Raw genomic sequence first — 67917 nt, 5'->3', positions numbered from 1 at the left:
GCCATAATCATAGTTTAATTATGAATGATTAATTTTTCTTATGAAGCCCATAGAAATCAGAAAAGGGTTGGCTCTCATTACTCTTTGAAGGCAATCCCATTACTGGGATACACCTTTTCTTGTTTCGTACGGAGACTTGGACATGTCAAAAAGGAAGATCATAAGAGGATTGTATACAAGTCAATCAAATGTTTCCAATCACGAAAAGTTAGCGTCAATCAAGCTATAGAAAATGCAATGTACTTTCGTTACTGGCAATTGGGATGGATCTTGAAATAGCTACACAAGATCTGAGGGTTAGGGAAATATTTTTGCTTACCATTTCAACTTTAGGTGTATATTCATCACTCTTCTTAATACTTGACACTTGTCCATAAATATAATCATAGTTAACTTTTTTACTTTGATTTATGTAATCATGGTTATGCTTATGAATACGTGTCAAGTGTTAAAAAGGGTGGTAAGCATACACATTGGATTAAAGTGGTGAGCAAAAATAATCCCGGCTGCTAGGAGAGTTCAAAATCAATTCTAAATCAAACAAACAGACCAAATAAATCAATGCAACCCAATTTTAATTAGATTTTGGATTGGATTGAATGATAATTTCAGAAATCCAAGTTAATTTCATATAAAAAAATTTGTACTAGGCTAGAGTCTTCAGCCTTTCATCAAGCTCCGCCTCTACATTTTTGTGTTTAAAAAAAAACTATTATGGCAAAATAAAAAAAACAAATTTGTCGTGCGTGTGAGATAAGTACTCTACCATTGAAGTTATAAATTATAATCATATCGGCAATTTTTGACATTGGGTTTATGAGACTGGGCCAAAATATTGGCTTTGATGCAAAGCTTTGTTGTGTTCTCCTTTACTCTATTTAGCTGGGCCTTAACCACCAACTCATGGCACTCATAAGGTCAACTCATTGCATTCTTCCCAATCCCAACCCAACTGGTAAGCAAATTTTTATCACTAATTAGCTGAAGTTTTTTTTTTTGGGTTACATAATTAGCTGAAGATTTGAGTGCTGACAAACGAACAATCTGATAACGACACTCATTAGCTGAAAAAGCTATATATCATGATTTCTTGAGTGCTGTTCTAACCATAGATATGCAATTCACTTGGCTCAACTCGAAATCGTCCTTACTTAGTTTAATTTTTAAATCATATGAATACGATATAAGAAATATTAGTCGAGCATGATTAAATTTAAGTATCTCAAATGATTAACTTCTCTTTTTGTTGCTAATAAACTACAAACAAGTTTTGAGAAGCATGACATTAGTCTAATCAATGATTAAGATAATTACCCAATATAGTTTAGATTCTCCAACATGAATTTTTCACGTAAATGGGAATGAATGCAATTTGCAAACCAAGACAAAATGAGTTAATACAAAGTACAAAAGGAAAGGGAACTTAACCTTAAACCCCACCACCAATAAATAAAAAAACAAAAAAAACCAGCAAAGACCAAAAAGGAAAAGTATAGTCATATAGTCCAAGGAGAGATACAAGTGCATGACTTTAACATTGTATCAACCGTAATGCTGGTGAGCTGCACCCTAACACTTCCCAACCTGGGTGTGTATATTGTCGAAGTTTGCATAAATGGAACCATTCATTTAAATTTAAGATATTTCTTGAAAAAAACCCAACGTTTTTATTACGTCTTAGCGGACGCGGAGCTCTTCGAATCGCAATTATGAGATTAATTATTATTATTTTGTAATTTTATAGAAATTCCGTTTACTTCTCCACCGCCCGCCAGCGTCACTCAACTCTGCTTTGCTCTTTAATTTTCTCTCCGTCACTTTCCCGAGAAAATCTAAATCATCCATCATGAAGGCCCTCGCGGCCACCGCCACCGACATTCTAAAGACCCCGACTTTCATCAAAATTACGGCCATTACCCTCCTCTCCCTCTCCCTCTTCCTACTCGCCAACCACTACTCTGCTACCTATCCTTCCCTTACCTTCTTCTCCTCCTCCACCACCACAACAACTTCCGCGCCGTCTCCATCTCTCGCCTCGTATTCGCCGGAGTTGCCTCCTCCTCCGCCTCCGGCAGCTCCATCTCCTCCGCCGCCATCGCCGCCTCCACCGCCGGAGGTCGAGAGGATGGGGATAGTGGACGAGAACGGCGCGATGTCGGAGGAGTTCGAGATCGGCGAGTTTGACCCGAGCTTGGTCGAGGATTTGAGGAATGTCAGTGGAGGAGAGGAGAGATTGGACGACCGTGGCGGCGTAGGCGGCGGCGGTGCTAGAGTCGAGGTTGATAAGTTTAAGGTGTGTGATGAAAGCATGACTGATTATATACCGTGTTTGGATAATGTGGAGGAGATTGAGAAGTTAAATTCGAGTGAGAGAGGGGAAAAGTACGAGAGGCATTGTCCTGGGCAAGGCAAGGGGTTGAATTGCGTGGTGCCGAGGCCGAAAGGGTACCAGATACGAATACACTGGCCTCAGAGCAGGGACGAGGTAATTTGGATTGAAATGTGTGAACTTTGATTTCTGTTTTTGGTAAAGTTGTTTGCTTTATTTGAATTGGTTTGAGTGTTGCTGTTCCTGATACATTGAATTTTGTTATGTAAGTGAAAGTTCAGCAATTGATATCAACTATTAAATTTCAATGGTAAAGAGTTAGCTTAGGCATGTCAGGACAGGGGACAAGTGAAGTGGTGTCATTGTTAGTGTAGAGTTCAAGTCTTGCACTCATCTTGTAAAAATGTGGATGGAGACGGAATTTTCATTGGGAATGGTTTTGAAATTTAGATGGAAGACTTTGAAAAGTGATGATGGCAATATGCTGTTCTCCTTCTCTTAACTTTAAGCTGTAGGATTGGCAGAAGTTGGTCCCTTGTTTTTACAATGTAAAAAGATGAGAAGTAATGAACCAATAGTTCTGAATTCTTTCTTTTTTTGTTGTTTTTTTTTTCATTCATGACAATCTCTTTTCTGAAGCTGTATATCCACAGTTGCTTTCAATGTTACGTAAACTGGTAACAATTGGTAACATCCCTTTGTAGAGCAGTTTTCTGGGTCACTACTGAAAACTCCTTCCTGAAAAAGATCTTTCCTTCTGTTGCTCTTAGTGTATAGCATATTACCGTTTCGCCTGGTTTGAGAAAAAATGAGTGTTCTTTTGTGCTAACAATAGATATGATAACAGGTGTGGTTCAGTAATGTACCCCACACTCGACTTGTTGACGATAAAGGTGGTCAGAATTGGATAAGGGTAAAGAAAGATAAATTCATTTTTCCAGGAGGTGGAACACAGTTTATTCATGGAGCAGACCAGTACTTGAATCAAATTTCACAGGTTTGTCCCTTGCACAATTCTCATAGAGTATTTGCATGTTTTTACATGATATTGATTACCGCCTCTTACATGGAATGAGCAGATGGTTCCTGACATTGCATTTGGCTACAAAACCCGAGTGTCCTTAGATATTGGCTGTGGAGTTGCTAGTTTTGGTGCCTTTTTAATGCAACGGAATGTGACCACTATGTCAATAGCACCAAAAGATGTTCATGAGAATCAGATCCAGTTTGCACTAGAGCGTGGTGTGCCTGCAATGGTGGCAGTATTTGCTACTCACCGCTTGTTGTATCCAAGCCAGGCTTTTGACTTGATCCATTGTTCAAGATGTAGAATTAATTGGACCCGTGATGGTAATCCGTTTCTCTCTTGGACATTTTATGGCATATTCCTACATATGTGTAATGCATTTGATACTTGTTGTCAAAATCTCTTTGACTCTAAGAATCCTTTTTTTCTTTTGATTATGTGATGAAGATGGAATTTTGCTTCTCGAGGCTGACAGGTTGCTAAGAGCAGGAGGATACTTTGTCTGGGCAGCACAGCCCGTTTACAAACATGAAGAAGCCCTACAAGAACAATGGAAAGGTAGCTCATTATGCAATATTTATTGTAGGTTCACAGCCCGTTTATCTTTCTCTACACTTTGAAAAGTCTGGTCAGATATTTTCTGTATCATTCTTTTACATTAGCATTAGTGTCATCTTCTCCAATATTTGACAAACAACAACAAAAAATTATTGATATATTCTTGATGTTGGAGCACTTGAATTAATACTTGTTTATCCATTTACAGAAATGGAGAACCTGACTACTCGCCTTTGTTGGGAGCTTGTAAAGAAGGAAGGATATATTGCTATATGGCAGAAGCCTTTGAACAACAGCTGTTATCTTAGTCGCGATGCTGGAGTGCAGCCTCCATTATGTGATTCAAATGATGATCCAGACGATGTTTGGTAAGTCCTACTTCAAAGTTTAAAGTTTTCTTGGTTTAGAAGCATTCTTCAAATATCAATCCGTGTTAATTGTCAAACTCTTAAAACAGTCTTCTATACCATCTGATAAGTTTTGTAACTTTTGACTTTATGGTTTCATTTCAATAGTTTGTCTATGTTGTTCTGTTGGACCCTTGTCCTGTTGACTTGGTGACCAAAATCTTGCATATTTCCTGAGGCGCAATGCAACCTTGTGTCTTGTGGCATTAAGAAAGAGTTGATTTAAATTTGCTTGAACCAAAAGGCTTTTGGCATGTATAAAAAGCTTTTGGAGGAAAAAAATGTCAAAACATGATGATTTATCTAACTTGATTGAGCTTTACATCTGAAGCTAACACTTTGAATATGAGGTCTCCTCCACGCACATGCACAAGGCTGAAGAATTTAACAAGAATATTGTAATAATGCTTCTTCTAGTCTCATTGTTGGGTATACTCTATCCAAATTTGATATCTCACCACAAGATAACGAGGCCTACCCAGATGCAGAGTATGAAATAAAGTATCATAACCACTGTAACCCTAAGTAATACCTTTATTTTGCAGGTATGTTGGTTTAAAGGCTTGCATCACTCGATTACCTGAGAATGGTTATGGAGCTAATGTTAGCACATGGCCCGCACGTCTTCAAGATCCACCAGATAGACTCCAGAGCATACAGTTAGATGCGTACATATCTAGAAAGGAAATCTTCAGGGCAGAGGCAAAGTACTGGCATGAAATATTAGCTGGTTACATTGGTGCTTACCATTGGAGAGAATTAAACTTTAGAAACATAATGGACATGAGGGCTGGATATGGAGGGTATATCTTCAAATAATTCATTCTACACAAACCATAAATCTTTAACTATTTTCAATGTTATTTCAACTCGCAAAAGAAAGAGATGGAAATCATTTTGATCTTGGCAGGTTTGCGGCAGCATTGCAAGATTATGGGTTGGATTGTTGGGTTATGAACATTGTTCCTGTTTCAGGGTTCAATACTTTGCCAGTTATATATGACCGCGGACTTATTGGAGTTATGCATGACTGGTATGGGCAATACACCTTCTGATTTCTGTTTTTGACCATATCTGTGTTATCTGTTGGACTTTGTCATGATGCTCAAATTTATTTTCCTTAGGTGTGAGCCATTTGACACTTATCCGAGAACATACGACTTACTGCATGCAGCGGGTCTCTTCTCTGTTGAGCAAAAGAGGTATAAATTTGCACTGTTGTTTGAGCCTATTTTATCTATTTGTAGGTGAGACTTAATGTGATGTAGAGTACATTGATTTCCTACTGATCTGTTTGTGTTGTGCACAGATGTAATATCTCAACCATCGTGCTTGAAATGGATCGAATGCTGAGGCCTGGCGGACGTGTTTACATACGTGACTCTGTATCTGTAATTGCTGAGCTTCAAGAACTTGCAAGTGCTGTTGGATGGGTGCCTGCGCTGCATGACACAGGAGAAGGACCTCATGCAAGCTGGAAGATCTTGATTGGTGACAAGCGTTTGTGATCTGATTTGGGTGCAAACTTGTCGATGTAGTTTTCTGTAAAAGGGTATGAAATCACACCATAGAAAAGAAGGCACTACAACAGCAACTAACATATTGCACTTGTTTTATGCTCTGTAATTTGAAGACTAGCTAGTGCAATCCCTTTTTTCATTTTTTATATTTTTTTTCTTAGTATATCCAAATGCACAGCAATAGGATTGTTAAATGTGCATAACTAAACACTAATACCATGAATAAAGTGTTGTTTTTGTAACCTTTGTTCCTAAAATTTGCGCACAACACAGGCTTGATGGCCTTCATTCAATAGGCTTAACCAAAACCCATAATCATTTCCCTCCTTGAAAACCTATGGCAATGGCAACAGTGGCGGGGATGGCAGAGGGTATTTGGGCCACCGGATTTGATGAAGGCCGTAGAAGTAGTTATTGAAAATGATGGCTTGGTTTCATCGTACAAGGCACTGAAGATCACTTGAAATGCATCGAACTGCACTTTATTCCTTAGGCAACCGATAATATCTTATGGGCTGTGGATATACACAAGTAACTGAGGAATGAACCTCGACTGCTGCAGTTTTAACCTTAAACTCCGCAGAGCTGCTGCAGCCTAAGCTTCATGGATTTCGAAAACTGAAAAATTGCACACATCGTATGCAGTTTAGGGAGAGATAAGCTGATTCAGTCTTAATCCGGCAACTGTTCATAATCTCCAATGTACATTCCTTCCCAATTAAATTTGGGAGGATTCGGACCCTTCTTTGCTGCTGCTTTATTAACCTGTTTGGAGAGATAAGCTTCATAGATTTCAAATACAAGTTGTGGATCCTTCTCCTTCAGCTCAGCATACTCCTCCCGGGCAGTAAGCTTGTCCATGTTGTCTATGATCAACGTCAAGGCTGCGTCGATGATCTTCTTGGCGTTATGCTGGTGCACGAAGGTGTAGATCGAAAAAGAATTCTCCCAGTTGAGGTTGGCCACCAAGAACTTCTGGCACAAATCTTTGAGATGGTGCACCTGGTATTTTTCAGCCATTACTAGGAGGTCACATGCCAATTGCTGGTCAAGGCATACCACCTCAGTTGTGTCGAGGTAGTTGACGAAGGCACGAAGGGTGCCGTAGGACACATCGCGGATCTTGATAGTGCCACTCAGGCTTTCTTCCATCTCATTCTCAAACATGGCATTGAACACCGGAGAACGGCTCACCTGATCCAGAGCAGGTCAAAATACGTACATAATATTTAAGAGGAATTCAAAGTGTGCAATAATAATATTTTCCCAGGAACATATTAATTTTGTGAACAGTACTAGTAGCTGACCAGGGAAGAGAAAATGAACCTAGCCAAATTATTCCAATAGTACAATTTCTGTATGGCCAAATCTTTTTTAAATTCAAAGGTCCCTAAAAAAAAACATTTTAAATTTAAAGGATAATTAAATATTGAAGATTAACAACAACCAAAAAAAAAAAAAAAACGAAGACTAGAATTGTTGGAGAACAAAAGCATTATACGGGAGCCAAATAATTATAATAACCCTTTAGCCATTTCAAGTCAAATTTGGCTAACTTTGCCGGCGAGTCTGGGAATGAATATATTTGACTAAAATACTTGAATTCATGAAAAAGATAAAAGATAAAATACTCCAGATGACAAATCACATTTACTGATAAATTATTTCTCCGTTTAAAACACGTTTTTACATGTCAAATTTTGACTTGCAAATACGGAGGTGTAAAAGTAAAGTTGCAGATAAGTTACAATGTGCCCTCCCTTGTACTCAAGTTTGATCCCCCTCTTTAAAAAACATAGAAAATTAAAAAAATTAGATATAAACACAAAAGTAATAGATTTATTAGGAATAACCCATGTGTTATAATATTTCAATATAAACCCATTGGTTATTTATTCACCCCCAGCAAACTTACCATACTGAGATGATAAGCCAACTACTATTTATGGTTTGGATTTGTCAAAAACATTTATGCCTATTTACCCTATACAACTTTTTATTTTATCAACCCTTATATGATTTAATGTTATCTCTGGGAATAAAAATGGGAAACAAACTAATTTTAGGTAAAAAATTATTATGTTGAACTTATTAATAATTCACACATTTAAGGTTATACCTTGTCCTTGATTTTAGCATATCTCAAGTTGGTATCTTTTTGTTTTGTTTTGTTTTGTTTTTATTCTTCCCTACGATTCATGTTCTCAAAGCAAAGAAAATTCCTCCCCACGTTCATTCATAGTATGTTGGAACTTCTTGAGAGAGGGATTAGTGTTCATGGTTGTTTATGGTGGTGAAGAATTTCCAGGGTCATTTAATAGTACCTACGTAGAAGGCTGTTATTTGGCGTGAAGACTTAAACTTGGCATTGGTGTGTTCAAAGGTGAGTCTTTCGATTGGTTTGTTCTTAGAATTTGGCTAAGTTGTTGTCTTTATTTGTTTACAAGTTGGGGCGGTTGGATATCGTTTTTGGAGTATGATCTTAGGTATATAGGTAATACATGGTGGTTTTGATACCTGTTGTGGAGGTGGATTATGAAGACAATCCAGAGTTTTAAATTCAAAATTTAAATTAGTAGTAAAAGATATTCATAAAATCATAATTTTCATCTTCTTGCCAAATTTATTTCAAAAGGCAATAGACATAAAAAATGAGATTTGAATACTAGTGAGTCTAGATCAAAAGAAGAAAACACCTCAATCAAACCTTTTGGGCACGGATCTAAAGAAGACCCCATCCTTATTGTGAAACAAACAAAATTAAAGTGAAGCTATCAAAATGTTTGAACAAAAATCAAAGATGGAGTAGAAAGTTGGCGAAATGTGTACTGACCAAAACGGCCTTATGGGCCGGAACGGGTACAGCGGCCTGGGCAGACCCGCCGTCGGCGGCAAACAGAACGACGTCAGAGAAAGAATCCGGCTGGGACGTCGTGAGAAAAGCGACCTTGGCCTTGAGGTCCTCGTGGCACGTCTTGAGGTCCTCGTGGCACTTCTTGCAGGTGCCGGCGTCGTATCTGCCATTGCAAGATATGCACCTCATGTTGGGTTGGGGTTCTCAAAGATAAATAACAGCAAGAGAAGAAGTTTTAAGGCAAATGTAATTTCATCAATTTATGGTACGTAGTTTCCTTCGTCTGGAAGTAGTCCGCCACTTTTCTTTTCTTTTCTTCTTCTATGTTTAAGTTCCTTGCTTGCTCCAATATCATTCGTATAAAAATAAATAGGGACAATGTTGCCCTTTATCTGTTAGTAGATTTTGACAGATATTAGAATACTTGTTTATCTATTTACAGAAATGGAGAACCTTACTACTCGCCTTTGTTGGGAGCTTGTAAGGAAGGAAGGATATATTGTTGGAAGTTTGAAAGCAAATTATCCCACATCGGAGGAAACAAATGGTTTTACATGCTTCATAGATTTCGAATACGAGTTGTGGATCTTTCTCCTTCAGCTCAGCGTACTCCTCCCCGGTAGTAAGCTTGTCCATGTTGTCTGTGATCAACGTCAAGGCTAGGTTGATGATCTGCTTGGCGTTATGCTGATGCACGAAGGTGTAGGTTGAAAGTGAATTGTCCCAGTTGAGATTGGACACCAAGAACTTCTGGCACAAGTCTTTGAGATGGTGCACCTGGTATTTTTCAGCCATTACCAGGAGATCACAGGCCAATTGCTCTGCATACCACATCAGCTGTGTAGAGGTAGTTGACAAAGGCATGAAGGGTCAAGTGGTTCTGGGTTCAAGCTGCCATGATATCTATGTGTGTTAGTTTCTTCCCTCCTCTTCTTAATTTTGGAAACAAAAAAAAAGAACCATCACTTTTTTTGTTTAGTAAATTTAGCTTAACCTTGAGATTCTTGTGTTTTCACAAAACCACCTCAGGTCTCAAAAATTGCACGAACACCTACTAATGTTTCAATTTGTTTTCACAAAACCCCTTTTCATTGATTGTTTGTCCAAAAATTGGCGATTTCATTAAAAAAAAAAACTTATGCAAATGCAAAATTAACCTCAATGAAGTATTTGCAATCTAATCTCAAATGCCAACTTTTTAGAATTTTATTTTTTTTTGTATAAAATCATCATTCTTTGGACGAAAAATCAATGAAAAGGAGTTTTGTGAAAACAATTTAAAACCTTAAGGGGTGTTCTTGTAATTTCTAAAACCTCAAGGAGTTTTGTGAAAAAGCTGAAAACCTCAGGAGGTGTTAGTGTAAATAACTTAAATCTGAACCTTATAGGAACTCTATATGGTATAAAGTCACTCATGTATTTTATCATGCAATGTATAAAGTGTAAAATATTGTAGTAAATCATTATAAATAAATAATTATGGTGTGTTTAATTTTCTTTCATTAATTATTATATATTTTCCACACTCACAATGTTTGTCAACTTGCTATATAATCAACTTAAATCAGTTAAACCCATCCTACAATGTATTTTTCTTCCAATTTTTTTTTTTTGTAATAAAGTAATAGATAATTATGACCCAATGTGTGTGGCGGTTGTCAAGGGGAATCCTAAACCTTCGAATCCTCTGCAAGAGAGTGAGGCTCCCCGACAAGAGCCGAGCGGTAGAAAGTAGTAGTTGACTAAATAAACATCCTCCAAAGTTTTAAAAAAAAATTTCAAATTTTTCTTATAATTTCCGTGATTTTTATCGATTTAATAATTTTCCGATATTTCCATCTAAATTTCTATATTTTTAAATTATTGATATTTCTGAAACCATTAACATTTTATATTAGTAGCTTCAATGGACTCTTTCATTTTTTTATTTTTTATTAGTTAATTCCTTCGTCTGGAAGGAGTCCAACACTTCGCTTTAGAAGGGGCCCGCCATTCTGCTTTCTGATCTAGCCTTTTGTGTAAGGTGAAAAGATCAATCAAAATGTTGATTTATCTTTCAGGAAAAAAATAAAGAGCATATCACAATGCTTTTGTTGCTCAACTGATTAAGAATTTACTCACGCACTTTAAATATTGCTTGTATTGAATAAAAAAAAGTATAAAAAATTACTTGTGATAAAATTTCATCTTTTATCTTTAGTTTGTTTAAATTATATGTCTAATATATATTTTAAACAACTTGTTGAAAATTCTGGAGAAATGAAATGAGATTTTAACACTCGTCAATTTTATTTAACTTTTTCCTTTTATGAAATTCTTTAAACTTTCTTTGTTTTGGAATTTGACAAATGTCAAAATCTCATTTGCTTTGAGGAGAAAATCCTTCTTAATGTTAAAGAGCCAAGCCTTATTTTATAAGAAATTTCACTATTAGTCTCCATTTATGGAAGAATTTTTTCACTCTTGGTACTTGAGTTTTAACCGATGTCCCAATACATGAACTATTAAATAATACCAATTTGAAGATTTTTTTAAATTAATTTTTAAATTATATTTTATTTTTTGTCAATAAGAAATTTCATTTCTTTCTAAAAGAACAGGAATGCAAACAGAGGGACACGCAGAAACAACATAAAATATATCCAAATTTAAAGGCATATATGGATTACATTAGTTGGCCAAGACAATAGCTTCATCCATTCCATATCATATTGTGCTCCTCTGCCTTATCGGTAACTGAATTGAACTTTCTGGTTTTGCTTGCTACCCAACCTTTGTGGTTGGAAGACCCTACTAATCTCCGAGGTTAGGGATTGTGCTTTGTGCGACTTCACCCACCAAAACTAAGATGAACAACCCAACACCATCATGCCTCATCGAACTTTCATTTTTCTTTTTCTTTGGTTGCTATCAATTTTTGGACTCCGTCGTCTGGAAGGAGTCTGGGGCCCGGCACTTTGCTTTCTATCTCGCCTTTGTGTGAGATGAAAAGATCAAGGACAATGTTGATTTGATCTTGCACGATAAAAAAGCTCATAGCAAGATAACCCACTCATCTATTAACATGTGGCAATCCCTCATACCCATTTTAATTACAATTTTAATCTCTTAATATTTTTTTGCTGATTATTTTACGGTCACTGAATCACACTGAAATTTAGCACCTGATATTTGTATCTTCTCTAGTTCACTATATTAAATATACAGAGAAAAGGAACACTGATCGAAAGCTCATGTCAGGGTGACGGGAAATCCATCACTGGACTATGTATTCAAGAAAGAATCTTTCTGGGCAGCAGTACTGTATTGACCTCGTTTGAAGAGATAAGCTTCATATAGATTTCGACTCCACTAGTTTTGAGCCTATTTTATTTATTTGTAGTAGGTGTGGGAACTTCATGTGATATGTAGAGTACATACATAGATTTCTTCTTGTTCTCTTTGTGTTGGGCACGTACAGGTGTAATATCAACCATCGTGCTCGAAATGGATCGAATGTTGAGGCCCAGCGCGGAAGGGTTTTTTTGTTTGTTTGTCAAAGGTAACAATGGGCATGAGAGTTTAGTCACGCACACTCATGATTAGGGGTTTCGAACATTAAGTCTGACGCCAAATGGTCTTGAAACACTCAATAGACAAACTCACTTAACTAGTACACAATAAAAAGCAAAAGAAATCTTTAAACAAACACATAATTTTTATACATTATTTCCCTCTTTAAAAAACCTATAGCACAATCAAGCCCGTTGAAGAAGCTGTTGAAACTTGGGGTTGGTTTCCACTTTGTCGTCGCAAAATAGGGAAACCACGAGACCTAGAAGAAGCCCTGAGTACACAGGAAAATGAAGATTGATCACGGACTGCTGCTGCACGACTGAAATGAGCTTCATAGATTTCCAATACAAGTCCTGGATGTCTCTCCTTCAGCTCCGCGTACTCCTCCCGGGCAGTGAGCTTGTCCATGTTGGCTGTGATCACCCTCAAGGCCACGTCGATGATCGGCTTAGAGTTATGCTGGTGCGCAAAGGTGTAGGTTGGAAGTACATTGTCCCAGTTGAGGTTGGACACGAAGAATTTCTGGCAGTAGTCTTTGAGATGCTGTACCTGGTATTTTTCAGCCATTACAAGCAGATAATAGGCCAATTGCTGGTCAAGGCATATCTCAGCTGTGTACAGGTAGTTGACAAAAGCACAAAGGGCGTCGTAGGACACATCGCTGATCTTGATGGTGCCGCTCTGACTTTCTTCCATCTCATTCTCAAGCATGGCTTTGAACACTGGAGAACGGCTCACCTGATTAGTTGAAATAGGATACAAATAGCATTATTGATATACATAATATATATTTAAGAGGAATTCAAACAGCACATTAATTGAACAAAAATCAGCTAGAATAATAATATCATCCCATTGAAAATACTAAAAAAAAAAAACAAAGTTGTGCATGTCAAATTTTGATTTGCAAATAAGGAGGAATAAAAGGAAAGTTACAGAGAAGGTTATAGTGCAACCGCCTCTCTCTGAATATTTAGAGTAATTTAGAATATTATTATTGTTAACTAAAAATAATTAAAGTAATTAAAGCCACCAAAATATTTGAATAAAAAAATCAGTGATGGAGTAAAGTAGCAGCAAGTTGTGGCGAAATGGGTACTGACCAAAACGGCTTTATGGGCCGGAACGGGTACAAGGGGCTCGGCGGTGTCGGCAGAGCCATCGTCTGAGGCAAACAGAAGGACGTCGGGGAAGGAAGCCGGCTGGGACGTCGTGAGAAAAGCGACCTTGGCCTTGAGGACCTCGTGGCGCTGCTTGCAAGTGGCGGCATCATATCCCTCGGATATGGCCTCGCAAGACATGCACCTACTCATGTTGGGTACTCAACGATAAATAACAAGAAGATAAGATTTTTAAAAAGCAAATGTAATTTTATAGATTGATCATCGTGCTACTTGCCCTGCCTTATATTAGTAGCAAAGCTTGCTATTGAAGGAATCCGCCAATCCTTCGTCTGGAAGGAGTCCGCCATTTTGCTTTTGAAGGGGTCCGCCACTTTCTACTTGGAACACTTGTGATAAAAGTAGTTATCCTTGCATCCGATTTTCTGTGTTTAAAATGAAAACCTTTTAAAAAATTTAAAAAATTACTTGTGATAAAATTTCATGTTTTATTTTAGTTTATTTAAAATTTATCTAATATATATTTTAAATAAAATATTTGCCAAAAAAAAAAAAGGAAAAAAAGAAAATTGAAAGATGGGGATACGGGTGTTAGGCTCCATTTATTGGAAATTATAGCTTGTGTTACCACAAAACATGAACGAGTAATACTATGTAGCTGTATTACAATGACTTATTTATGTACATGCCCCCTGTGCTTTCAAATTTGCTTCAGATTACCACTTGTGTTTGCAAACGTCTCAAATTACCCCCCAACGTTTTAAAAACAGTCTCACGTTACCCGTTCCATCAGTTTTTTAGCCGTTCCGTTACGAGTGTTGAGCCCCACTTCGTTTAAACCTTTCACCTCTTCGAATAAGGGTTTCTCCGTTCTAAGAAAGAGGGAAATTGGGTGAGAAGGGGAAATTGGAAAAGAGGGCTTAGGGTTTGTGAAAATCTAAGGTTTTAGGAGAATCTGGAGAAGAAATCATTGTAGAAAGTGCGAAGATGGTGGTGCTTAGAGAATCTGGAGGTTGTCAACCCATATGTAAGTGGACTCACTCTCACTCGATTTTCTTGATTTTGGCATGTGCATTGAACTGTTGTTAGGGTTTTTTAAAATTATTTTTTGTATACTTTTTTACTCTGTGTTGGTTCTGGTGTGGTCATTGTGTAGTCCTTGCATGTTCCTAGTCTGGTGTAACACCCCGACCCCAAATTTAACCCTTATTTAATTATTTAACTATTTAAGGGTATTTTGGTCATATTTTTAACCGAAGAGAGTTTGGGGCAGTGACTAGTATTTTTGGATAGATCGTACTGAGACGAGTTCATAGACACGTAGTGGGCTCGAATCGGAGTTGTAACGAGAGAGATATGGTCAAAAGAAGCCCAGTGGCATAATCGTAAATATTTCAAAATAGGATTTTTTTTATAAAACTCAGATTTTTTTTTTCTCTCTCTCTCTCTCTCTCTCTCTCTCTCTCTCTCTCGCGATCTCTCTCTCTCCTCTCTCCCGTTCCAGCGGCCGTCGCCTTCCAAGAGGCGCCGGCGCCGCCACAGGGCACCACCGGCCACGGGACCGGTGGCGTTCGAACCGCCGTCATCCCCCCTTCCTTCCCCGACCGTTCCCCGCCGGCGACGCGGCCTGTGCTGGCCGAAAAATGCAGAAAACCGCCGGGAGGTCATCAAAACTTCAACGCCGTCGATCTCCCTCCTCCGGCCACCATTTCTGTCGACCCAGGTATGGATCTTGAACCTCTCGAGCTGTTCTAGCTGACTGTTGGGTAGGATTGTAGCACTGTAGAAAAAGTAGCACTGTGTTCCGATGAGATCCTTAGGTTGTCACGAGTGCGTAGGATTTCGCGGATCTCAATTCGGACGTCATTTGACTATTGAACGGATATTCGCATATTGCGCGTTATCCGGGTTCGATAGGTTGGGACTGTTGGATGGACCCAAATTTAATATATGTTAATCTAGGTAATTCTAGGATCGTGTAGGAATTCACGGATTGTGAATCGGAGCCCCGGATGTTCCGAATAATAATTTTAAAGTTTATATTTTATATTAACCGTCAGATCGTGCGATCGTGAGCAATCCGACCGTCCGATCTGAACAAACTTACAGGACAAGTGTCCTATACCTGGTAGAACCCATAGGGACTTTCGGATCGGAAATTGGAGGTCGTGGGTTTCGCAGGCCCGTTTGACCAGGGTTAGAGAAGTTTGACCTTTGGTTGATCGTGAGTCTCCCGGAGTAATCTCACCTTTCCAGGGGAGATTATCGGGTGCTAGACTATTGTGGAGGGTTACATAATATTAGAATTAATATATATAATTATAATTATAATATGTTTGTACAAGGGTACAAAAGAGTCTAGAATGTCAGTTTGGAGTGCTATACGCACTATCTTAGGTACCTCCCCGGATTTTGGTTTCACTACAAGTACCACCAAGTGAAAGTTAGGTCCCACGTGGTGTAGGTTATCCGGCGTGTGGACAGGCCCCATACGTGGCGTTGGTTGTACCGGCGTATGGGGAGAATTGTAATATGATGTTCAGGTCTCACGTGGCGTAGGTTATCCGGCTTTGAGACAGGCCCCATACGTGGCGTTGGTTGTACCGGTGTATGGGGAGATATTGTGATATTGTGTTGAGGTCGCACGTGGCGTAGGTTATCCGGTGTGTCGACAGACCCCATACGTGGCGTTGGTTGTACCGGCGTATGGGGAGATTTGTGATATGATGTTGAGGTCCCACGTGACGTAGGTTATCCGGCGTTGGGACAGGCCCCATACGTGGCGTTGGTTGTACCGGCGTATGGGGAGATATGTGATATGATGTGCAGGTCTCGCGTGGCGTAGGTTATCCGGCGTTGAGACAGACCCCATACATGGCGTTGGTTGTACCGGCGTATGGGGAGATATTATAATAGTATGGCATGGTCGCACGTGGCGTAGGTTATCCGGCGTGTTGACAAGCCCCATACGTGGCGTTGGTTGTACCGGCGTATGGGGAGATTATATGAAATACAGATAAATGAAATAAGGTATCGCCTAAGTGTGGAATTGAGTTTTAAGGAAGAACTACGTGTGGCTTGATCCCTCAAGGAGGGTACGTAGGCAGCCTAAGGTTATTAGGTGCAGCCGCAGACTAAATGTTAGTCATAATTTATATTTGAATTGTTTGCCTTGTTTAAGGCATGAATTGTTTGTTTAGTGGGTTTGGTAGTAGTTGAGAATTATTGGAAGGCCGAAGGCCGTTTGTGTGAATTGCATGAAATTATATTGTGCATGCTGCCAGTTGTGAATATTAAATGCATTTTTATGCAGGTTGAAATTTTGGGAAATGTCCAAATTATAGGGGAGACTCTGCCGAAATTTCGGCATGAAGTCTCGGTCTTTAGTAATTGGGCCTGGCATCGGGAGGATGTCGGGAATTCCAAAGGGGTCGCCTCGGGTTATGAAAAATTCGGGGCGAGTCCTTTCATCTGGTGTGTTGCTGGAGTTTTTGTTTTGTTTTTTCATATACCTTTTTTACTCTGTGCTGGCCCCAATACACCTTATGTGGTCCTTGTATGTTCCTTGTATTATCCTTGTATGGTCCTTGTTTTATCTTTGTTACCTTTGTCCATTTGTTAAGTGAATCTTCCTCTTACGCAGATAAAGATGCTGATGAGGTTGTTATATTTAAGTTTTTCCATGGAGGTAAACTAGTTGAAAATAGAAAGGACAGTGAGTGGTGAAGTCAATTGGTTTGATTATTGTGAGGTTGACTATATGTTCATGTTAGAGTTATTTGGAATGGCTAAACATTTGGGATATGACGATGGGTATGATGTGAGTTTTTATGGTGAAGAATTTGGAACTAGTAGACTCATTCAAATAATATCAGATAGTACACTTTTAGCTTGTATGAGCACGGTACCTAAAAGCAATAGCAAGGTGATAGTTTTGTACTTGAAAGTAGTGAGCCTGACTTCAAGCCAAGTGAGGAATGATAGCAGTGATCAAGAATATTTTTGTTATAAGGATGATGATAGCGGTGATCCAGACTTTGAAGACAGTGACTATGCACAGAGTGATGAAGAGATTGACTTATTGAAGAAGGATGATAAGTGGTTTGAAGGTTATGTCGATCATAGTTGCATTAACAATGATCCTAATGCAAAGGAAAATGATGAGTCAGACAATGGAGAAGAATCACCTACACTTACCTACCCAAATAGCTCTTCAAGTGAAGATGATGCAGTAGGTAAACTAAGAAGGAAGAAGAATAGGACGCCAAAATGTGAATATTTCAGACCTGAAATTGATATGGCAAACCTAGGTTTCAAAATATGTTTAAAGTTTGGAACTGCCGAGTTGTTTAGAAAAGCTGTGAGGATATACTCCATTAATTATGGAAGGGAGTTGATATTTATGAATAATGACCGTAACAAAATAAGAGTAGTATGTGAAGAGAGCTGTCCTTTTGTTATCCATGCTTCAAGTGTTAGTGGTAGCACTTACCTACAGGTGAAAACCTTTAATCCTACATATGTTTGTAGTAAGGGGACTAAAAATATACATACCACTGCTGGCTGGTTGGCTGAAAGATATTCTGGGTAGTTAAGGCTCAATCCAAATTGGACTGCTTCTTCTTTTGCAGAATAAGTTCACCAAGACTATGGTTATAGACCATCTGGAGCAACTATGTACACAGCAAGAGCCATGGTAGTTGACATTATAAATGGGTCTTACAGTAAACAATATGAAGTATTGTGGGATTATTGTCATGAGTTAAGAATCAGAAATGTGGGAAGTACAGTTATCATTAAATCTGAAATAGAAGGTGATAGGCCATGGTTTCAGAGAATTTACATATGTCTTGCAGCTTGCAAGAAGGGGTTTTTAGATGGTTGTAGGCCTGTGGTTTGCTTGGATGAGTTTCATGTCAAAGGGCCTCACCCTGGGCAATGGGTTTCTGTAATGGGAGTTTATGCAAACAACGGAATGTTTCCACTTGCCTATGCATATGTAGAGATTGAGAGCAATTCAATGTGGTTGTGATTTTTAGAATTATTGAGTGGTGATCTGAATATTACGAATAGCCATGGTTATGTATTTATGATTGACAAACGAAAAGGGTTAATAGATGCTGTGGATGCTCTATTCCCTCATGCAGAGCATAGACATTATTTAAAACATCTATATGGAAACTTCTATTTGGAACATAGAGGTCTTGCTTTGAAACATCAAATGGAAGCAATTGCTAGGGCCACAACAGTGCCATGGTTTCATGCATAAATGAGAAAGATGTTGGAGTTGTCTAAACCTGCATATGATTGGCTTGCAGAGAAAGATACTAGGCATTAGAGTAGGGCATATTTCAAGAGTAATTCCAAGTGTGACATGCTTATGAACAACCTATGTGAGGCATTTAACCGTAGCATAAGGGATGCCAAAGACAAGCCTGTTTTGACTATGCTAGAAAGAATTCGGTTGTATATAATGTTGTTGATGACTAGAAGAAGGGTTTTCTGTGAGAAATGGCATGGACAAGTTGGGCCAAGAATTAGAGAAAAACAAAGAAAAAGCTCAGTGGTGCATTTCTAAGGCTGCTGGACAGAATAAGTTTGAAGTAATGCACCATAGTGGCCGTAACTTTGCTATTGATTTGAATGCTCACTCTTGTTCATGCCATGCTTGGGATTTGAATGGAATACCATGTTTGCATGCTTGTGCTGCAATAAGTTGGTTTCATGGGAATCCAGAGGACTTTTGAAATGTAGTGTACAAGAAAGAGGCTTATTTGAGAGCCTATGAACCAATGATTATGCTTATGACTAGCCAAGATCAATGGATGAAGATTAATTTACCTCTATTACTCTCTCCAAAATACCACAAGCAGCCTTGTAGGCCTAAGAAGACAAGAAAACAAGTTGTTGATGAACCTAAACAACCTGCTAATCCATATAAGCTTCCTAGGTAAGACAACCCTTTAAAGTGTGGCAATTGCGGTGGAGAAGGGCATAATTGAATTAGTTGTAAGGTATGTGTCATTATAGGCTTATTGATTTACATTTAAATGTATTTGATTTAGTTTCTGACTTGATGACTTTGCTTATTAGGAACCTAGAAATTCCAACATAAAGCCTACTAGGAAGAGGAAAGTTGCCAAAGAAAAACTTATAGTAAGTGCCACAGTTTCAACTATGTTTTCACCAATCAAAATTTCATATTATGGAAACTACTAATTATTATTTGTTTTAGGTAAGAAGGAGAGATGGTGGAGACCAAAGTAGAGGACAACAGAGTATGCAATTAAGGCAAAGGAAACAAGCAAGCGGTTCCCAAGGGCCTCACATGGCCCCCATGGATCATTTATGATTTGCTTCAAGACATGGGATGGCAGAGGGTATTTGGGCCACCAGATTCAGGCCGTCAGATTTGATGAAGGCTGTAGAAATAGTTATTGAAAATGATGGCTTGGTTTCATAGTACAAGGTTGTGAAGATCACTTGAAATGCAACAAACTGCACTTTATTCCTCACACAACCGATAATATCTTTTGGGTTGTGGATATACACAAGTAACTGAGGAATGAACCTCGACTGCTGTAGTTTTAACCTTAAACTTCGCAGAACCCTTATGTGCTGCTGCGGCCTGTTTGGAGAGATAAGCTTCATAGATTTCAAAAACTGAAAAATTCCACACATCATTTGTAGTCGCGACAACAAACAGTCATCATTCTTATTCATACTCACTTAGAACCTCATAATCTTCAATGGACATTCCTCTCCAATTATGGGAAGATAAGAAGCCAAAGAACCAGTGGCGGATGGACATAGGGACCAAAGGGGTCAAGGGACCCCATGGATGGCTGTAAAATAGCTATGAAGGTCCTCACATGGCCCCTATGGATGGCTAGAAAGTGAGAGAAATTTAATACTAAATTTTCTATTTGAATGGAAATTAATAAAATTTATTGGGTTAAAGACATGAACCTTGGGTTATTATAATGACCCATCTTCAATTAGGGGGTGACAACTCTTCATATGTGTCTGGAACCCTATTAGACACCTAGGAATGCATTGTTTGCCTTTTCAGATTGGGATACCTTTTTGGAAAGGGTATTTCATCATCTATAAATAGAACAATCCTCCTGCAGTTTTATCATTCAATTAAATTCACAACATATAGACTTTCATATATAGAGAGTATTAGAGTTTTCATAAAGGAAGGTTCCTGCATAATTTAGTTCAAAGTTCCTTGTGAATTGCAGTGCTTCTTTTACAAAGAGGGGAGTCATTGTATCCTGATAAGTGAATGCTAGTGAACCATAAGCACCAGTGTGGGGCGTAATTCGCCTTAAGGTCAGAGTGTCCAACACTTGCCTTCACTCAATTAAGCTTCTTCTAATTCAATTCTCCTTTTGAAAAAATCTGTTTTATTTGTAGTATTTATTTGTTTATTTTATAGCAATTTGTAGTCATATTTCCAACAGAAAGTCCTGAAATTTGGACAACAGCAGGCTATGAAGGAGATGGAGAAGAAGAGGACAAGCTCGTCTTTTTGGCCAAAACGACGTTGTTTTGGTCTAGGCAGATTCAAATTTTTTTTAAATGACTTGGTCCAAAACGACGCCATTCTCTCTCTCTCTCTCTCTCTCTCTCTCTTATAATTAAGTGGGTGAGGAGGAAAGCCAAAAAACAGGGGTGTGTAGCTCGAGGTGAAAAGCCAGAAAACATTAGTTTTAAATAATTTGATAGGAAATTACTTATTTGTCCTAAAAAATGCCTCAATCATAATTCATCCGCCACTGCGAAGAAACCTTCTCTCAGGGGCGGAGCCACATATAGGCCTGCCATGGTCAGAGCCCCCCAAACTCCATGAAAACTCAATTTTTTCTTATGCATCAACTACAATATTAGTTAAGATATAGCTCTATATAATCTTGCATTTATGCTACTGGCCCTCATACATATTAGCTTCTAGCTTCGCCACTGCCTTCTCTGCTGCTGCTTTATTAACTTGTTTAGAGAGATAGGCTTCATAGATTTCAAATACAAGTTGTGGATCTTTCTCCTTTAGTTCAGCGTACTCTTCCCGGGCAGTAAGTTTGTCCATGTTGTCTATGATCAACGTCAAGGCTGCATGGATGACCGGCTTAGCGTTATGCTGGTGCGCAAAGGTGTACGTCAAAAGTGAATTGTCCAAGTTGAGGTTGGACACCAAGAACTTCTGGCAGTAGTTTTTGAGGTGTTGCACCTGGTATATTTCAGCCATTACTAGGAGGTCACATGCCAATTGCTTGTCAAGGCATACCTCAGCTGTGTATAGGTAGTTCACAAAGGTATAAAGGGCGCCGTAGGACACTTCGCCAATCTGGATGGTGCCGCTCCGGCTTTCTTCCATCTCATTTTCAAGCATAGCTCTCAACACCGGAGAACGGCTCACCTAACACACATAATATAAATCACATTTGCTAATAAATCATTAATCTGCATACAAATAAATCACATCTCACATCACACGTACGCCTACGTATACATAAATAACTCGTAACAAAACACACAATATTTTCTTCTAGGCACATGTGATTTGCCTAGAAATAAACAACAATAGTCACGAAATCGTGGAACAAAAATCAGAGATGATGTAAAGTAGCAAGTTGGCTGAATGGATACTGACCAAAACGGCCTTGTGGGCCGGAACGGGTCTAGCGGCCTCTTTGTCGTCGGAGGCAAACAGAAAGATGTCAGAGAAGGAAGATGGATGGGTCGTGGTGAGAAAAGCAACCTTGGCCTTGTGGTCCTCGTGGCACTGCTTGCAAGTGCCGGCGTCGTCTCCGTCGTATCTGCCCTCGCAAGATATGCACTTCATGTCGAAGATAAGAAATTTAAAGCAAATGTAATTTTAATTTTCATGCATTGATCATTGTGCAGCCTGCCCTGCGTTATATATTAGTAGCTACCTTCACTGGACGGTTCACTTTTCTTTTTCTTTGGTTTACTATTTAATTATTGGACTCCTTCCGGAGGAAGGAGTTCGCCACTTTGGTTTGTAAGGGCCCCGCAACCCTGCTTTCTATCTGTACGTAGGAGATGAAAAGATTGAGGATGATGTTGATTCTCTTTCATGATATACATAAAGATGATCTTAAAACAAATTATAGCTAGATTGATTAAGAATAGTTACTTATGTGTTGTTGATATTTTTGTTCGAATTTTAAAGTTTAAAAAATAACTTGTGATAAAATTTAATCTTTTATTTTAAAACAACTTATTGCAAATTCTAAAGAGAAAAAAAATACAAGTAAGTAATATTAGAAGACTACAAATATAATAAATTTCATTATTGGACCCTTTCCTCTAGAGTCTAGAAGGAGTAGGGATGACAATGGATCGGGTAGGGGTCGGATATGACAATATCATCTTCGTTTCCGCTCTCTATCCCCGAAACCATCCCCGTTTAATAGGTTTCGCTGAATTCCTATCCCCGTCCCCGTTGGGGGACTATCCCCATACCCACCCTGAATCCCCGAATTTTTTTGCATAAAAAGAAATTTATTATACATTTTAACATTAAGTTTCATATTAAATATTTATCATTCAACACATCCAAATTAACTATAAAGTTCAACTCAACTATTTAAAATCACTTCAATATGAAATTCCAAAGAAGATTAGAGAGAATTAGGAGAGGGAGGTTAACTTAGGGTTAAACATAAATATTATAATTATATATTTATTTATTTATTTAAATATAAACATATATATTTTTGAGTCGGGTTCGGGGATGGGGACGCTAATACCATCCCCTCCCCATACCTGTTGGGGATTTTTCAAGTTCGGAGATCCCCGTACCCGATACCCATTTGATCCCGAAATCTCCCTCCGTTAGAATTGGGAACCCAATAAGTACTCGCCCCCATGAGAATTTTTGCCATCCCTAGGAAGGAGTTTCCGTCACTTTGCTTTGCTTTGGAAGGGGCCCGCCACTTTGATTTCTATCTCCACTCTCGCCTTTGTGTGAAATGAAAAGATAAAAGGACGATGTTGATCTTCCAATATAAAATAATCATAGCTCAAATGTTACATTACAAGCACAAAGGCTTAAAGCAATGAGCCAACATTAAAAAAAAAAAAAAAAAATTAAACCCAACTCACTAGAAGCCAACCACATAAACAAACATAGCATAATTCTCATGTAAATTAGTACCAAATCAAACCCAGCAATCGGCAAACAACTCTACTTTTGCCAGTATTCGAAAAAAAGGACAGTACCAGTAAGAGAGCATATCCACTATCTTCCCCCAGACACTCATACAAGCATCACAACACCATCATCATTTCTCCACCAGGTCACAACATTGGCTTCTCCTCCAGAAGATAACCCCAAGCCTCCAGAAAGTAGAAACAAAAAGCCCAAAGCTAAAAAGGAGATATGTTCCATATACAACTAGAAGCACCACTAGATCTTGACATATTTAAAGAAAATAATATGCCTAGCTAAGGGAGAAAACACTTGAACCAAAGAGAGATGGGAGAAAGTATTGCCTAATGCTCCAACTACTCCCAAGTCATTTTTAGCTAAAATTCTCCCAAAAAAAAACTCCTCGAGCATATTTTTAGCCAATAACACAATTTTTGTATGTCCCAATCTTTTTAAAAAAAATTTAAAGGATAATTAAATATTGAAGATTAACCAAAAAAAAAAAAGAAAAAGAAAAAAGACAAGCATTGTTGGAGGAGCATTTACAAGTGCCTAGTAATTACAGAAACTCATTAGGCATTTTAAGTCAAATTTGGCTTTTGGCTGTCGTTGCCGGAGTCTGGAAATGCTCTAGAGTAAAATGAAATTGATTATTCATGAACAAGTAAAACCTACAGCACAGTGAAGGCCGAAGTTGTTGAAAATTGGGGCTCGGTTTCATATCAAGGAAACGTAAACGGGGAATAAACCGTGCGCACACAGGAAAATGAAGAATGTCTGGAGAGAAAAGCTTCATAGATTTCGATCACGAGTTGCGGATCTTTCTCCTTGAGCTTGGCGTACTCTTTCCGGGAAGTAAGCTTGTCCATGTTGTCTGTGATCACTATTAAGGCCGCGTCGATGATCTGCTTGGCATTATGCCGGTGCGCTAAGGTGTAGGTCGAAAGTGAATTGTCACAGTTGAGGTTGGCCAACAAGAACGTCTGGCAGTAGTCTTTGAGATGCTGGACCTGGTATTTTTCAGCCATTACAAAGAGGTCACAGGCGAATTGCTGGTCAAGGCGTACCTCAGCAGTGTAGAGGTAGTTGACAAAGGCACCAAGGGTGCGGTAGGACACTTCGCCAATCTTGATGGTGCCGCTCAGGCTTTCTTCCATCTCATTCTCAAACATGGCTCTAAACACCGGAGAACGGCTCACCTGAAAAACACATGTTGTTCAAAACAACTTTAATATCACAACACCCTTCATATATATAATCAATCAAACAAGTTTTTCCAAAGAAATTATAATAACGCATTGGCCATTTCAAGTCAATCAAATTTAGCATTCATCGACCTACAAATAAATCACATCTCTCATTACATTTACTAATTAAGGTTGTTACATAGTTCTCCAAAGAAATCAACCAATTCATAAAAAATTAAAAATATACAAATGAAGTCCCCAAATTGTTGAGAGAAAAAAACAGTGATGAAGTAAAGTAGCAAGTTGGCGGAATGGGTACTGACCAAAACGGCTTTATGGGCCGGGATGGGACCAGCGGCCTCGTCGTCGGAGGCAAACAGAACGACATCGGAGAAGGAAGCCGGGTGGGTGGCCCCGAGAAAAGCGACCTTGGCCTTGTGGTGCTCGTGGCACTGCTTGCAGGTATCGGCGTAATAATCTTGGAAGCTGCTCTCGCAAGATTTGCACCTCATGTTGAAGAGAAGAAATTCAAAGCAAATGTAATTTCACGCATTCATCATCGTGCTGCCCTGCCTTTTTAGTAGCTTAATTCACTTTTCTTTTTGTTTGGTTACTATATTAATTATTGGACTCCTTCCTCTGGAAGGCGGAAGGGGCCCTCCCACACTGCCTTCTATCTGTATCTAGCCTTTTTGTGTGAGATATGAAAAAATCAAGGACGATGTTGAATCATCTTCCAGGATAAACACAAAGACAATATTGATTTAAAAATTTGAAGAATAAAATGATAACTTTTAAAAAGTTTTAAAAATTACTTATGATAAAATTTCATGTGTTGTTTTAGTTTATTTAAACAACTTCTTGAAAATATTTGCAAAAGAAAAAAAAAACAAGGAATATTGAAAGATGGGGAAGACAGGGTTAGGCTCCATTTATTGAAAATTATAGCTCGTGTTACCATAAAAGTGAGAAATTTTAATCATGTAATCTATCCATATTAGGATGAGTTATACTATATAGTCGTATTCCAGTATCATACAATAATTTCTCCTATTTATAAAAGAATTTTTCCTATCAAATGCACACAATAGGATGGTCAAATATGCACAATTTAACACACATGCCATGCTATTAAAATTCTATGCAAATAGCTGACAAATAATGCCACATCATATGGAGTCGGGATACAACAAACATACGGAAACACTAGGAAAGAGATGCAGAAACTAAACTTCAGCTATCAAAGGCTGAAAATTGAGAATCTTAAGGGTAGTAAAGTGTTACCAGTTTTATTTTAAAACTGAAAAATGTTACCAGACCAATCTTCACATTTTCAGTGTTTCTACAAATGAAAATTGAAAACAAACTGAAATGGTGATCAAACAGAAAGGTAATCACAAGTCATATGAAGTTACAACAACAAACAATCAAAATTCATCCTCATAGTCATTGGCGGAACCAGTAAAAGGGCTGCCATGGATGTAGCTCTTTTGAAAATTAAAATATACTACATGTATTTCAATGTGATTTATCCCATTAAAGCTTATAAACATTCATGACTTTACCTCTTTACATTCTCCTATTTTCTCTATATGTTTTCTTAATATGTCGTCAATATTCTTGACGGCCATCATATCACCCTATACAATTATCTGAAAACGACGTGTTATTATGAAATTTTGCTTGAGGGGGAGGAAGCCATTGTTCTTCCCCCCTCTCCCCTCTTCTCTTTCTCCTTTCACCTCTTCCCCCATTTTCAGAGACAAAGGGTTTTCTCTATTTGTCTTAGTTTTGTTATGATTTTCATCCAACCATTATAGGTGGCTGCGGCTCAGCGTCGGATCTTCATCTGCATTTCGACGTCGGATCTCCACCACCATCTTTTTTGCAATTTCTTTGTGTTCGGAATAAGTTGCAGAGACTCTTTGGGTTCTCTGTGTAGTTTTCACCTCTCTTTTTGTGAGAGTTCTTCATCTTTCCTTTGTGAGAGCTTTTCATCCTTCATTTGTGAGAGTTTTATTTGTATTGTTATGGCTTGGTTTTTTCAAGCTTTATCTTTTTTTTAATTTTTTTATTCTAAGTTTGCAATCTTAGTTGGGATGCCTATGCCAGAGTTTCTTCAATCCTGCCTGATGGTTAGTGGAGACACACCAGATTGTCTTAATTTTGATATTAGACCGCTCCGTTATTGTAATGGCGCTTGTAGCTAGTGGCTTTTTTAGCTGAATTATGAATACAATCATATAATTTCTCAAAAAATAAAAGAAAAGAAGGCAAAGGTCACCTTTTTAAAGTAACCAAATTTGTGTTGGTGACAATTTAAAGTAACAAATTAGTGTCTGTAACACTTTAATACTTTGGTGACATTTTTTATTTAAATATATAATTAATTATTGTGATTAACATCTAAAACAGTAATTTTCACGGCTAATTTTTTACTATGGCCTGCTTCATTCTCTCTGAGCGGTCTCTCTCCCAACCAAAATAAATCAACCTCGCATTCTCTCAGTGACCTTCGACCGGAGAACACGATATCTCGGAGTGTGAGATCTTTCGTTCATCAATTTGTTGGCGAGATCAAATCTCGAATCTGAGAGCTAGAGTGGGCTTGCTTCTCTGGATCATATTTTCGAAATATCCCTCTCCAAACTCTATCCCAATGTCACTATAGTGTCTGCTCTCTCTCTCTCTCTCTCTCTCTCTCTCTCTCATATTTTGATTCAAATAGTGCCCTTTGCTTTGCTGTTCGACTCCTGAAACAAGAAACGCAGGGCAAAGCAACCAGCGTTTCTTCCACAACAATCCAGAGGTATTCACCGATCCCACTTCTGAATTCTTAAAAGAACAACGATTCTTTCAAATTCCATTTTTGTTTTTTTTTAATGGGTTTTTCCCTTTTGCAGGTTCTGTATGGTATTTTTTTTTAGGGGATTTACTATTATACTCAATATAGAAGTCCAAATTGTAAAAAAACCTATATGAAATGGACTTTAGAAACACACTCAAAACTCATTTACAATATAACAAAAATGTTTTTAACTTCTTTTAAATTGCAAAACTACCATTGATTTCTTAAAATAAACCTAATCCCAAAATCTCATAAAAAAACTCAAAACACTCAATAGGGCATTAAAGTAATTTAATAATCAAAATTAAATTCAATAGGGCCTATCATTTTTTGTTGTTTTTTTTTTATATAAATTAAATGGTGTAGGGTTTATCTATATTATTAGTGCTAAGAACAGGTATATGACTAAATATCTCTATTTTTTATGCTCCTTTTGCAATTTTTTTAATGGAAATATAGTCCAATAGTAAAATTTCTCTTTCACCTAATTTTAGTTGTATCTTTTTGTTTATAATCTTAGCGTTCTTTCGTTGTCATTTTGATTTATTTACAGTAATGATGGAGGAGACTTCAATTGTTCATCATTTGTATGTTCGGATAAGAGGAAGGCTTGTATTAGCAGTACTAGATATAGGTCTTGTTAGGCTTCTGTATTGTACTACTTAATTACCATCATGTATAATATTTATATTTAATTGAATATTAATATTAGATTGGTTTTTTTATACACGAATTGCATTACCGAAGAATTATTGTCATTATCTTATCAGGAAAAAATTGAATTATTGTTGTTATGCGATTAAAATATATCAAATGGAAATTGTAATTATTTAAAACATATATATAATTCACAAAATAATTAGCCTAATCAAAGATGAAAATAATAATAAAATATAAGTCTAAAGGCAGCTGGAAAGTCAACATAATGTTGTCTACTTTTCTTTATTAATGGTGACAAAAGCCAATTATTACAACCACAAATCTCACCAAAGTGTCATGGGTAGTGACCTACCCGTAGTACTGGAAAAAAACTTACATATAATGGGGATAGTACTTTTTTGCTATTTTTGGCCAATAATACAATGATATGTGGAAAAGTTATTTTACATGTCATTGCGTTATTGGTCGGAAATAGCAAAAAGTGTTTTCTCCGTTACATTGAGTTCCTCTCGTCTGACAAACCTGTGGGTTTCCAAAAAAAGGAACGCTACTATTGATGATGTTTTTTGTAGTGTTAGCTTGTTTGGAGAAATAAGCTTCATATATTTCGAATATAAGTCGTGGTTCTCTCTCCTTGAGCTCCTCATAGTCCTTCCGGGCAGAAAGCTTGTCCATTTTGTTTGTGATCAACGCCAAGGCTGCATCGATGATCTGCTTGGCATCATGGTGGTGTGCAAAGGTATAGATCATAAATGCATTGTCCCAGTTGAGGTTGGCCACCAAGAACTTCTGGCACAAGTCTTTGAGATGCTGCACCTGGTATTTTTCAGCCATTACTAGGAGATCACAGGCCAATTGCTGGTCAATGCATACCTCAGCTGTATAGAGATAGTTGATGAAGGCACGAAGGGTGTCGTAGGAGACATCGCCAATCTTGATGGTGCTGCTCAGGCTTTCTTCCATCTCATTCTCAAGCATGGCCTTCAACACTGGAGAACGATTCATCTGATCCAGCGCCAGCCAAAATATACATATTGCTCAACAGGAATTCAAAGAGTGCATTGAACAAAAACCAGCTAGATAAAACCATTCAAGATGAAAAATATTCCCGTTTACTGATAAATCATTCCTCCATTTGCAAGTCACATAATCTGATTTGTGTGCACATAGATATATATATATATATATTAATAACTCCTTAAAAGTTAATACAAAAAACAAGGTTTTTACATTTCAAAATTTTCTTTTTAAATAAGGAGGAATAAAAGTAAAGTTGCAGACGAGGTCCCGCTCTTTACACTCAAGTTCAAGTTCGGTCTTTCTTTGAACATTAGAGCATCCACAATGAGAGGGTGTATATGAGGATGTATGTTAAATATACACCCCTTGTCACCGAAATCATCTCCAATAAGGAGATGTAAAGGGTTGTAAATATACATCACCATTATGGAGATGTAAAATAAAATGTACATTTACATTTATTTTTACATCTTTTGCAGGCGGGACCCACCCGAGAAAAGAGAGGAAAAACAAACAAAACAATTATACATCTTAAATTTACGTATTTTCCCATTGGAGCAAAAAATGTATTTACACCCCCCGGAAGTGTAAAAGGGATGTAAAAATGACTTTACACCCCCGAATTTACACTTCCCACTGTAGATGCTCTTATAGTAATTAGAATATTATTATTGTAAAAAATAAATTAAAATAAAGCCACCGAAATGTTTGAACATACAAAAAAAACAAGAGTGACGAAGTAGAGTAGCAGCAAGTTAGCGAAATGAGTACTGACCAAAACGCCCTTATGGGCCGGAATGGGTACAGAGTTCTCGTCGGAGGAGGCAAACAGAAGGACGTCGGAAAAGAAAGCCGGCTGGGACATCGTGAGAAAAGCGACCTTGGCCTTAAGGTCCTCGTGGCACTGCTTGCAGCAGGTGCCGGCATCATATCCGCCCTTGCAAGATATGCACCTCCTCATGTTCATGTTGGGTTGGGGTACTCAAAGATAAATAACAACAAGAGAAGAAATATTATGCTGACAAAAATAAAAAATTAAAACAAGAGGAAGAAATTTAGAGCAAATGTAATTTCATCGATTTATCATTGTGCTGCCTGCCTGGCCCTGCCTTATATAAGTAGCCATCTAGCTTCATTGGACTCTTTCATTTTTCTTTTTCTGTGGTTATCTCCTTCCTTTGCAAGGAGTCGGCCACTTTGCTTTGGAAGGGTCCCGCCATTCTGCTTTCTATCTAGGACGATGTTGATTCATCTGCCACATTAAAATTAAAATATAATAATAATAATGAAGACAATATTGATTGATATAAAAAATTTAAAGATTAAAATGACATTTTTTAAAAGTTTAAAAGGATTATTTGTAGTATCGTTTCCTTTCTTATTTTTAGTTTGTTTTGTCAACGGGACTAGCCGAGTGAAAAAAAAACTTTAACTTTTAGATTAATGATATTATATTCGAACGCTCATGGCACATTGGCTGGCATTATGTGTGAGAAAACTCATTTCCATTCCTAAGTAGTTTGACCCCAAAAAAAAATTATATCTATATTTTAAACAACTTGTTGAACATCATGAAAAAGAAACTAAGTACGGTGAGGCTCTATTTGTGGAAGAATTTTTTCACTATTAATTGGTACTTGAGTTTTAACCAATGTACATGGACTTCTAGTTTATCCCAATTTGAAGACTTTTTCTCTTTTTGAGGACATATATGTGGGGGCGTAGTTTGCCAAAATTTTATCCATTGATCATTTTGCTGCTCTGCCTTTATTAGTAGCTTCATTGGGTTTTCACTTTTTTTTTTTTTGGGTCATTATTAATTATTGGACTCCTTCCACTGGAAGGAGTTCGCCACTTTGCTTTAGAAGGGATCCCCACACTGCTTTCTATATATATCTAGCTTTTTGTGTGAGATATATGTAAAGAGATTTTATATATCGTACTTCTTTTTATTCACTTTAATACTTAAATTATTAAAATGTAAATTTTATTATTGTGTAAAAAGATAAAAAAAGTTCATTCAAATTAATACTTAACCCTAATACATCTATACACACATCACATCCCACCACTCTTCATATTAAGTTTTAGAAAATACAAATTCTTCTACTCTTCTCTTTTAAAGACATAGAATGCTGAGGAACCTACCTCTTTACAAGCTGTGTGAGAGCTGATGAAAAGACTTGTTGATTGCTTGGCTGTAATGATCTTATTCTCTTCCCTTTGTTGATTGCTTGGCTGATGGAAGGGCTTGTTGATTGCTTGGTTGTTTTAATATTTTATTTAAAAATTTATGTTTACTTGACTTCTTATATGCTCAAAAGTAAACTATAGATGATTATTGTACCTTCCGTTGGGTAAAAAATAAAATAAGATGTTGTGGTCATTGAATTTCACTGTCATTAGAAAACGAAACCAAACAATCACATGATAAAAACAGCCTTGTGAAAATGACAAATTCTCATGTATACTACCAATATTGTTTAATGATTTAAGTATTGGAGTGAACAGAGAAAAGTGTGGGGTTTAAATGGAAAAACTCTTATTTTTTATTTTTTCAGTTGGGGTGTATTTAAAAGTAGTTTGGGAAGATAGTGGAGTTTTCTTAGAAATTGTGAAAATTTAAATTAGAAGTTGAGGTGAACAAAGAAAAATGTGATGTTTAAATAGAAAACCTTTATGTAAAAATCAACGACGATATTGATTCATCTTTGAGCATAAAAATTAAGACTATTGATTTTGAAAATTGAAGAATAAAATGTAAAATTTTAAAAAGTTTTTTTTAAAAAAATTACTTGGGATAAAATTTATGCTTTATTTTTAGTCTATTTATATTCTATCAAATATATTTTTTAAGCAGGAATTTCTCTTAGACCCACTGAGGTTTGGCATAATTACAGTCAGACCTCAAATATACATTGTAGTGTCAGCTTGTTTGGAAAAATAAGCTTCATAGATTTCTAATAAGAGTCCCGGATCTCTCTCCTTCAGCTCCGTGTACTCGTCCTGGGAAGCAAGCTTGTCCATGCTGGCTGTGATCTGCGTCAAGGCTGCGTCGATGATCGGCTTAAAGTTATGCTGGTGCGCAAAGGTGTAGGTCGAAAGTGAATTGTCCAAGTTGAGGTTGGACACCAAGAACTTCTGGCAGAAGTCTTTGAGATGCTGCACCTGGTATTTTTCAGACATTACAAGGAGCTCACAGGCCAATTGCTGGTCGAGGCATACCTCAGCTGTGTAGAGGAAGTTGACGAAGGCGCGAAGGGCGTTGTAGGAGACATCGCCAATCTTGATGGTGCCACTCAGGCTTTCTTTCATCTCATTATCAAGCATGGCTCTCAACACTGGAGAACGGTTCGCCTGATCCAGTGAACGCCAAAATACATAATATTTAAGAGGAATTCAAAGAGTTCATTGAACAAAAACCAGCTAGAATAATAATCTTTCCCCAAAAACCAGCTAGTAGCTAGCCATGAGAGAGAGAAAATTACTCTGGCCAAATTATTCCAATACTACAATTTCTGTATAGCCAAGTCTTTTTAAAATTTTAAAAAATAATTAAATATTGAAGATTAACATAAAAAAACTCCTTTAGCCATTTCAAATCAAATTTAGCTAAGTATTGCCCAACTGTGCCAGGAGTTTCTTTGGAGCAAATGATCGAACAGCTGGTGGGCAACAACAGAGGGGCAGGGCAGGTTACACTTCGAACAAAAATTAAGTGATCAAGTAAAGTAGCAGCAAGTTAGCGAAATGGGTACTGACCAAAACAGCCTTATGGGCCAGAACGGGTACGGGGTACTCGTCGTCGTCGTCGGCAAACAGAACGACGTCGGAAAAGGAAGCCGGCTGGGGCATCGTGAGAAAAGCGAGCTTGGCGTTGAGGTCCTCGTTGCACTGCTCGACCTTGGCGTTGAGGTCCTCGTTGCACTGCTCGACCTTGGCCTTGAGGTCCTCGTAGCACTGCCTGCACGCGCTGCCCTGATATTTGGAGTACATGAGCTGGCAAGATATGCAGGTCCTCATGTTGGGGTAGTCAAAGATAAAATCAACAAGAGAAGAAATTTAAAGCAAATGTAATTTCGATTTTCATGCATTGATCATTGTGCTGCCTGCCCTGCGTTATATGTTAGTAGCTAGCTAGCTTCATTGGGCTCTTTCACTTTTCTTTTCCTTTGGAAGGGTCCCGCCACTACGCTTCAATATCATTTGTAGAAAAATAAATAAATAATAATAATAAAGATAATATTGATTGATTTTAAAATTTAAAGATTAAAATGACATTTTGGACGCGGTAACAGACTTTGATATTCTACAATCTGATCTTGTCTATTTAAAATCGTCTTAAATCGGAGTTCTCCCGAAAAGGTAACATTATGATTCTTGCTCAAAAAGCAGACCTAATGCGTTCGAGTTATTGGCTCGTCCAACACAAACTAAGATTATTATTCTTTAGGAGATGTCTAAGCTCCCTTTGTTTTTAGGGCGGATCTACGCCCAACCTCACATCCCAGCAACCGAGACTAATCATAAAGGGGTGGTTAAGTTATTTGCAATAACATTTCAAATTTTTATTTTTATTTTGTTAAAATTAATATATTTGCCAATAGGAACTATCCGAGTAGAAAAAAAAAAACACTGACTTGCAGATCAATGATCTTAACCTTCAGGACATCTTTGCAGTGTTTGGTAGGACAAATTGAAAATAATAATACTTGAGTTATTTTTCAAGTATATTTTTTGCGAATTTTTGTCTTGAAAAATAGTTTTGAAATATTTTTGATATTTTAAAGGCTAAATTATTACAGACAATGAAAAATGTATAATTTGAGAATAATAAAGTATAATTAAAATAATTAAAAAAATTCCTAATTTTAGAAAAACTTAGATAATAAAATTATATTATCTTTAGTTTAAAATAAATATGAAATTAAATAATATATGATAGTTTTATCATAAAATTAATATACACTAGTGTAGCAAAATAAAATAATGAAGTGGCACAAAAAATTGAAAATTGAAAAAAACAGACAAATGACAAAAAGAAAAAAAAAAAAAATCAATCAGACCAATATACTAGGTAGAAAATGAAAACGATAATTTGGTATTTTCAATTTTTGTACATGAGTTTGAATTTGTTCTCAGAAAATGAATTCCAGTGAAAATGAAAACGAGATATCGAGTGCGTTTTTGATAGAAAATGAAAACAGGGCCTAACGACCCCTTATTTTTCAGTTTTTTAAAATGAAAATTGAAAACAAATTGAAATGATCATCAAACCCAGACATTAATCACATATCATATGCAGTCGCAACAACAAACAGTCAGAATTCATCCTCTTAGTTACGAAATGCTGCTTAATAAGCCCATTTGGGCCATTTGGAAAAATAAGCTTCATAGATTTCTAATAAGAGTCCCGGATCTCTCTCCTTCAGCTCTATGTACTCGTCCCGGGAAGCAAGCTTGTTCATGTTGGCTGTGATCAGCGTCAAGGCTGCGTCGATGATCGACTTGAAGTTATGCTGGCGCGCAAAGGTGTAGGTCGAAAGTGAATTGTCCAAGTTGAGGTTGGACACCAAGAACTTATGGCAGAAGTCTTTGAGATGTTGCACCTGGAATTTTTCAGACATTACAAGGAGCTCACAGGCCAATTGCTGGTCGAGGCATACTCAGCTGTGTAGAGGTAGTTGATGAAGGCGCGAAGGGCATCGTAGGAGACATCGCCAATCTTGATAGTGCCACTCAGGCTTTCTTTCATCTCATTATCAAGCATGGCTCTCAACACTGGAGAACGGTTCGCCTGATCCAGTGAACGCCAAAATACATAATATTTAAGCGGAATTCAAAGAGTTCATCGAACAAAAACCAGCTAGAATAGTAAGGGCATATTTGGTATTCAATTGAATTCAATTTTTTAAACTCAAAAATAAAATTTGAGTTCAAAATAAAGAAAACTTATTTGGTATCCATATTTTTAAAAAATCAAACTCCAGAACAACCAAAAAAACACCCCAATTATTAAAAAATATATATATATATATCTATTTTTTCATGTGTTTTTTTAACAACCCACAAATTCTGAAATTTTTAAGACTTGAAAATTGTTTTCAAGTCGCATACCAAACAAGATTTTGAATCTTAAAAATAGATTTAAGAACTCCTGTTTTTAAGAAAAATCAAAATTTTCGAGTCCCTTATTTAAATAGGATACCAAACGCCCCCTAATCTTTCCCCAAAAACCAGCTAGTAACTCCTAGTACTAGTAGCTAACCCTGAGAGAGAGAAAATGACACTGGCCAAATTATTCCAACACTACAATTTCTGTATAGCCAATTCTTTTTTAAATTTAAAAAATAATTAACTATTGAAGATTAACCAAAAAAACCTCTTTAGCCATTTCAAGTCAAATTTGGCCAAGTTTTGCCCAACTGTGCCGGGAGTTCCTTTGGAGCAAATAATGGAACAGCTTGTGGGCAACAACAGAGTGGCAGGCCAGGTTACAGCTTGAACAAAAATAAGAGATCAAGTAAAGTAGCAGCAAGTTAGCGAAATGGGTACTGACCAAAACAGCCTTATGGGCCGGAACGGGTACGGGGTGCTCGTCATCGTCGTTGGCAAACAGAACGACGTCGGAAAAGGAAGCCGGCTGGGGCATCGTGAGAAAAGCGAGCTTGGCGTTGAGGTCCTCGTTGCGCTTGCGCTGCTCGACCTTGGCCTTGATCTGGCAAGATATGCAGCTCCTCATGTTGGGGTAGTCAAAGATAAAATCAACAAGAGAAGAAATTTAAAACAAATGTAATTTCAATTTTCATGCATTGATCAGTACGCTTCAATTTTCAATTTTTATGTTGGGGTAGCTAGCTAGCTTCATTGGGCTCTTTCACTTTGCTTTTCCTTTGGAAGGGTCCCGCCACTACGCTTCAATTTCATTTGTAGAAAAATAAATAAATAATAATAATAAAGATAATATTGATTGATTTTAAAATTTAAAGATTAAAATGACATTTTTTTAAAAATGGTAAAAAAATTATTTGCAATAACATTTCATATTTTTATTTTTAGTTTGTTAAAATTAATATTTTTGCCAATAGGGACTAGCCGAGTTTAAAATAAAAACACTGACTTGCATATCAATGATCTTAACATTCATGACATCTTTGCAGTGTGTGTGAGAAAACTCCCATTCTCCTTCCTAACTTTGGAAAAAAAATAATTATATCTATATTTTAAACTGCTTGTTGAAAATCGTGGGAAAAAAAACACAAACAAGTAATATTGGAAGATAAGGAATACGGTGAGGCTCCATTTATGAAGAATTTTTTTCACTATTGGTACTTGAATTTTAACCGGTGTACATGAACTTCTAGTTTATCCCAAGTTAAAGTTCTCTTTTTGTCGATAAGATTTTTTTATAAAGGACTGCAAACAATAGGATGGTCAAGTGCAAAACTTTCTTCAAGTACATCAACTGCACACAATAGGATCGATGGTCAAATGTGCACACACTGATGCCCTTTTCCAGCACTGCATTACATTAGCTGTTGAACAACTTTCACATAGAATAGTGCCAATCTGCACACAGATCATTAACTTAACGACAAATTATGCCACCAGATACAGTCCAGAGTAACAAAAGCTAGCTCCAATTATGCCACCGGTAAGAATAAGAAAGGCTCCAAAATGCTCATTTGAAAACAAAAACTACATGCATACAATTTATGTTCCATGTGCTACCACAAAATTTACCGCCTGATATTTGTATATTTTTTAGTTCATCTATACTAAATATACAGAGAAAACGAACACTGATCGAAAGCTCAGGTCAGGGTAAGAGGAATTCGCTCACTAGACTATGTCTTCCGGGAAGAATCTTTCTGGGCAGCAGTATTGACCTGTTTGGAGAGATAAGCTTCATATATTTCAACAACGAGTCGTGGATCTTTCTCCACTAGCTCCACGTACTCCTCCCGGGTAGTAAGCTTGTCCATGTTGTCTGTGATCAATGTCAAGGCTGCGTCGATGATATGCTTGGCATTGTGCTGGTGCGCAAAGGTGTAGTTCATAACTGAATTGTCCCAATTCAGCTTGGACACCAAGAACTTTTCACAATAGTCCTTGAGATGCTGCACCTGGTATTTTTCAGCCAGTATTAGCAGGTCGCAGGCCATATCCTCATCAAGGCATACCTCAGCTGTGTACAGGTAGTTGACAAACGTGCGAAGGGCATCGTAGGACACATCGCCAATCTTAATGGTGCCACTCAGGCTTTCTTCCATCTCATTCTCAAGCATGGCTCTGAACACCGGAGAACGGCTCACCTGGATAAGTGTCAAAATGTTTAAAGAAATTCAGAGATGAACCAAAAAGGGACATATTTCCACGGAACACGTGATCTAATCCAAATTGAAAGTCTTTCTACATGAACAATAACAACAACAAACACAAAACGAAGACCAATGCTCATGGATTCATAGCACAGTATATATAATCAATCAAGTTTTGCCTAATACCTAATGAAAATAGTCAAACCCAAATTTACACATTCATGAAAAACCCAAAATTGATCAAAGATTCAAAATACTTGAACTACTGAAAAGGAAAAAATTTATCAGGAGAAACAAAATAGTAAAAGGCAGGAACTTGAATGTACATTTCTAACAAATCACACACAGAAGACACACAAGTTGACAATCACATTAAAACAATACCCTGCCAAAAGAGCCATATATCATTCTCTTCTCAAGCTAACCATTTTCCAGCTCTATGTAAACATGGCACATTTCATTCAGACAATAAACCAAACACAAGGTGCGCAAACTAAAAGGAACAAAACCCACAGACCCACCAAGAATTTACAACAAAACGAGACCAATCAATCAACTTGGCGAAATGGGTACTGACCAAAACGGCCTTATGGGCCGGAACGGCTACAGGGGCTCCGGCGGAGGTATCCTCGGAGGCAACCAAAACGACGTCGGAGAAGGAAGCGGGGTGAGACCTAGCGCTGGGAGTTGGGGACCAGAACTTGAGGAAGGCGACCTTGGCCTTGAGTTCGTCGATCTCGCGCTTCAGCTCCTCTTCGGTCTCGTTGGCCTCCTCGTAGCACTCCTTGCACGTGCCGGCGGCATCTTCGTCGTAGAGATCCTGGCACGATATGCACTTCATCTGATCGCAAAACTGATAAACAGCACTTCAGCTCCTCTGCTCGCTTTTCCTACTCAAGTGAAAGTGACGAATCGAACAAAGCTCCGGTGGTGCTGATATGGCTTTGACAGCTATTGACTCTTTCGAGGAATGTGTGTATTTATAATAGTTTACACAATTTAGCTACCATGTTTAAACTTGATAGATGAAAATGACTCTCAATTTGACACACTATGATTAACAATGGGGCAATGGGGTGTGTCGGTATGCTATTTCCATCCAGCCCTAATACACGCAATACTCAATTCGACCAAAAATATGTATACATATATGAACTGAAAAAGCATCATGAGCACAACATATCGAACACTATACTCGAAAATATCTCCAAATCCATTCATATATTCAATTTTTATCCTCCATACCCAACTCATTAGAAATAAAACTGATAAAAATTCTAGCTTCAAAATTTATTTTCAGATATGAGAAATTGAGTTATGGGGACGGATTTGGTGGAATGAAATACAATTTTAAGAGAAACTATACAATACTATTGTAGTACCAGCTGACATTGCTGATTGATACTACCGTCCAATAAAATTTGGACTTGTGTACAACTTATACGCATCAGCAACCAACATGTATTGCCGTTAACACCCCGTAACCTCTGTAAAAACAAAAAAATTACCCGTTGACCACCATTGTTGCAAACTAGAAATACTTGACACTACTACTTTCTCTGGGGCTGCGCCACCTGAGAGTGATGACGTCCCTATGGTGGCTTTAACCGATGCCCAAACTCGTCGTTGCCCATCGCAGACTCACCGCCAAAAAAAAAAAAGAACCATCGCAGACTTGGGAGCTTATCAAGTCACTTGCCCTATTCCTTATCGATTTTGGGCCTCAATTCAAAAGGTTAGGATAGGTTCCATCGGCCTCCGCCATCATCTTAAGCTCTCACTAATTTTTTTTTTTTCCATATTCTCCCATGAGCGGTGGCTGACAAATTAAAAAACAAGGCTACAATTAAATCTTGCGATTGCATATTTCCCATGAAAATAACCAACCCCTTGCGCCTCCCACTGGCCATGAATCAGTGGCTGGAGCTTATTTATTTGGGGTTATGACCCAAAGTCAAATAATAAAATTGCACACAAATTTTTGGATTTAAGACTGAAGCGCTGAAGATCTAAAGCCACCGTCGGATGACTTCAAGCTTTTGGCAATGCCACCAGAGAGTAATGTTCAGTCTGTTTGGTTAACGTTGATTCTAACGACGGTTACGCATGTCCGAATTTTATTGGACAGTAGAACCAATCAGCAATGCCCGTTGGTACTGTTAACTGTGATATTAAACAGTTAGTAAATCAGGTGTGCAAGGCACGTGGGTTGTTAGTAGAATTAGTTAGACAGTTAGATCTGTTATACGGGTAAGCTTTGTATAAACTGATATAAAGTGTAACAGTGCTGGTGAATTAGTTTTAAGAAATACAGAAATCAGAATTTACAATTTTCTCTCTGTTTCTATTTCCTTCCTCTTCTTCTTCTTTAGATATCGTCTTCACTCCTCTCTGAATATGTTTGTTCACATGGTATCAGAGCCCTCAGTGGCTTTCACATAATCGATCGATCCGGTCCGCGCTTTCTCTGCCTTTCAATTCCAACTCCGTTCCCCATGATTCTCTGATTCTCGTCTCAGTTCCAATTATATGATTCTCTGATTCTCTTCCCCATTTTCTCTATCTCCTCCCTCAAATTCAATTCTAGGGCTTCCTCTGATTCTCTTTCTTTCTTCCTCCCTGATTCATCATGGCTTCTTCTTCCTCCGTCAAGATTGATGGCCTACTTAGTATGGTTACCATTCGTCTCAGCGACAATAATTTCCTGAAATGGAGTTTTCAATTGGAGTCTGTGTTGCAAGGGTATGAGCTTTTTGGGTATTTCGATGGCTCCATAGTTCAGCCTCTGAAATATGCCATCGTGGACGAAGAGAGGGTAACTTCTCAAGTCACAGCAAGTTACAAGGAATGGCTAAAGACTGACAAGGCTCTCCTTAGCCTGCTCATTGCCACTCTGACGGATGAAGCTTTGGAATATGTCATCGGAACGAAGACGGCTCGAGAGGCCTGGCTTAATTTGGTGGACCGTTATGCCTCTGTTTCACGAGCCCGCATCAATCACTTGAAGACCGAGCTTCAAACCGCTCAAAAAGGGGGGGACTCTATTGAGAGATTTCTTCTTCGGTTAAAACATATTCGGGATCAGCTTGCTCAAGCAGGTGTGAAGGTCTCAGATGACGACTTCATGATTGCTGCCCTCAATGGGCTGCCTCCTGAATATGACATGATCAAGACTGTCTTGATTGCTAGAGATTCCTCCATTTCTCTGAAGGACTTCAGGGCTCAATTGCTTGCAGCTGAACAAACTGCAGAAGCAAGAATTTTGACCCACTCTGCTATGCTTTCTTCTCACCATCCTGCTGCTGGATATCATTCGATGGTTGCTTCTTCCAATGGGTATGCTCCTCCTTTGTCTACGAATACAGGTTTACTGCCGATTCCTTCTAGTTCAACAGTTGCATGTTATGCATCTAATGCTCATAATCGGTTTCATAGCTCACGTGGTGTGTCTGGGGCGAGTGGTTCTCTGATGTCCAATAGTTCTAATGGTTTTGGTAGAGGAAAGTTCTCTACTGGAGGATTTGGCAAACCAGCATCTGCATCCTCTCAGATGTCGGGCTCCAAATTTGGGTCTAACTCGTTTCATAGGAGCAATATTGTCCCTGAATGTCAGATTTGTTGCAAGCGGGGTCATACTGCTGCAAACTGTTATTTTAGGCATGATACCTCTACAGCCCAGGGCTCTGCCCCAGTGATTGAATGCCAGATCTGTGGCAAAAGGGGGCATGGAGCTCTTGATTGCTACCAGCGTTCCAATTACTCCTATCAGGGACAACCTCCTTCTCCTAAGATCTCCGCTATGACTGCACAGAGCGCTTATACCCCTACTCAAGTCTGGATTGCAGATAGTGGTGCATCTCATCACATGGTTGCTGACGTATCCTCATTGCATCATGTTACTCCCTGTGAATCTGCAGAACATGTTACAGTGGGAAATGGTGAAGGTTTGAAAATTCAGAATATTGGCACTACATCCCTCTCTTGCAGCTCTTCTTCTTTACATATGCCATCTGTTTTTCATGTGCCTAAACTGTCTGCAAACCTCTTATCTGTTCATCAGTTGTGCAAAGACAATCAGTGTCTTATATGCTTTGATGCTTCTAGTTTTTATATACAGGACAAACGAACCAGGAAAATTCTACTTCGAGGAATGAGCCATAATGGTATCTACCCCATCCCATGTACGCTGCCATCACAGTCCAAGGCAGTGGCATTTCTTGGAAAGAAAGTCAGTTCCTCTTTGTGGCATCGAAGACTTGGCCATCCCTCCAATGACATCGTCAAATTGATGCTTAAGAATTCACAGTTAGAGTCTCTAAATGATGATTCAAAAGTGATTTGCTCTTCTTGCCTTCATGGGAAAATGCACAAGCTGCCATTTACAGATACTCATATTAAAACTAGGATTCCTTTTTCTAGAATCCATAGTGATGTATGGGGACCTTCCCATTTCAAGTCTCTAGATGGCTATAGGTACTTTGTATCGTTTTTGGATGAGTGTACCGGTTACTTGTGGCTTTTTCCACTATTCAATAAATCAGAGGTGTTTTCTAAGTTTCTTCATTTCACTGCATATGTTCAGAATCAGTTTAAGGCAACTATTCAATGTCTGCAGAGTGATGGGGGTGGTGAATATAGTAGCCACTTGTTTTCTAAGTTTCTGTCATCCAAAGGTATTCTTCATCAAGTGTCCTGCCCATACACACCTCAACAAAATGGAATGGCCGAGCGAAAGAATAGGCATATTATCGAAACTGCTATTACTATGTTGACTGAAGCTTCATTACCAGGAAAGTTTTGGTTTCATGCGACTGCTCATGCTGCCTATTTAATAAATCGAATGCCAAGTTCTACCTTGGATAATCAAGCTCCATATTTTCGGTTGTTTGGAAAGGATCCTAGTATTCACTCATTGAGGGTTTTTGGTACAGCTGTATATCCTTATCTTCGTCATTATAATGTACACAAGCTACAACCTCGCACAACTAAGTGTGTATTTCTAGGATATGCTACTGGATATAAAGGGGTTATTGGATATAATTGTGCAACTGCAAAATGTGTGATTTCTAGGGATGTCATCCATGATGAGTCTGTGTATCCTTTTGTGCCTCCCATCACTCCACAGCAGTCCTCCACTTCATCTTCTGGTATGAACACATCTCCAATTATAATTTCTCTCCCATCTCAGTTAGAGTCTGATTCTGCAGGTCCTGATATATCTGAGGGTATGGTCTCCGTAAGCTCCAGCTCTATACCTGCCCATTCTATTCCTAGAATTGGACCTATATCAGATGCATCTCCCTCTGTACAGTTTGAGAATGATCAGCATGCCTTTAGTGACCAGCAACTACAGGCTATCATACCTTATGACGCCTCTTCCCCTCTTCCACTTCCTCCTAACCCAGAACCAGTAAACACTCATGCAATGCAGACTAGATCCAAGTCGGGTATTGTTAAGCCGAAATAGTTTCAAGATTATCAAGGCTATTTCACCTGTTTAACTGCTGGTGTTGAGTTAGATGAACCGTGTAGTTATAAGGTGGCCTCGTACTCGGCTGAATGGCGGCAAGCTATGCAGGAGGAAATTGAGGCTCTTCAATCCCAAGGTACTTGGAGTTTAGAGCCTAATCCTGGCAACAAAAATATAGTTGGAAGTAAATGGCTGTATAAAATAAAGAAGAACTCAGATGGTTCTGTTGCAAGGTACAAAGCTAGGCTAGTTGCTCAGGGATTTAGTCAACAACCTGGTTTAGACTTTGGGGAAACATTTAGCCCTGTCGTCAGACATACCACAGTTCGGTTGGTATTAAGTCTTGCTGCTTTGAATCAGTGGTCACTAAGGCAACTCGATGTGAAAAATGCCTTCCTTCATGGAGATTTAGAGGAGGAGGTGTTTATGCGTCAACCACAAGGGTATGAAGATCCTGCTCATCCACAGTATGTGTGTAAGCTCAAGAAATCATTATATGGTCTAAAGCAAGCTCCAAGGGCTTGGAATGCTAAATTCACAGGATATCTGCCAGCACTGGGGTTCAAAATATCCCACTCTGATCCGAGTTTGTTTGTGAAACACGAAGGTTCAGATGTGATCGTGTTGCTGCTATATGTCGATGATATTATATTAACTGGCTCTAATGCATATTTGGTACAAAGTGTGGTTGATAACCTGAGTTCAGTATTTGAAATGAAAGATATGGGGCGCCTTGCTTATTTCTTAGGATTGCAAATTACATATCCTGCCTCAGGAGGTTTGTTTGTGAGTCAAACGAAATATGCTAAGGACCTGTTGCATAAAGCTGGAATGCAGTCATGCAGAGCCTGTTCAACTCCGTGTAAACCACATAATCAAATTTTGACAGATTGTGGTGAACTGTTATCTGATCCCACCATGTTTAGAAGTGTTGTTGGGGCTTTACAGTATTTGACATTCACAAGACCTGACTTGGCCTATGCAGTAAACACAGTCTGTCAATATATGAATAATCCTACTGATGTTCATTGGTTGCTAGTCAAAAGAATCTTAAGATATGTTCAAGGTACTCTGAGTTTTGGCATCAATTTTACGAGTATCAGTTCTAGAGTAAGTGATCCTTGGCAGTTGTCAGCATATAGTGATGCTGACTGGGCTGGGGACATCAACACAAGGAGATCTACCACAGGTTTTGTAGTGTTTTTAGGACCTAATCCCATCTCTTGGCAGTCCAAAAAGCAGGGATCAGTCTCCAGGAGCTCAACAGAGGCAGAGTATAGAGCCTTGGCAAACACTGCTGCAGATATTGCTTGGATCAGACAGGTGTTGCAGGATGTGAAATTCTTTCTACCTAATCCTCCTGTAATGTATTGTGACAATCTATCTGCCTTAGCACTTAGCTCTAATCCTGTCTACCATTCCAGGATCAAACATCTGGACATTGACTATCATTTTGTGAGAGAGAAAGTTCAGAAGAAAGACTTACTGGTACAGTATGTCCCTACAGAAGAACAAGTGGCAGATGTATTCACAAAAGGATTACATAGTCCTATATTCTCAAGACATTGTAGTCATCTTCGATTAGGGGATGTAACAGGGTAGGGAAAATGTTAACTGTGATATTAAACAGTTAGTAAATCAGGTGTGCAAGGCACGTGGGTTGTTAGTAGAATTAGTTAGACAGTTAGATCTGTTATACGGGTAAGCTTTGTATAAACTGATATAAAGTGTAACAGTGCTGGTGAATTAGTTTTAAGAAATACAGAAATCAGAATTTACAATTTTCTCTCTGTTTCTATTTCCTTCCTCTTCTTCTTCTTTAGATATCGTCTTCACTCCTCTCTGAATATGTTTGTTCACGGGTACTACACTAGTATTGGACATACTCAGATATCGGAAACGACAAGTCGCTGTGATGACCAAACAACGTCGTAAACTGATTATTTAATATTATTATAACAAATAATTAATTTAATTAGAAAACCGCCCGAGTCGCAGTTAGTTGCTTCTGCGTCTGTCAAAGTTTAGAAATTCTGAGATAAGAGTGTAGTCTCTTATTCTACTGAACCAGGTCTCTCACAAGTCACAACAAACAGCCCTCGCTCCTCAGATTCTAGGGTTTCGATTCTCTTTTGGCCCCCAAATTGTCTATCAGGTCAGCTCTGTTCTCTTTCTCTCTCTCTCTCTCTCTCTCTCTCTCTCTCTCTCTCTCTCTCTCTCTCTCATGCTTTTTTTTAATCTTTAAGTTATGTTTATATTTTGTTTATTTTGTCATCTGTTTGGTTGACGAGAAAATGCATGAACAGAAAATAAAACCAAGTCGTAATTTTAAGGTTCTCAGTGTGTTCGACCTAGGCATCAGATTACGTCTCAAAAAGGTGTCAAAAGATTTGGTCTTGGGTTTAGCTTAGCCGAATTTTACATTTCCCGAAGATACCCAAAGCAACTGAAAGCCTAAGACTTTGGAGTTTCATATTTTCTCGGCTACCCAACAGTAGGGGATTTTACTATGACGGCTTTGGCTGTGAATGTTTCCTGGTTTATTTTGTTGGTTTGCTGAAATTTGCTAAGTGCTAAAGATAATGGAATCTAGGTGGCTGCTGTGAAACCCTAGTTTTTCAAACTGTGACGTTTGAGAAATTTAGGGTTCTGTTTTGTAATGGAACCTGAAGAAGGAAAAAGCAATGGTGGTATTACGGTGTGCACTGAGAAAGTTCAATCCTTGACGAGTGAAGCCAAATGTGGTAGTACGGAGTGCACTGAGAAAGTTCAATCCTTGACAAGTGAAGCCAATGGTGGTAATACGGAGTGCACTGAGAAAGTTCAATCCTGGAAGAGTGAAGCCAATGGTGGTAGTACGGAGTGCACTGAGAAAGTTCAAACCTGGAAGAGTGAAGCCAATGATGGTAGTACGGAATGCACTCACAAAGCTCAATGCTTGAAGAGTGAAGCCAATGGATTTGAATTTAGGGTGTGTAAAAACTTTGCCGAAGGCCGCTCAGATGCAAGTGAGGTTGTTCGGACTTACAAGAGGCGGAGGCGTGCAGGGTCAAGTTGGGATAGCAGGTCACAAGAATATGGGGGAGCTGATGTAGAATCTTCGAGCCAATTGGCAGACCAGGTGCTTACTCTAGCTCTCTTCCTCTCTGCCAAAATTTGTGTTGACAAAAACCATATTTTTTATTTAATTAGCCAATTTGGAAACCAGGACTGCAATATTCTAGTATGTTGGCTGATGTCCCACTGTTTCAAGTTGAATTTTAACGGAGTTACACCTGAGCAATGGTAAGCTGTTTTTAATATAAACAGAAGAATCAGCTTATAAATGATACCAGTAATAACAAGGCTCATGAATTTTGGATCCATAGTGAATTTAAAATTTCTTTATAACTCGAACAATGAAAATTTGGTTGGCAATATAAACAAATAAACGTAACCATCAGTACTCTTCTCATTAGCGCATTTGAGAGCTCATTAGGCTATTTAGGGGGATTTGTTAGTACCACAGGAGGAAAATGAAAGAGGTTTATTTTACAGGGATAATTTTGAAAGGGGATTGATTGGTTGCAAATTGAAATTTTGTGCTTTGTTAAGGGGTTTATTTGACCTGAAGCTTTCAAAGTTGTGATTAGAACCTAGAACAATTATGAGCTTTTTGCCCTGATAAAAAAAACCTTGTTTGTATGATTATTCCTTCCTGATCCATATTGGCTCAACAAGTACCAGAACCATCTATTACATATGAATTAATATATTAGAAAATTAATGGTTGAATGCTATGAGCTCCATTGATGGAATTTCTGTTGAACCAATAACTACAGTAGTTGATACTGCTTATCAAAATGGTGATGAGCTCCGGTTTAGTTGTTCAGATATTGATACTTTAAATATGGCTAATTTGGCTATGATGAGCTACAAATGTATTGTAATCTACATTGTTATTGAGAAAAGAGATATAGATAATTTGCGGGTTCCATCCCTTCAATCCTCAAATTTTTCTGTCCAGTGGTACTTTTTGGTCCTTGTTTTTATCAATCTATGTTTGATTTTTTGCAGCGTCTAAAGGAACCTGTGGACACAGCAATACAGAATAACTCTTGTGAGCAAGTCCATCTTCAAACGAATAGTTCAGATGCTTGCTCAGATAGGCACTGGAGAAATGCTGTACTGGACAGCATGTATCAGTCGTTAGGTGATGATGAAGGTGGTGTACAAGTGTGCATCCGAGAAGCAATTGTACATTTTCGAGACATTGATCATACCACAAGAGTTAAGGTTTGTATTTATTGGCTTATAGCCGAAGTGTTCTGCTGATGATAGTTGATTTACAGACTTATAGCCATTCCTTCGTATTTATTGGTTCAATTTGATTTTTAAATTTCCTGTTATCATTTTCATTTTGTGGTTGTTTTGCAGGAATCTGGTGATAATGATGCGGATAGGCATCAATGTTTTTTTCCAACGCGGTCTATCTTGAATGGACCTCATAGTGCAGCCAATGGGCAAGCTGGTGTTATATTGAATGGATCTTCAAATAAAACAAACTATCCTACAGTTACTGCAATGTGTCAGCGTGCTTTTTTTAATGTTTTAGTTTCAGAAAATTTTGCTTCATTGTGCAAACTGCTGTTGGAAAATTTTCAAGGAATCAAGGCTGACAGCATTTTCGACCTTAATCTCATAAACTCAAGGATGAAAAAGGGGGATTATGAACATTCGCCTATGCTATTCTCACATGATATGCAACAGGCAAGTTGGGTAGTCTTATGTTAAGTGTAGTGGTCCTGATATCTATTATTAATAGTAATTAATTGGATGTCTAGATTTTGCTTAGTATCATGGTGTAGATGTGATAACTATGTAATGTCAAGTTTAAATGTTTCAAGTATTGCGTTAATGATTCCAAAGCATGTTTGTGAACTTTGGAAAACTTGAAAAGTAAATCTACTTTATATGGTTACCATATTGGAATTGATTATGATATTTATTGTCAGAATGCTCTCATTAACTGGCTTCAGTTGAAGGTATTGTTTCAATCATGAAAGTCTTAAAATCTGAAATGTCTTATCATATTCTACCTTCTTTGTTTTAGATACTGCTAGACGTGTGGTTCAAGTTCCCTGGCTAATCTGATTGCATTGTTTGACATTGGCTAATCGACATATGTATTACAAGGAATTCTAGACTCGAGCCATTATTATAGTCATGTAAAATACCTTGAAGGTGATCTGTTTTTTTGTCTCATTTTATAATATTCCAAACCTGTATATTTTCCAGATATGGAGAAAGCTTCAAGGGATTGGTACTAACTTGATTTCTCTTGCAAAAAGCCTCTCGGACATGTCAAGGAGTTCTTACAAAGAACAGGTTAGATGATTCAGTTGAAGCGATGTCTGGTCCAAGTACCTGAGGATTTAGTTTAATGAAATCTATTGGTTCTAGAATATGTTCACTCTGTGGATAAGGTTATAAGCCTGATCTCACAACGAATTATCTTATCTGTCATCTCAGGTGGGAGGTTCAGTCCGAAATACATTTGAAGGTGGAAAAGATGAGGTACAAGAGTTTTCTAGTTTTAACATAGAACTGTGTTTAATTGAATTGCTGACGTCTGGTGAAATGCCTGATTGTATGTGCATTTGGTACCTCGGAAATATATAAATTCAGGAATTTTTTTCTTCAGAAAACTCCTAATGTTTGTATTAAAGTTCTACTAATTGCATGCATAAAACTCTTTGTGAATATCTAGCATTCTATATTCTGGAAGAAAAATACTCTAAAAGTAGTTGTTTCTTTTTCTTTTTTTTCCAACTAATGCATATCTGCCTTTTGCATTATTGTCACTTCTAGGGATATAGCCTGTCTGCATATTGGAATTTTGATGTCATTTTGAAGATGTAAAAATGGTGAATTGTCTAATTATTAATATTATAATGAGATGGGGTCACCTGACAGTGAGAATTCTGAAATCAATTTTGGTGGTTTGAGTAATTATCAATCTAATTAATGTCCGGCCAAAAAAAATATAACTAAATGTATTTCATTTATCACACTTACGATTCTATTTTAAGGAATTGATCAGCTGGTTTAAAGGGGTACTAACTTGTATCACTTTAAAACAGTTCTACGCCTTCGAATCTGACTTTCACACTAAACTGGAGCAAACAGAGGATTGTGCTGTGCACAGTGTATATACTTGCATGCATTGTGGAGGCAAGGCAGATGGGAAGGATTGTCTAGTATGTGATTCATGTGAGGACATGTACCATATCTCCTGCATTCAGCCTGCTGTCAAAGAGATTCCTCTAAAAAGTTGGTATTGTTTGAGTTGCACTGCCAGTGGCGTTCGATCATCCCATGAGAACTGTGTTGTGTGTGAGAAGTTGAATGTGCCCAAGACTCTAGTTGATGGAGTTGGAGGTGAAAGTGTTTCTACAGATGAAGAAACAGTCAATGAGATGGGAGAGAATTCAAATTTTAATACAGATGATGGAATCCAACCTTCGGAAGCGAGCAAAGACTTGAACATCTGCAAAACTTGTGGAATGGAGGTAGAAAAAAGTGACAAGTTGAAGATATGTGGTCATCCATACTGCCCGAAGAAATACTACCATGAGAGGTGTCTGACAACTAAGGAGTTAAAATCATATGGTCCCTGTTGGTACTGCTATTCTTGTCTGTGCAGAGCTTGTCTCACTGATCGAGACGATGATATAATTGTTCTTTGTGATGGCTGTGATCATGGGTACCACATCTATTGTATGGACCCACCACGCATCGCCATTCCAAGCGGGAAATGGTTTTGCAGAAAATGTCGTGCAGCAATTCAGGTCATACGCAGGACAAGAAAGGCTCATGATAAGAATGAAAAGAAACAGAAAAAGAACAGTGAAGGATCAAGGAAGTTGAATGAAAAACGAGCTGACAGGGAATCAGGACAAGGTAGAGGGGGAATGGAGTTGCTTGTATATGCAGTCAAGACTCTAGATCATGAAGAAGATATGATGAGTAAAAAAGAATGAGACAGTTTTCAGGACTGACGTGTTCTGTGAGTAACGATTTTGATTTACTAGGCATGTCGCCCAAGGCTAAGAATTCTGTTTGTCTGCGTTGTTTAGGGGCGACATTTTCGTAGGTTGTTAACTCTGCTAGATTATGCTGACTTTTGGATACTTAACTTAGCAAAAGACATGATTCTAAAGGCTGTATATGTAGTTTGGTCCTTGCTAAAGTGCACAATTTGAGAGAGAGCAATACAGAAGTTTGGTAAAATGGCCATTTTAACAGCCACCATTGAACATACTGGTGGTTTGTGTTTTGTAAGTACGTACTTTTGAAGGGTATCAGAAAGTAACTCCACACTTCTGTTGTAAAACGATGAAAGTTTATCAAGTTTAACTAATCAAACAGTTTATATAACATGTTAAGTTTCTTACATCCTTCATGTCTTGTGTTTTTATCTTGTGGTACATGCTTTGATAAGGTTGTTTGTTATTTTAGACTTATTTATACCAATGCCCCTTGAAACCATGGTCAAATCTTACTTTACCTCTCCAAAACTTAAAATGGTTCACTTTCCCTCCTTGACCATAGTTTGGTGATCCACATTGCCTTCTGCCGTTAACTCCGTCCAAAAGTCTGTTAACTTTGATTATGTGGTATGTATATTTTTTTAATTTCATACACATGGACGGCCAGTGGAGTTCACATCCACATAGATAAAAATATAATTAGATGAAAAGATAAAAAGATAATTCAAATTTTTAATAATTAAAATAAAATATAATAAAAAACCCCTCAAAATATATTTGGAAATCAAGGATCGGTCCAAGGATGTGATTAATAGCGGAGGTGAAAAGGTGTGCAGTGCGGAGATGGAGTCGGTGTTGTACTGGAACCCGGTGGTGAATGAGGCAGCTGTGGTGGCTAAGCAGGACAAGTTCGGGGGGTCGACGCCTTGTGCTTTCGTATGCTTGGAGAGTGCAGGGTTGGATTGCAGTGTTCCTGGCGAGAAGGATATAATGGAGTTCTGTAGGAAAAGGTTGCCTCATTTCTTGGCGCCAAAGACGGTGGTGTTCACGGAAGAGCTGCCCAAGACGTCCACCGTACAGAAGTTCGTGTTACGAGAAATTGCCGTGTCTATCGGTTGAGTAGACTTAGACTTGATGAGCTGTGTTGTTTTATTTTTTTATTTTTTTTAATAAGCAGCTGTATTGTTGTTAACAACTACACATTTTTATGTTTCGCAATTGTTAAAAGCAAGCAATAAATTATATTTAATTTAACAAGATACAACATTATATAGAAAGTAGATTGTCCTGCCAGGGACTTTCACGCATGAACCAAAACTAAGCTGAAGTCCACTTTTCCTCTACTATATACACAATTCAACAACAGTTTTCATGTCTTCTCACCAACTGCATAACGGTTTCTTGTCGGGCTTAAGCCTGATGAATGGAGTTGTTTTCGCCTTTTCACCAGTTGCATCGCTGTATGTCTGTCATCTCGAGCCTCCTCAGAATCAGGCTGTACATACAGTTTAAATTCAACTTATATTCTTAACACGAAACAAAACATATAGAGATTTGTACCATATAGTTACATTCTGTGTGTAAATATTAGCTTAGCACGTCATGTTGCAAATGCCAGACTCCAATGGAGGTCAGATCTCCAACACAATGCAATGACAAAACAGTGGAAGAAAAACTCATCTCTCTAATATACATAAAAACAATCATCCACTTCAATCCTACTTGAGGGAATAATAATTATATATAACCATGAAGACGTTGCAGTTCTTAGTAGCTTAGCACATAATATTGCAGTGCCAGACTCTATTGAAGGCCCGTGGCCCAAACACAATGCGATCACAAAACAGTGGAAGAATCTTTGAGAACTACAGATTATAATATCTTGAAACCATACCTTGATGGCTAATGCACTGTCGAAGCTTTCAATGGCACTATCAGGCTCCCCAAAGTTTAACTGTGCTCTGCCAAGGGTAACCCATGCCTGAACATATCCAGTTTATGAGAAACAATTCACACTAATAAAAATGCTAATTGTACCAAGGATTATCACCAGAAAAAAAAAAATTCTAACAAGCATATAAATGAAACGTCCATCTTCTTCAAAATTTCCTAAAGGAAAGAGCACCATCATAACTTGGAACTCGCACATGAAAACCTATTGAGGTGAGAACCAGGTCAGAGAATACAACACTGACGTACCTCATCCCATGAAGGCTTCAACTCAGTGGCTCCTGTCAATTTTTATCCACATATAAGCACAACAAAGCACTCACAATTGAACCAGAGAAATCAAAATAAGCACAAACTAAACATAAAAGAGAGCTTGAAAAGTAAATGTGTGTGAAGGTGTGGACATAATATAGTGAATGAGGACCAAAGAGTGCAGAAAGCTAAAGGGTTTCACAAAGTTTTGGAACCAAATAATGAACTTGGAAACAAAATATATCATGGTGGCCTGAGAAGTAAAAAAAAGCCAATATCATGCATATGCACCTAGTAAGAAAAAGGCATACATGTATGCAAATACACACACACAAGCAAAACCCAAAGGGAGATAGAATTGAAACGCACGAGTTGCTGCCTTTACTGCATTCCATGCATCCCCAAGTTCAAGCAAAACTTGTGCCTTCTGTTCATGTAAAACAGCATTTTCAGGCATCAACATAAGAGCGGCCTCCCATTTTCCCAATGCTTCACGGTACTTTCCACCCTTCAAAGATCGGTTGATGTGAGAAAGATGCCATTAAGTCATCCAGATCAGGAATCAGCAGACATTACTTTACATCATGATCATAATTATAATTACTCGTACATAACGAGAAGATTCCCCCCTTTTTTTGGCTGTATTACTATTTCTTAGAAGCAATTGGCATGATTTCCTCCAGCAAGAAATTATTGACAAAAGTATAATATGGCACGCCACTTCCACAATATTATTATTATTATCTGCTAGTAAGAAGCTATTAACTAAAAAAATTCATGTTTTACCAATTGGGGCAGCTATAACTTTCCATTTCTCAGCTTTTGTTTCATAAATTTTTACTTCAACAACTGGGCAGCTACAAAACTTCACCACAATTCTAATAACCATTGTTCTTGGGGCAGCCTAAATTGGGAAACTGGGTTCCACCCATTATCGCATCAAAAACAAATTAACACATTCAAAAACCCCATAATCTACCTTCAAATCAAAAGATAACAATACTTGGGTAATTCCGTTTTCCTTCTGCAATAACATAATAGCAAAATCAAAAATCAAAACAACAAATTTAGGGTATTTATTACCTCGGCCAGCTTAGTTCCCTCGGCTTGAAAGGAGTGGAAGAGTTTTGCAGCGTCTGAAGAATCTGATGGCTCGCTCTGAGCGTCGAGTGGCTCATGGTGTTCTTCCTGGTTGAGCTCTGTATGGTTTTGATTCTTATTGGGATCGTTTGCTGGGTCTTCTTGATTGTTGTGTTGGTCGTGTTGCTGCTCAAAAGGGAGATTTGGGTACTTTGATATGATGCCCAAAGGCCGCTTCTTGTTGTTCTTCCAAGCTATTTTCATCTCTCTCACTGGGACAGACAAATCAGTTGCAGGCGACAACTTGTTCATTGATTTCTGGTTCGCCCGAATCTAATAGACATGGTTTGAACCCGGACACAAGATTAAACCCCAGTATAGGATATAGGCCCTCTTCTCTTTTTGGGTCTGCTAGGCCCTCTAATATTTTAGCCCAGCCAGTCATAATCACAAACCCTTTTTCTTTCTTGAAATAAAAGATAAAGCCTAAGAAATGGAAACAAAACCCACACCCCCATTGTTTGTATCAAAATTGTTACAAGTTTACAAGTTTTCTTTAAAAGGTTAGGTTGTTGTCATCATATACATGCCAGATAAGAAGTCAAGTTTGAAACATCAACTTCAAGCTTCTAGAGATTTTATCTTCATTTGTTGTTGGGTCAATTAGCGTCGAAAGCAGCCAGAATTACCCACCAAAAGGTGGAGGGTGGAAGACCGTTCTGAGGTCATCAGAAGACAAAAGCAAAATACAAGGACTGTTAAAAACTGAAAACCAGGGAGACTGAGAGTGACACCTTTCCCTCTCACTTACCACTTAAATACGTGTAAATATGGCACGTACCAAAAATACATGTGGAAATAAAATATTGTTGTATTGTAATTAACGATTATACTCAAGGGCGGAACTATTCTATGACTAGGGTGGACTTTAGCTTAGTGTAAAATTTGGGAAAAAGGAAATTTATTACTAATTTTTAGGCATTACACTTCATTTTACAAAAATTAGCCTAACTCGTTCAAGCAAAAATTAGCATATCATATCTAAGCAGATCTCCAGTCGGCTATATTTCATAGATTTCAATGGAATTTTTATTTGAATCTTTACCCATATAAAAAGGGTCATGCTAGGGAGACCAACTTTAGATACCAACTCATGTACCAACTCTCGAGAAGAGAGTGCGGTCATGAGTTGGGTCGAGGGTGGGGCTCCCTAGCATGACCCTTTTTATATGGGGGAAGGTTCAAATACTCACAAAAATTTACGGCTCGGGCCTTGATTATGCTTCTACAGTCTACACAGCCATGTATATAACACGTGTCACAAGGCTGATTGATTCCATTAGATTGCTTAATGCCCAAGGCTCCATTTGATTGGCTGAAGCTTAACACATTTACAAAAATGCCATCAGTTCACAACACAGCCAAAATCCCAACTCATATAAAAAGAGACTTGAGCCTTTCTTTTGGCCCTCCCTTTTACCCAACACTTAAAAAAGAAGAGGGGTAGTGGTGAGAATTGAGAAATCAAACAAGAGGCAGCAGAAAAATGGTAGCCAAGAAGATGACAAAGAAGACAGAGCAGCAGCTGGTGGGTGAGGAAGTGATCAGAGGCAAGCCCAAGGGAGAGGCTAATTGGTTCAAACCAAAGAAGGGTAGTGTTTTTCCTGCAAGGGGAAAGTTGGTGAAGACTATGGCTTTTGATACCATAGTGAAATGGGTGGGCTCTGTTTTCTGCCATGGAGCCTCAGCCACCACCACCATGACCAAAAGCCCCTGCCTTTCACAACCCAGAATGCTAAATTCCAAGAAATGCAAGCAGATAGTTCCATTGTGAATTGGAAAGTCGAATCAAATCCATGCCTTGAAAGAAGTCACCTTTTCTGTTCTGTTAATTTATCACCCCACACCCACATACTCACTTTCTTCTTCTATTTTGTTTTTGCCCTTCTATTGTTTTCTCTTTTGGATTCATCAGGATGCAGGATCCATCAATTTGTGTATCTTTTTTAGCTTTTTTTAATACATGTTGAGGGGAGGTGCTATTGAGGTTTTAACGTGAAACTACTAATCTGAAGACAAATATTCTTACTACTGAACTATGTACTCGTTCGCGTGTATCTTTTTGCTTTTAATTTTGATGAATTATGAAGCACTTTGAGTTTTTTGCTTTAAAATTTCTCTATTGTTCACATAGTTTGATATGACAAAATGATCATGAGTTTGTATGGAAGAGGAATGAAACCCATGATATGCATGCCCCATAGCTGATCATAGGGAAAACAGTTGAAGACCCCACAAACCTCATATTTCAAAGAGAGGAGAATGATGAATCAATATCAGATTCTTAATTCTCACGTCAAAAGGTCTCTCAAAAAAATTATTATGCCAAAAGGAACTAACGGCATAAAACAAAAAGAATGAAACTTAAAAAGCTTTGGTTTAATTTAATTTATCATCTTAAAACAAGTAATTATCAGCTCTTTTCATGCCTGAAAGGTAATTTACCATAACCCACCCTTCCAAATGTCTTAATTATAGTATCAGAAATGGAAAAAAATTGTTCAAGTGGGTCCTTCATTACAGACAAGGAATTATAATATTCTCGTTCTTATTAGGCACATGCAAGACTGCAACAAAGCACTTTAGTTAGAAGAGTGGCCTGAAGACGCCAAAGCTTTACAACAATTTCTCTTCTCTTTCTGTTGTCCCAGTTTTTAAATTTGATTGTTGTTGGAGCTTGGTACTGTGATTTTGTTTTTATTGGAAATTGGAAATTAAGACAGTGCCCTATGACTACATTTAGTCATATGACTGAAGATGATCTAACATGCTTAATTGCTTATGTTGATGTAAAAAAGTGATTCGACATTTTTGGACTCAACTTAGTGATGTCTGGACATTCGGAATGCTCTGGGCCTCGGCAAGAGTGCCTGATCTATAAGATAAGAGAAGCTCAGTAAGGCCTAAGGCACCAGTGTGGTACTGGCCGAAGGCTTTTCAATGCTTAAGTAAATACGGATTTAGTAAATGAAATAGACAGATCGATGACTAGTATGCCGAAAGTTCTGATTATCTCCATTTTGGGACTTGTGCCCCTTTTTATAAGTCTTGGGAGGTGTGCAAGTTGTGTAGAATTTTTATGTGGGACTGTTAGCATTCACTGTGGATGCTCCACGTGCCCAAAGGGCGATTTTATGCTGAGGGCTTCCCTGTCGATGGTCTCTTTTGTCCACGTGTCTTGCTCTTATTGGCTGTTGATTTCGGTATAAACAGCTTATAAATAGAAGCTCAAGGCCTCAAGTTCTTGCAACTCATCAAACACATAAACACTACTAGTGATGCAGGCTTACAAACCAGAGCCCAAAAATTGGTGGTAAAACAGAGCAACCCCAAGTGAGGAAATGGCAGCAATCAACACAGAGCCAGAGCATGAGCCAAAGAAGAAGGCAATGAAGAAGAAGAACCCAACTGCAATTGAGGGGGTGGTCTTGGGGAAGAGCAACACAACAACATGTTGTGAAAAACCAGAGATTGCATCTGTAATTCCAGCAAAGAGGAGGTCAGTGATAAAGATGATGTTTGATTCCTTTATCCAATCGGTGGCCTCTTCTCTTTCTTGTATCTGTGGCTCTGTTGAACCAAAAAAAGAGTCCAAATAACCAAATGACCCCATAGCCATAGTGGTCATGTATCAGAGTTTGATGCAATATACTTTAAAAAAAAAAAGGCCATGTACTAATAATAGATATGTTTTCTTTTCCCTACTTGTCGGAATTAAAGTTTTAATTATTTATTTCTTCCTCTTTTTCTTTTCTTGTTTTATCTGGGTGATCAAAATCAATTGCTTAATTGTGGCTAACCATGTTCCTAATTCATGTGTTCAAATCGAAATTTGTAGAGATTAATTAATTCATGCATGTGTTCAGGGACGGACCCAGGAATTTTGTGTCGTGGGGTCATAGTGTAAAAGTTTATTTTTTTTTTGAAAGATTAAAATAACATTGAAAATAAAACTAGAGTACATTCATTCATAATTCATGTAAAAAAACAACATTACAAATTACAATTGGCCACGACGAGGTTTCATATTTTGAAAACGTAGCATTATAGCTTCATTTTCAATACAATCAAAAACATCATTCTCAACATAAACAAGCAAGCTATCACTCAACCATTGATCTCCCATTTTGTTCCGAAGTGGACCTTTGATAATATTCATGACGGAGAATGCCCTCTCGACTGAAGCAGTAGCAACCGGTAAAACTAGAGCCAATGTAATAAGCAAATACACATAATTGAATGCTCGATGCATCCTTGTCTCCACCATTTTTTTTGCAAGATCACCAATCCCGTGCAAGTCAGAGAAATCACTACTCGAACTCACATAATGAATATAAAGCTCAAGTTGATCATCAAGTGCCAAAAGATCCCCATAAGAAAAGTCTTGAGGATAAAATTGAGCAAGACGAAGTAACTTTTGTTTATCAAAAGCTACAAATGAATCATTTGGACTCAAACATGCCAAACAAATAAGCAACTCAGTATTTACCTCATTAAAACGATCATCTAACTCCGTAAGTTGCTCGTCAATGACATAAATAAAGAGCTCCACACGATAATGATGACGATTTGTCTTTATTGGAGCATTACGCCTTGACCTCCCTGGAAGTATGAAGGGCTCATCCATGGTAGGAACATCAATATGATGTTTGTCACAAAATGAAGACACCTCTTCAACCAATGCATCAAACCCATTATTCCTCATCCAATGTAGTTTTTCCTTGCATGATTTCACCAAAGCCATTGCATTCACAATTTCTTGATCTTTCTTTTGCAATGCTTGTGACACATCATTTGTGAGTCCCAATATAGCCTTCATTAAGAATAGGTGAAACACAAACTGAAAAGTAAGCATTTCCCTTTGAATCTTATTTGCTTCACCGGCACTATCATTGGGATTATCATCAATAATCATTTGAAGCACATGAATCACAGATGAAAACATAGAAATGATGCTAATAATGGTACCGTAATGTGAGCTCCATCGTGTGTCACCGGCACGTATGAGACTTGTTTCTTGATGCAAACCTCGCCCCGTTATAAGACAATCATTTTCAAAAGCTATCACAAGTTCTTCTTGGAGTTGTGCTCTAAGTGCATCACGCCGCTTACACGATGCTCCAACATGGTTAACCACACTATTAGTGGTTGTGAAGAAAGAGGCAATATCAATATTCTTCTTTGCTACGGCAACAAGTGCTAGTTGAAGTTGATGAGCAAAGCAATGAACATAGTAGGCACAAGGTTGTTCTCTCAAAATCTTTGTTTTAAGGCCATTCAACTCACCTCTCATATTGCTAGCTCCATCATAACCTTGTCCTCGTAACTTGGAAAAGCTCAAACCATTGGAAGAAAAGAATATGTCAATGGCATCCTTTAGTGTACTTGAAGTGGTGTCGGTAACATGTTGAACCCCCACAAACCTCTCAATTACATGCCCTTTGTCATCCACATAACGCAACACCATAGCCATTTGCTCTTTCACAGAAATATCGCGTGCTTCATCCACCAATATAGAAAAGAATCTATCTTTTAAACCACTCATGATGACATCAAGTGTTTCCCCGGCACATGCATTCACAATATCTTTTTGAATCTTTGGAGCTACTAACTTGAGATTCCCCGGAGCATTTTCCAACATAACTTCTTTAACTTTCTCATCATTGTCTGCAAGGAATTGCAATAACTCCAAGTAATTTCCCCTATTGCTTGAAGTGGCACTTTCATCATTTCCACGAAAAGAAAGACCTTGTCTCAATAGAAACTTAGTGCACTTGATTGATGCAATTAAGCATCTTCGATATGCCACACGAGCTTGTTCAGAGTGTTTGCTCACAGCCGTTTCAATATGTGCATTTTGATTCATCAAATTTGTAGCGGCTTCTCTAGCTTTATTATGAACACTACCAACCGGTCCAACATGCACCTTCATTCTTTCTCTCCCTTTCTTCCAATTCTTAAACCCTGCTCCAGTGAAGGCTTCACTACCCACTTGTTCAAAATTGGATTTAAAGAGATAGCAATAAAGACAAAATGCAGCATCTTTAGATACACTATACTCCAACCAATCAAATTCATCAAACCATTGGGGAATGAAGCGTCGATTAAGTCCTGAGATATTACTTTGTGGGAAAGAATGACCTCTAGGTTGACAAGGTCCTTTTTGTAGATATGCTCTTCGAACCTCATCTCTAATATTAGCATCATACTCAATCATACGAATTCTTAGTCCCGGGTCTGCCTGAAGATTAGCCAAAACCTCATCTAACTCACTTTGTCTTGAACTTGAAGTTTTTGAACTTCCCACACTATCCGAACTACCCAATGATGACTTTCTCTTAAAAAATCTTTCCATAATTCTACATAAATTAATCAAAATAATAACTAAAATCAATTCAAGAGAACACCAAATTTATACCAATTAACCACAAAAAATTCATAAATGAAACATCCAATAAATCTAAACAACACCAAATTTATACCAATTAACCACAAAAAATTCATACATGAAACATCCAATAAATCTAAACAACACCAAATTTATACCAATTAACCACAAAAAATTCATAAATGAAACATCCAATAAATCTAAACAACACAAAATTTATACCAATTATCCACAAAATATTCATAAATGAAACATCCAATAAATCTAAACAACATCAAATTTATACCAATTAACCACAAAAAATTCATAAATGAAACATCCAATAAATCTAAACAATATAATACAATCATAAATTCAATTTCAATTTAAGTAATTTAGGTTTAGAGTTAGAATTTACCTTGAATTGTGAGGTGGTGGAAGTGGAGGCAAGCTTTTGGAAATGGCGGAGCTGCTGGCAGCGGCGACAATGGAGGATTTGGGGCTTCAAGGCTTGGTGGGGAAGAGGGTTAAAGGTTTGTGGGGGGTGGAGATTGGGGATTTAGGTATGAGGGTTTAGAAAATAGGTGTTTTGGGAAGAAAATTCGGGAGGAAGAAGAATAGAAACTGATGTGTGTTTTTTTTTATAACACCTGGGCCAAAACGACGTCGTTTTGGCCAGGTCTTTTAAAAAAAAATTTCGCTGGTCCAAAACAACGGCGTTTTGGCCAGCGGATTTTTAAAAAAAAATTCGCTGGTCCAAAACGACGCCGTTTTGGCCAGCGGGTTTTTAAAAAAAATTCGCTGGTCCAAAACGACGCCGTTTTGGCCAGCGAGTTTTAAAAAAAAATTCGCGCGTCTGGTCCAAAACGACGCCGTTTTGGCCAGCACGTTTTAGTCCAAAACGACGCCGTTTTGGCCAGTCTGTTTTAAAAAAAAAATTAGAAGCTGGGCCAAAACGACGCCGTTTTGGCCAGCTCCTTTGAAACAGAACACAGCCCCCTGTTCATCTTCTTCTTCCTCTTGTCTGCAGATCCCTCTCTCATGGGGTCATACCCCATTTCAAAGCTACCTTGTAGCTTGCTTCCATGGACTCCATGGGGTCGTTTGACCCCATTGACCCCACTGTGGGTCCGTCCTTGCATGTGTTCACAAATAAGGTAAGGGGGTTGCCAATTTCAACTACTTGAATAATCTCTTATGGGAACATCATAGAATTTTACTAGCCGTATATGCAAAAGGTTATCAAAGTAGCAAAAGGGAAAAAGAGGCTTGGTTCTTGGAAATTCAGCAAGTACAGTGAAATATTATTAGTATTGCTGTTCTTGTAAACAAACAGACTATTCTTTCTTTCCTTTTATCCGTATCGGTTGTTTAGGATGTGTGGGTTGAAAGCTTTCCTCTAGGACTCCATTAAAGAGCTCAATCAAGCTTAGCAATCACAAAAGGTAGAAGAGAGAGTTCGAGAGAGAGATTTGATATTGAAGGAATGTTTTTCATTATTTCTCAAAGGAACAGTACCAGCTTATATATACATACATGTAGATCAGTTTAGCTTAATTAACACTAACCAGCTGATTAACTTAACAGACTACTAACTAACTAGTAATCGTAACTAACATGCCAGCTCACAATATACAACTAACAGCACATGGGCAAAAGAGCTTTAATCAGGTGGTCTGAGGTGTAGGCTAACATCCCCCCGCAAGCTAATGCTAGGAGAACTAAGCATTAGGTTGTCACGAAGATAAGAGAATTGAGAAGTGTGTAAGCCCTTAGTAAAGATATCCGCAAGTTGATTGCTGCTTGGAATATGAGAGACCATCATATCACCATGAGTGACGCGTTCACGAATAAAGTGAAAGTCAATTTCAATGTGCTTCGTGCGTGCATGAAAGACAGGGTTACTAGCAAGAGCAAGAGCTGAAATGTTATCACACCAAAGAATAGGGGTTCGATCAAGAAACAAATAGAGATCACAGAGAAGTTGTCGAAGCCATGACATCTCAGTTGCAGTGATCGCAAGAGCTCGATATTCTGCTTCTGTCGAAGAAGGAGAGACGGTGCTTTGTTTCTTGGCATACCAAGAGATGGGATTATTGCCCAGAAAAACAACATATCCAGTCGTGGAGCGCCTATCATTCACATCACCAACCTAGTCAGCATCAGAATAGGCCTGAAGATGAACATCACCAGAAGTGAAATGAATCTCATAAGTGAGGGTACCAGAAAGATAACGTAGAACACGTTTCACAACAGCAAAATGAGGCTCAGTGAGAGTGTGTATAAACTGACAGAGAGTGTTTACTACAAAAGCAATATCAGGTCTGCTAAAAGTGAGATATTGAAGCCACCCACCAGACTGCGATAAAGCGTAGGATCTGAGATAGGAACACCATCAAACTTGAGTAATTTTGTAGTAGGTAAGCAAGGAGTAGGACAGGGCTTGCAGTGTGTCATGCCAGCTTTAGCTAGAAGATCAGTAGCATATTTAGATTGATTCACATGAATACCAGAAGAAGTATATTGTACCTGAAGGCCCAAAAAATAGGTTAATTTGCCAAGGTCTTTCATATCAAACTCATGACCAAGAGCTGTAGTAGTTTGCTGAATCAGAAGCAAATTGTTCCCAGTTAAGATAATATCATCTACGTATAAAAGAAGGATGAGAAGATCACTGCCAGATGCTCGAACAAACAAGGATGTATCTGCTAAAGACTGAACAAACCCCAGTGTGAGAAGATGAGTGGTGAATCTTTCATTCCAAGCCCGAGGAGCCTGTTTGAGGCCATATAAAGATTTCAACAAGCGACAAACATGGTATGGCTGTTTGGAATCAGTAAAACCAAGTGGCTGTTTCATGTAAACTTCTTCATGAAGAAGGCCATGAAGAAAAGCATTCTTAACATCCAGTTGCTTAATAGTCCAATGAAATTAGGCAGCTAAAGCAAGTACCAAGCGAACAGTAGAATGCTTGACAACAGGGCTGAATGTTTCATCATAATCTAAACCAGCCTCCTGATGAAATCCCTTAGCAACAAGTCGAGCCTTGTGGCGAGAAACGGATCCATCAGCATTCTTTTTCAACTTAAATACCCATTTACAGCCAACGACATTCATAGAAGGTTGATAAGGAACTAGAGTCCAAGTCTTTTGTTTCTCAAGAGCCTGAAACTCTTCAACCTGGCTCTGATACCATGAAAGCTTTCCTCTAGGACTTCATTAAAGAGCTCAATCAAGCTTAGCAATCACAAAAGGTAGAAGAGAGAGTTCGAGAGAGAGATTTGATATTGAAGGAATGTTTTTCATTATTTCTCAAAGGAACAGTACCAACTTATATATACATACATGTAGATCAGTTTAGCTTAATTAACACTAACCAGCTGATTAACTTAACAGACTACTAACTAACTAGTAATCGTAACTAACATGCCAGCTCACAATATACAACTAACAGGACATTGGCAAAAGAGCTTTAATCAGGTGGTCTGAGGTGTAGGCTAACATGGGTCTATACATATATATATACGCACAATTGAGAGGGATTTCTCACACACACAATTATGATGTCGTGAGGATTCAAACTTGAGACTTCTTGTCTACAAGTCAAGACCTTTTTTCACCAGGCTAGACTTCGTTGGTTGTACAAGCTATAACCTAAACTATGCGGGAGGGGTTTTCTCACACACATACCATTACAATATCATGGGAGTTCGAACTTGATACCACTAATTTATAAATCATTACCATTTTTTTACTGGGTTAGGCCCTGTTAACTACACACTCATGATTTTAGGAGAGCACAAAAAGAGAAAACTGAAGTTAATTGAAAATTGAAAGAATTAATATTGTAAATGTAGCAGGAATTTTGCAAGAAAAAAGGATCAAAGACATAAGGTTGAGTCTAGTGACTATTTACACTTTTACCCATTACTTTTCGCGCGCAGATGTGGCTAATACAACTCAGTACACATGTCACTAGGCAATTTGTTCCCTTGATTGAATGCTGAATGAACAATCTTGCTCTCGTGAATTTACATAATTAGCCTTCATATTGGTGCCCTTGGGATGAGATGTTTTAAAGCACTTCACTCATGGTGCCATGGTGAAAGGCAATGGCAAATAAGGACAGTTACTGTTCACATGAATAGTAATTGCTCTAGCAATTTTTTTAATGCTTTTATACCCATGTCATGACAATCCAAAGACAATTACTATTTATAAGGGATTAATTTTATTTATATGTATAAGATTAATAATAAAAAATTTGCTAGGTATATATAAAAAAAAGTCTGAAAATTTTTCAGAATTCTTTTTCGATTTTTTTATAAATTTTTTTATTCACTAACGTCAACTGCCTCAAGCAACAACTTGGACGATCTTGCCTTGGGCCTTGCCTGGACTTGGTGAACCCCAGCTCTTGCCCGAGCTGGATGTCTCCGTTGGAACCACTTTTGAAGGCCTATGGGCCTTTTACCTGGGCTAGGCTCCTACAGTAGAAATGCTCTTAAGAGAGTGCGTTTTTAGGCCTTTTGCCCTCCCCCTGCGTACCAAAAACTACCGAGAGAAAGAAACAAGGTGTTGAGGAAGAACTGTAGAGAGAAAGAAGCAGAAATGGAGGTGGATCAGGTGAAGAAAAAGAAGACAGAGGCTAATTATGGGTTCAAACTCAAGAAGGGAAGTGTTTTTCCAGCAAAGAGAAAGTTGGTGAAGAAAATGGTTTTTGATTCCATGGTGGAATGGGCTTCCTCTGTTTTCTGCCCTGCCCTTTTTCCTCCGCCTTCTTCCTCTGCAGCCAACATAACCAAAGTACCAAATTCCAAGAAATGCAAGCAGATAGTAGGTTGTAAATGCAGCATTAATGGTGAAAAATTGATAGAAACACCCTATTCTGTTGTGTAAATTTACCACCCCACAACCACATACACACTGTTTGTGTTCTCTTCTGCTTAAAAAATATATATATATGTTTTTAATTTGGAATTGGCTTGAACAGGACAGAGAATCCATCAATTTGTGTACACCAGCTTTTAGTTTTAATGAATTATCAAGCACTTTGAATTTCTGTTGCTTTCTTGAGTTTCCCAGTTTCTGGTGGTAACAAATTTTACAATTTAACAGTTACTTTAGATGTACAAAGCAAACAACACAACATGACAACTTGATGATACATGCTTGATGTCAATGGTCTCCTGAGCAATAAGCATCCTTAGCAATTTTCCTAGAGAGAAGATTCTCTTTGGAGAGAAAATATTTTGAGCTGCTCTCTCCATAAAACAATTTAATTTTCTCCACCACATTCAAAGACCAAATATTTGGGAATTTCCCTTTGGTTTTTGTGCAACGATCCAATGAGAGAGGGCAAAGGCACCCACTAGGTACTAGGTGGGAAGCTCCAATAAATAAAAGCATCTCAACTTTGGAAAAACTGATATGATATTCTTTGTGAACCGGAGACAAAAGTAAACCTCGCTTGGGTGTGTGGACTGAAACCTCGCTTATCAACTTTGTGAACCAGAGACAAAAGTAAACCTCGCTTATCACTTTGCGACCTCCTTTTGCTTTTTGACGTGTCCACATTTTCTCAGACTTTGGGATTTGGTAGTTACACAGTTGCAATCAGCCTCAGGGTCTTCCACGAAAGACAGTAGCTCAAGAAATAGACGATTGAGAATCTGCTCTCCTCCCACTTTAAAAAGTACCAAAAAGGCCGACCCAAACTTTAAACCCTCTCCACTGAGTGAGAGGTGAATTTGACCTCTAATCATTTTGCTTTTCCACTCCATGCATAAAACCCAAGCTTGGATTGGTCTTGGGTTTGCTCACAACACAAGTAATCTTTCTATCCCCACCCAATGTAAACACTGAGAGGCTAAAATGAGGGATTATAGTGAGGGGTTATAATGAGGGGGTTCTTAATAGCCGTCTGATCTAGTGTAAAGTTATTATTAGATTGTTAGATTGAACCCTCATTGTAACCCCTCAACATAACCCCTTATTATAAAAGCTCAGTGTAAAGGTACCTAAAGCCAAACTGCCAATAGAGCCCACCCACCCTAGAATCTCATTTCTCCACCGTTAAAAATGAATTGGCAATTTTTTCAACTTTAACCCAAAGCCAAAAATATGTACAGGTTCTTTGTGTCCAAGGCTATCCCAATGATTGTGGTTGCACAGAATGTTGTAACCAAAACCACTTTAAGACTCCTTTTCTTTTTCTTTTTTTCTTTTTTCTTTTTTCTTTTTCTAGAAACGAACCCTTTAAAGCTTTTTGATTTCACAACCAACCGACCCCAAATGTGGTGCTTTAAGAGTTAGCTGCCCCAGAAGTTTGAATTTTCCCTTGCAAGTTGCAAGTTGCAACCCTTTTTTGTGTCCCAACATGCTCATTTGCTTATAAATAGCTCAGAGGCCTCAAGCTCTTGCAACTCATCAAACACATAAACACTACTATACACCTTCAAACCAGAGCCCAAAAATTGGTGGTAAAACAGAGCAATCCAAGTGAGGAAATGGCAGCAATCAACACAGAGCCAAAGAAGAAGGCAATGAAAAAGAAGAACTCAACTGCAATTGAGGGGGTAGTCTTGGGGAAGAGCAACACAACAACATGTTGTGAAAAACCAGAGATTGCATCTGTAATTCCAGCAAAGAGAAGGTCAGTGAAAAAGATGATGTTTGATTCCATTGTCCACTCTGCGTCCTCTTCTCTTTCTTGTATCTGTGATGATCCTGTTGGCTCTGTTGAACCAAAAAAGGAAAAAGTCCAAATAACCAAATGACTCCATAGCCATAGATGGTTATGTATCAGAGTTTGCTGCAATATACTTGAAAAAAAGGCCATGTACTACTAATATATATGTTTTCTTTTCCCTACTTGTTGCAATTAAAGTTTTCATTATTTCCTCAATTTGTTTCCTCCTCTTTTTCTTTTTTTTGGGTGTAATCTGGGTGATCAAAATCACCTGCTCACTGGTGCACATTCTGAACAAGGACGGTGACGGTGTTCCTAGTCCTCACCTTTAATCTCATGTTGGCATCCTGCAAGCCTTGACGTATTTCTGCCTCTTTGCGTGGTCGGTGTCCTGTTTCTTGCAGCTTTGCTTTCTTTCATGTTAGTCTGTCCTGTTTGTGGGACGAATCTTTTGTATTTGCTCTCTTTGTGGCGTTTTGGCCTTTTAATGAAAGCTATCTTCAGACCCAAAAAAAAAAAACTGATATAATTTGTAGCATTTGCGGCTAACCATGTTCCTAATTCATGTGTTCAAATCAAATTTCCAGAGATTAATTCATTCATGTATGTGTTCACAAATAAGGTAAGGGGGGTTGCCAATTTCAACTACTTGAATCGTCTTTCATTAGGAACCTCATAAATTTTTTACCGGCCATTTATGCAAAAGGGTAGCAAAAGAGAAAAAGAGCCTTGCTTCTTGAAAATTCAGCAAGTACAGAGAAGAAGACAAAAGAAATTATAGTGAAATGCTCTTCTTGTAAAAAGACAGAGTATTCTTTCTTTTCCTTGCAGTTGGTTCATTTGGCTGTTTTTTACTTTGCTTTGTAAATTGAGAAAGATTATAATCTTTACCTTTAAATTGAGAAAGACACACTCATGATTTTAAGAGAGCACAAAAAGAAAAAAGTGAAGTTAATTGAAAATTGAAAGAATTAATATTGTAAAAGGAGCAGGAATCTTGCAAGAAAGAAGGATCAAGAGGAGGGAGACTAAGTCCTCGTTTGGTAAGCTGGCCTGAATTGGTTAGAATTGGCTTTTAGATCGGCTGGGATTTTAAATCCATGCCTTGAAAGATTTTGGTAGGTTGTTATTTGATCTATGTAAGTGGGTTCATAAATTAATAGAAGTCACCTTTCTTCTTCTATTTCGTTTTTGCCTTTTTTTTGTTTTCTCTTTTGGATTCATCAGGATGCAGATCCATCAATTTGTGTATCTTTTTTAGCTTCTTTTAATATATGTCAAAGTTTGGAAGGGGGAGGGGAGGTGATATTGGGATTTTAACGTAAAACCACTTATCTGAAGACAAATGCTCTTACCACTGAGCTATGTACCTATGTATCTTTTTGTTCTTTATTTTGATGAATTATGAAGCACTTTGAGTTTTTTGCTT

The 67917-nt window shown here is 38.1% G+C and overlaps 11 protein-coding genes, 1 long non-coding RNA gene and 1 pseudogene across 18 annotated transcripts; 3 read left to right on the top strand and 10 right to left on the bottom strand.

The window, feature by feature from the left end:
• LOC18788217 (probable methyltransferase PMT10) lies at positions 1641-6083 on the top strand. The gene is made up of 9 exons (XM_007225072.2): positions 1641-2485; positions 3177-3326; positions 3409-3679; positions 3804-3914; positions 4123-4282; positions 4867-5124; positions 5232-5354; positions 5446-5523; positions 5631-6083. Exons 1-9 carry the CDS (start codon positions 1847-1849, stop codon positions 5827-5829), a joined length of 1989 nt encoding a protein of 662 aa, XP_007225134.1. The 5' UTR covers positions 1641-1846; the 3' UTR covers positions 5830-6083.
• LOC18792498 (BTB/POZ domain-containing protein At4g08455) lies at positions 6298-8895 on the bottom strand. The gene is made up of 2 exons (XM_007221624.2): positions 8675-8895; positions 6298-7035 (listed from the first exon to the last, which is right to left on the bottom strand). The coding sequence occupies exons 1-2, from the start codon at positions 8882-8884 to the stop codon at positions 6514-6516; spliced, it is 732 nt and encodes a 243-aa protein (XP_007221686.1). The 5' UTR covers positions 8885-8895; the 3' UTR covers positions 6298-6513.
• LOC18793670 (BTB/POZ domain-containing protein At4g08455) lies at positions 12256-13644 on the bottom strand. The gene is made up of 2 exons (XM_020570091.1): positions 13354-13644; positions 12256-12988 (listed from the first exon to the last, which is right to left on the bottom strand). Exons 1-2 carry the CDS (start codon positions 13561-13563, stop codon positions 12422-12424), a joined length of 777 nt encoding a protein of 258 aa, XP_020425680.1. The 5' UTR covers positions 13564-13644; the 3' UTR covers positions 12256-12421.
• Positions 21067-22282, bottom strand: LOC18793106 (BTB/POZ domain-containing protein At4g08455). The gene is made up of 2 exons (XM_007224572.2): positions 22028-22282; positions 21067-21793 (listed from the first exon to the last, which is right to left on the bottom strand). The coding sequence occupies exons 1-2, from the start codon at positions 22217-22219 to the stop codon at positions 21302-21304; spliced, it is 684 nt and encodes a 227-aa protein (XP_007224634.1). The 5' UTR covers positions 22220-22282; the 3' UTR covers positions 21067-21301.
• Positions 23409-25371, bottom strand: LOC18790605 (BTB/POZ domain-containing protein At4g08455). Its single transcript, XM_020562342.1, has 2 exons — positions 25062-25371; positions 23409-24750 (listed from the first exon to the last, which is right to left on the bottom strand). The coding sequence occupies exons 1-2, from the start codon at positions 25248-25250 to the stop codon at positions 24274-24276; spliced, it is 666 nt and encodes a 221-aa protein (XP_020417931.1). The 5' UTR covers positions 25251-25371; the 3' UTR covers positions 23409-24273.
• Positions 27217-28313, top strand: LOC109946812. Its single transcript, XR_002269892.1, has 2 exons — positions 27217-27547; positions 28140-28313. It is a non-coding gene; the product is annotated as an uncharacterized LOC109946812 (long non-coding RNA).
• Positions 28497-30367, bottom strand: LOC18793530 (BTB/POZ domain-containing protein At4g08455). The gene is made up of 2 exons (XM_007224134.2): positions 30042-30367; positions 28497-29251 (listed from the first exon to the last, which is right to left on the bottom strand). The coding sequence occupies exons 1-2, from the start codon at positions 30231-30233 to the stop codon at positions 28697-28699; spliced, it is 747 nt and encodes a 248-aa protein (XP_007224196.2). The 5' UTR covers positions 30234-30367; the 3' UTR covers positions 28497-28696.
• On the bottom strand, positions 32055-36136 carry LOC18792496 (BTB/POZ domain-containing protein At4g08455). 4 transcript variants are annotated; one of them, XM_020555058.1, is made up of 3 exons: positions 35973-36136; positions 33029-33202; positions 32055-32623 (listed from the first exon to the last, which is right to left on the bottom strand). In XM_020555058.1, exons 1-3 carry the CDS (start codon positions 36006-36008, stop codon positions 32174-32176), a joined length of 660 nt encoding a protein of 219 aa, XP_020410647.1. In that variant the 5' UTR covers positions 36009-36136; the 3' UTR covers positions 32055-32173. The 4 variants fall into 4 exon arrangements, with proteins under 4 accessions (XP_020410647.1, XP_020410645.1, XP_020410646.1 ...); XM_020555056.1 differs by lacking the exon at positions 35973-36136 and adding an exon at positions 33203-33441 and having other exon boundaries at positions 33029-33169; XM_020555057.1 differs by lacking the exon at positions 35973-36136 and having other exon boundaries at positions 33029-33136; positions 33170-33439.
• On the bottom strand, positions 34526-35966 carry LOC18790268 (annotated as a pseudogene).
• On the bottom strand, positions 36821-39574 carry LOC18791550 (BTB/POZ domain-containing protein At4g08455). Its single transcript, XM_020555054.1, has 2 exons — positions 38165-39574; positions 36821-37581 (listed from the first exon to the last, which is right to left on the bottom strand). Exons 1-2 carry the CDS (start codon positions 38426-38428, stop codon positions 37114-37116), a joined length of 732 nt encoding a protein of 243 aa, XP_020410643.1. The 5' UTR covers positions 38429-39574; the 3' UTR covers positions 36821-37113.
• Positions 45080-50494, top strand: LOC18792452 (PHD finger protein EHD3). Of its 4 annotated transcripts, none has more exons than XM_020567438.1 (7): positions 45080-45212; positions 45651-46178; positions 47114-47332; positions 47474-47806; positions 48335-48424; positions 48569-48613; positions 49180-50494. In XM_020567438.1, exons 2-7 carry the CDS (start codon positions 45717-45719, stop codon positions 50077-50079), a joined length of 2049 nt encoding a protein of 682 aa, XP_020423027.1. In that variant the 5' UTR covers positions 45080-45212; positions 45651-45716; the 3' UTR covers positions 50080-50494. The 4 variants fall into 4 exon arrangements, with proteins under 4 accessions (XP_020423027.1, XP_020423038.1, XP_020423035.1 ...); XM_020567449.1 differs by having other exon boundaries at positions 45637-46178; XM_020567446.1 differs by having other exon boundaries at positions 45391-46178.
• LOC18788152 (tetratricopeptide repeat protein 33) lies at positions 51249-53889 on the bottom strand. Its single transcript, XM_007226041.2, has 5 exons — positions 53374-53889; positions 52660-52798; positions 52288-52319; positions 51983-52069; positions 51249-51583 (listed from the first exon to the last, which is right to left on the bottom strand). The coding sequence occupies exons 1-5, from the start codon at positions 53680-53682 to the stop codon at positions 51458-51460; spliced, it is 693 nt and encodes a 230-aa protein (XP_007226103.1). The 5' UTR covers positions 53683-53889; the 3' UTR covers positions 51249-51457.
• LOC109947553 (zinc finger MYM-type protein 1-like) lies at positions 57431-59785 on the bottom strand. The gene has a single exon (XM_020557993.1). It carries the CDS (start codon positions 59783-59785, stop codon positions 57431-57433), a length of 2355 nt encoding a protein of 784 aa, XP_020413582.1.

This window comes from Prunus persica, chromosome G1 (assembly GCF_000346465.2).
Source record: "Prunus persica cultivar Lovell chromosome G1, Prunus_persica_NCBIv2, whole genome shotgun sequence".
In the NCBI taxonomy this organism is placed as follows: domain Eukaryota; kingdom Viridiplantae; phylum Streptophyta; class Magnoliopsida; order Rosales; family Rosaceae; genus Prunus; species Prunus persica.
The sequence above is the reverse complement of the archived record's forward strand: the minus strand, read 5'-3'. Positions and strand labels throughout refer to the sequence as shown.

What these genes read in the sequence shown, in the direction of transcription:
- LOC18790605 (XM_020562342.1), bottom strand. Translation starts at nt 25,250, where the DNA reads ATGAGGTGCAAATCTTGCGAGAGCAGCTTCCAAGATTATTACGCCGAT. An exon ending in CGGCCCATAAAGCCGTTTTG is followed by an intron (nt 24,751 to 25,061) that starts GTCAGTACCCAT and finishes TGTGTTTTTCAG; the next exon opens with GTGAGCCGTTCTCCGGTGTT.
- LOC18793106 (XM_007224572.2), bottom strand. Translation starts at nt 22,219, where the DNA reads ATGAAGTGCATATCTTGCGAGGGCAGATACGACGGAGACGACGCCGGC. An exon ending in CGGCCCACAAGGCCGTTTTG is followed by an intron (nt 21,794 to 22,027) that starts GTCAGTATCCAT and finishes TATGTGTGTTAG; the next exon opens with GTGAGCCGTTCTCCGGTGTT.
- LOC18793530 (XM_007224134.2), bottom strand. Translation starts at nt 30,233, where the DNA reads ATGAACATGAGGAGGTGCATATCTTGCAAGGGCGGATATGATGCCGGC. An exon ending in CGGCCCATAAGGGCGTTTTG is followed by an intron (nt 29,252 to 30,041) that starts GTCAGTACTCAT and finishes GCGCTGGATCAG; the next exon opens with ATGAATCGTTCTCCAGTGTT.
- LOC109947553 (XM_020557993.1), bottom strand. Translation starts at nt 59,785, where the DNA reads ATGGAAAGATTTTTTAAGAGAAAGTCATCATTGGGTAGTTCGGATAGT.
- LOC18791550 (XM_020555054.1), bottom strand. Translation starts at nt 38,428, where the DNA reads ATGAAGTGCATATCGTGCCAGGATCTCTACGACGAAGATGCCGCCGGC. An exon ending in CGGCCCATAAGGCCGTTTTG is followed by an intron (nt 37,582 to 38,164) that starts GTCAGTACCCAT and finishes ACACTTATCCAG; the next exon opens with GTGAGCCGTTCTCCGGTGTT.
- LOC18788217 (XM_007225072.2), top strand. Translation starts at nt 1,847, where the DNA reads ATGAAGGCCCTCGCGGCCACCGCCACCGACATTCTAAAGACCCCGACT. An exon ending in AATTAATTGGACCCGTGATG is followed by an intron (nt 3,680 to 3,803) that starts GTAATCCGTTTC and finishes TATGTGATGAAG; the next exon opens with ATGGAATTTTGCTTCTCGAG. An exon ending in CCTACAAGAACAATGGAAAG is followed by an intron (nt 3,915 to 4,122) that starts GTAGCTCATTAT and finishes ATCCATTTACAG; the next exon opens with AAATGGAGAACCTGACTACT.
- LOC18792452 (XM_020567438.1), top strand. Translation starts at nt 45,717, where the DNA reads ATGGAACCTGAAGAAGGAAAAAGCAATGGTGGTATTACGGTGTGCACT. An exon ending in ATCATACCACAAGAGTTAAG is followed by an intron (nt 47,333 to 47,473) that starts GTTTGTATTTAT and finishes GTTGTTTTGCAG; the next exon opens with GAATCTGGTGATAATGATGC. An exon ending in TCTCACATGATATGCAACAG is followed by an intron (nt 47,807 to 48,334) that starts GCAAGTTGGGTA and finishes TATATTTTCCAG; the next exon opens with ATATGGAGAAAGCTTCAAGG.
- LOC18788152 (XM_007226041.2), bottom strand. Translation starts at nt 53,682, where the DNA reads ATGAACAAGTTGTCGCCTGCAACTGATTTGTCTGTCCCAGTGAGAGAG. An exon ending in AGGGAACTAAGCTGGCCGAG is followed by an intron (nt 52,799 to 53,373) that starts GTAATAAATACC and finishes CGATCTTTGAAG; the next exon opens with GGTGGAAAGTACCGTGAAGC. An exon ending in TGCAGTAAAGGCAGCAACTC is followed by an intron (nt 52,320 to 52,659) that starts GTGCGTTTCAAT and finishes AAAAATTGACAG; the next exon opens with GAGCCACTGAGTTGAAGCCT.
- LOC18793670 (XM_020570091.1), bottom strand. Translation starts at nt 13,563, where the DNA reads ATGAGTAGGTGCATGTCTTGCGAGGCCATATCCGAGGGATATGATGCC. An exon ending in CGGCCCATAAAGCCGTTTTG is followed by an intron (nt 12,989 to 13,353) that starts GTCAGTACCCAT and finishes TCAACTAATCAG; the next exon opens with GTGAGCCGTTCTCCAGTGTT.
- LOC18792498 (XM_007221624.2), bottom strand. Translation starts at nt 8,884, where the DNA reads ATGAGGTGCATATCTTGCAATGGCAGATACGACGCCGGCACCTGCAAG. An exon ending in CGGCCCATAAGGCCGTTTTG is followed by an intron (nt 7,036 to 8,674) that starts GTCAGTACACAT and finishes GCTCTGGATCAG; the next exon opens with GTGAGCCGTTCTCCGGTGTT.
- LOC18792496 (XM_020555055.1), bottom strand. Translation starts at nt 33,289, where the DNA reads ATGAGGACCTGCATATCTTGCCAGCTCATGTACTCCAAATATCAGGGC. An exon ending in TGGCCCATAAGGCTGTTTTG is followed by an intron (nt 32,624 to 33,028) that starts GTCAGTACCCAT and finishes TCACTGGATCAG; the next exon opens with GCGAACCGTTCTCCAGTGTT.